Source organism: Fistularia commersonii, chromosome 6, assembly GCF_037954325.1.
Source record: "Fistularia commersonii isolate RoL2024-O1a breed Wild chromosome 6, RoL_Fcom_v1.0, whole genome shotgun sequence".
Taxonomy (NCBI): Eukaryota; Metazoa; Chordata; class Actinopteri; order Syngnathiformes; family Fistulariidae; genus Fistularia; species Fistularia commersonii.
The window spans coordinates 8,558,669-8,621,593 of record NC_141289.1 but is presented as its reverse complement, the minus strand read 5'-3'; the positions used below and the strand labels follow the sequence as shown (position 1 = coordinate 8,621,593).

General features: G+C 45.6%; 1 protein-coding gene across 2 annotated transcripts; it reads right to left on the bottom strand.

The window, feature by feature from the left end:
- Positions 1 to 11,306: 11,306 nt before the first annotated feature.
- nalf1a (NALCN channel auxiliary factor 1a) lies at positions 11,307 to 62,471 on the bottom strand. 2 transcript variants are annotated; one of them, XM_086147976.1, is made up of 3 exons: positions 61,156 to 62,471; positions 14,962 to 15,133; positions 11,307 to 11,605 (listed from the first exon to the last, which is right to left on the bottom strand). In XM_086147976.1, the coding sequence occupies exons 1-3, from the start codon at positions 61,840 to 61,842 to the stop codon at positions 11,307 to 11,309; spliced, it is 1,158 nt and encodes a 385-aa protein (XP_086004102.1). In that variant the 5' UTR covers positions 61,843 to 62,471. The 2 variants fall into 2 exon arrangements, with proteins under 2 accessions (XP_086004102.1, XP_086004103.1); XM_086147977.1 differs by having other exon boundaries at positions 61,183 to 62,471.
- Between the last annotated feature and the right edge of the window lie 454 nt (positions 62,472 to 62,925).

Genomic DNA, 62,925 nt, shown 5'->3' with positions numbered 1-62,925 from the left:
GTTCCCCCCCGCGTGTGAGGACCCCGCGGTCCGGCAGCGTTTGCGCTCACTTGGACTCGAACAAGCCGCACATCAGGGTCGGCGCATGAATCTCATCAGTCTCGGCTGTTAATTTAAAATGTCGTGGATTCTGTTAACAGAAAAATAATGAATTTTTAGATGCATGGGATTATAGAACAGACTCGTCCCATTAATTGCTTCACGGCACACGGTTTATCTATATGTACTTATCAACTTCTTCTCCTTTTAGCTTTTCCCTTCAAGGGTCACCACAATGAATTGACCTTCTCCTTCTAACCCTATTCTCTGTATCCTCCTCTCTCAAACAAACCACCTCCATATTCTCTCTCGCCATATCCATAAAGCTTATCTTTGGTCTTCCTCGAGACATCCTGTCTGGCAGTTCCAATTCCAGCATCCATCTACTGATATGTTCACTGTCCCTCCTCTGTACATGTCTGAACCACCTCAGTCTGGCTTCTCTGACCTTCTCTCCAAAACATCTAACATGAGCTGTTCCTGTGATAGACTCACTCCTGATCCTATCAATCCTCGTCACCCCCAAAGAGAACCTCAACATCTTCATCTTGGCCACCTCCAGCTCTGCCTCCTGTCTTTTCGTCATTGTAAATGTTTTTTTGTAGGCCATATCGCTGGTCTCACCACTGTCGTGTACACCTTTGCTTTCATCCTGGCTGATAGTCTTGTATCACACAAAGTACCCCTGACACTTTTCTCCACCCATTCCAAGCTGCTCCAAACAATCTCTTCACCTCTTTTCCACATTCTCCGCTGCTCAGGACTGTTGACCCCAATTACATGTAATCCTCCAACTTCTTGATCTCCACTCCCTGAATCGTCACTGTTCCACCTGGGTTCTTCTCACTCACACACATATATTCTGTCTTGGTGCAACTAACCTTAGACCCTCTCCTTTCCAGAGCATACCTCTATCTCTCAAGATTTTGCACAACCTGTTCCCTGCTCTCACTTCAGATCATAGTGTCACCTGCAAACACCATAGTCTATGGAGATTCCTGTCTAACCTCATCGGTCAGCCTGTCCATCACCACTGCAAACAAGAAGGGGCTGAGAGCTGATCCCTGATGAAGTCCCCCCTCCACCTTGATAAAGTCCCACCTCTACCTTGAACTTTTCTGTTACCCCTACAGGACACCGCACCACTGTTTCACAGCTAGCATACATGTCTTGCACCAGTCTAACACACTTTTCTGCTACTCCAGACTTCCTCATATGGTATCAGAGTTCCTCTTTTGGCACCCAGTCATATGCTTTTTCTAGGTCTACAAAAATGATCTATGATCTACTTTCCTTCCAGATGACACACCAAGTACTCACCCACCTGATCACATTGGCTGTAGTTTTCCAATCATCTGGAAGTTCTCCCTGACAACCCAGAGCCTTTCTCAACTGCTCCCTGAAAAACCATACAACACTCCTCCCTTTTCAGCTTCTACCACTGTGTCCTCTGCTCTGCCTTTGTCATCTTGATATTCTTTGTCACCAGAATCATCCCACAAACCACCATCATGTGCTGTCTGGCTGCACTCTTACCTACTCACTGTTAGAGTAGTCTCTCTATATTTATAACTATGTTATTTCAATTACTCACAAGATAACAACCAGACATGTTTTCCATCTTTGAGAACAGCCATCCTTGAACAGGAATGTATCCTCCCTGAGCATAATTTTTGTTTCTGACCACAGTCGTCCTTGAACTGGAACCTATCATCCTTGGACAACATATTACAAAGCACAAGGGAACTGTATGAAAAAACTATGCACAGGTGCAGCATGAGCTGACCTCACTCCTGTATGACTATGCATGAAGTGTATTATCCAATGAAAGTTGTTATGCAAATAAACACAATCACACATTAAAAGGCCAAGCAGGGGGGAACTCAGTGGGATTCTCTGGATCTTGCCTCCAAAGAGCGCACTGAGTCTCCCTCTCTGCAGAGCTCAGAAGAATAGTCGCTTGTATGTGTTATTTCTTATGATAACCTCAGTCTCCTCTTTGCAGGCTTCAACTTAGAATTAGAATTACTATCCAACACTCACCAACAACCACTTTGCAGTCACTGACCTCTTTCAGGTTACCTCGTCTGTACATGATGTAGTCTACCAGTGTGGTCCTCCCATAGTGCTTGCAAGTTAACCGTATGTTCCTGTCTTTTCTGGAAAATAGTGTTTACTGCAGCCATTTCCACCCCTTTTTGCAAAGTCTACCCACCATCTGTCCCTCTGTGTTCCAATCCTGGATACCAAATCTGTCCATCACTTCTTCATCCCCTCTGTTGCCTGCACCAACATGTCCGTTGAAGTCTTCACTAATTACCACTCTCTTGTCTGGGGATATTCTACATCACTTCATCTGACTCATTCCAGAACTTCTTCTTCACCTCAAATTCACATCCCACCTGCGGGGCACAGCCGCTAACAACATTGAGCATCACACCTTCAATTTCCAGTTTCAGACTCATGTTTATCAGACATTCTTTATCAGATCAACAAAGGTGTCCTGGACACACAGTATATCCACTGTCCTTCTCTGCATCATGTAGACCAACTCTCTACCTTTTCCTGTCATCGTCCCAATATTCAAAGTCCCTACTCTCAGTCCCAGACTCTTGCCTTTCCTCTTCTGTCTGTGCTTCCGAACACGCCTTCCTCCTCTCCTTCTTTGACCCACAGTTGCCCAACTTCCTCTCGTACCCTGTAGGTCATCGATACCGATGGCGGTTGTTATTGACCTGGGCCTCAATCGATCCAATATGAGATTATTCACATGTTTGATTTTGGCAAACATTTTATGCCAGATGCGCTTCCTGAATCAACCCTCTACATTTATCCGGGCTTGGGACAGGCTCAGGGAGACAAAGCAACCCCCCCGCGAGGCTGCATTTATATATACTCATCAACTGCAGTAACTTATTCATTTATTCATTATCAATACCACTTATCCTGCACTCATGGGCTCGGAGCCTATCCGCGCTGTCATTGCCAAGAGGCGGATCGATCCCTGGGCCACATATAGAGCGATGTAACCATTCATGTCCAGACAATTTGGGGTCTTCAATGGACCTCCCGTATGTTTTTGGACTATTGGAGGAATCTGGAGAACTGAGGCAGACTCCCCACAGAAATGAACCACGGAGCTGTGCCATACTGATGAATTAATGCAGTAATGTTTGGTAAACACAACCCATTAAAATCTTATTTATCAGGAAAGAATTTGAGTTATTTCAGACTTCAGGGAGAGCCTGTGGAACATCTATAGAAAATAACTAGGGGGATGTATGAACACGAATGTGGAGTAAAAGTACACAGAGAAAATAATATATTAACCGTCTCCACACGGAGAGCAGAGCATATTCACCTGCAGTCGTCTTCTTTTCCTTTCAGCTTTTCCCTTCCGGGGTCACCACAGTAAATTGACCTTCTCCTTGTGACCCTATTCTCTGTATCCTCTTCTCTCATTCCAACTACCTTCATATTCTCTCTCACCACATCCATAAAGCTTATCTTTGGTCTTCCTCGAGAGCTCTGCCTGGCAGTTCCAATTACAGCATCCTTCTACCAATAGATTCATTATCCCTCCTCTGTACATGACCGAACCATCTCAGTCTGGCTTCTCTGACCTTCTCTCCAAAACATCTAACATGTTCTGTTCCTCTGATAGACTCATTCCTGATCCTATCCATCCTGGTCGTTCCCAAAGACAACCTCGACATCTTCCTCTCGGCGACCTCCAGCTCTGCATCCTGTCTTTGCAACTGACTCAAAAACATAAAGCATTGCTGGTCACACAACTGCCTTGTACACTTCTTCTTTCATTCTGATGGATACTCCTTTTATCACATATCACCCCTGACACCTTTCTCCATTCATTCCAACCTGCTTGAACCCGTTTTTTGACCTCTTTCCCACACTCCATTTCTCTGGGCGTCCAAACTAGTACTTTAAATTCTCCACCTTCTTTATCGCCACTCCCTGTAACCTCACCGTTCCTCCCGGGTTCCCCTCGTTCACACACAACTTCTGTCTTGCTATGACTAACATTAATTTCTCTCCATTCCTCTCTATCTCTCTTGATTTTCCACCAGCTGTTCTCTGTTCTCAATACAGATCACAATGTCATGTGCAAACATCATGGTCCATGGAGATTCCTGTCTAACCTCATCTGTCAGCCTCTCTGTCACAGCATCACTGTGAACAAGATGGGGCTCAGAGTTGATCCCTGATGTAGTACTACCTTCACATTGAACTTCTCTGTCATACCTTAAGCTCACCTCACCACTGTCTCACATCTTGCATACATGTCCTGCACAAGTCTAACATACTTCTCTGCCCATCCAGACTTCCTCATACAATACTATAGGTCCTCTTTCAGCACCCTGTTTTATGCTTTTTATACAAAGGCACAATGTAGCTCCCTGTGACCTTCTCTGTGCTTCTCTATTAGCGTTCTCAAAGCAAATACTGTATCTGTACTATTCTTTCCAGGCATGAAGCGACACAGATGCTCACGAATGCTGACTTCTACTCTCAGTCTAGTTTCCACTAGTCTTTCCCCGAACTTCATTGTATGGCTCATCAACTTATTCCTCAATCATTGCTGCAACTCTGCACTTCCCCCTCATTCTTAAAAATGGGTACCATAACACTTCTCCATTCCTCAGGCATCTTCTCACTCTCTAAGATCCTGTTGAATAATCTAGCTAGAAACTCTACCGCTGCCTCTCCTAGACACTTCCATGCCCCCACAGGTAGATCATCAGGACCAACTGCCTTTCTATTCCTCATTCTCTTCAATCCCCTTGCCATTTCACCTTTACTAATCTCTGCTACTTTTTGATCCACAATAGTCACCTCTTCTACCCTTCTCTGGATTTAATTTTTCTAAATCATCGGATCTTCAAAGTACTCTTTCCATCTTCCCATCACTCCTTTAGCATCTGTCATTACATTTCCATCACTGTCCTTAATCACCCAAAACTGCTGTACTTCCTCTCTCTCTGTTTTGCAAACCGGTATCATTCATTTTCTAGCTTCTTACTGTCCAGGCTAACATACAAGTCACCATTCACCCTTTCTTTGGCCTCTACCTTTACCTTGTGCTGCATCTCCCTGTACTCTTCAGTCCCCTCAGGGTCCCACTTCTTCAACACTTCAACAACACTCCTCCCTTTTCAACTTCCACCACTTTGTCCTCTGGTCTGCCTTTGTCCTCTTCTTTGTCACCAGTCGTCCTACAAATCACCATGCTGTCTGGCTACACTCTCACCTATAAGTACTTTGCTGTCACTGATCTCTTTCAGGTTACCTTGTCAGTACAAGATGTAGTCTACCTGCGTGCTCCTGCCTCCGCTATTATAAGTTACCCTATGTTCTTGTCTTTTATGGCAAAAAGTGTTCACTACAGCCATTTCCACCCTTTTTGCAAAGTCTACCACCTTCTGTCCCTCTGTGTTCCTATCCTGTATACCAAATCTGCATAACGTATCATTCAGAAAGTCCTTACTCTCAGTCCCAGACCTTTGCCTTTCCTCTTCTCTCTCTGCTTCCGAGCACACCTTATTCCTCTCCGTCTTCGACCCACAGTTGCCCAATTTCCACCGGTTCCCTGTAGGTTGTTGGCACCAATGGCAGTCGATAATCCGTGCCTCAACTGATCTGGTATGAGATTCATTATATTTGGTTTTGGCTCAAGTTTTATACTGGATGCCCTTCCTAATGAAACCATCTGCATTTATTCAGGCTTGGGACCAGTTCAGAGAGCCACTGGCTTGTGCCTTCACAAGCTGTATTAGCATATTATTCAGTAAACAGTACATTTTGTGTCCACATTGCTTTTGTTGACCGTCCAAGCATCCAACTGTAGGTAGAGAATGAAGGTATAGGGTTGTTTTTAGTCATTATACTTACATGAGCTGTCCTGTCTGATTCTGAGACCTGCTGGGATACGCAAGTAGGGAGGCAGCTCACGCAGTTAGCACCAAAAAAATATAGTATGAATAAGAGAAAAGGTTTAATTAATTAAAGATAATAAAAAAAATAACAATTTTGATTCATATGTTTTCCTGAAAACATGTAGAAGCTATATTGCATGGCTAAGTTTCACACCTCTTTATTTATATTTCAATAATACCTACACGAACATGTTGTCTCCCATGAGGATCTGCACAATCCTGCTGACTTCTCAGACACTCGAGCGATCCTGTGCTGCCATCTTGTGAGCTTTACGAGGGGCACATTTCCTTCCCTCCTTGCCTGGGTCTGTGACGTAAATGCCTCCGTTCAGTTTGAGTCCAAATAAGTCAAGACAGATCTTAAAAACCCATCCAACAAGAGTACAGTCATTTCAAAACTTCCTCGGGTCGGTTGTCCCCTCTTCAGATAGTTGAGCTCTGTGATAAATAAAAAAAAATGTTTGTGTCGAGGAACTACGACCCTTAAATTCGCTGTGACCTCTGACCTCTCAGCTTTTCTGCATCAAGAAAACACAGCACTGCCTCTGGTGGCTTTCTGAATCGAATGCAGGTGTGTTCTGCGTCAGCGATCCCCCGTCGTGATCAGGTGGCCACGATGGAAAAACAACTTCTGAGCTGGTGGTGTGTTGGTGGTGCAGCGTCAGAGCTGCAGGGAGGCTTTCGCCATGAGCTAAAGCTAAACAGAAGCAAAGTTTCATTCATGAAAAGGCTGCCATGTGTGTGTGGAAACACACCTCTTCATTCATGTCCTTCGCTGTAGCCGGATAAACAGTGTCCTTGAACGCCTCATGAGCGTAATTATGAGATGTAAAGTCGACGGAAAAGCCTATAACTGGATATAAACCAAGTTATTCAGTTGAGCCGTACCTTTGCATCGGCCCTGTGGTGGTGGGTTTCCTGTTGGTTGACAGTCTTTGCCGCCCTCTGTTGCCTCCCGCGGGCCTGGAGCTTCTTTATCCCAAATGACTGCTGCTGCAATTTGCCTCTAGGGACAAATATTTACATACAACAATTCACACCCTAGCTCACTCGTCATTGTTATATAACTGCTCACACTCTCATTTCCGCATCATATAGAGACGCACAGCTATTCACTCTCTCACTCACTCATATAGACATACAGCTATTCACCCTCTCATTCGCACGTCAAGGAGACATACAGCCATTCAGCCTGTCAGCACATTGTAATAGTAACGCATTTTATTTAAGGCGCCTTACTCGACACTCGAGGGCACCTTGCAGACATATACAAAAAATGCAGATTTAAAAGAAACAACGAAAGTAAGGCCATAAAAGTGTTAAAATATATATATACATACATACATACATATATACAGCGATATGTGTGTGTGTATAGGACACACACACACATATATATATATATATATATATATATATATACACAACACAGATAAAATAAATAATAGATAAATTGACAAAGAGACATATAACAATTCACCCTCTCATTCACATGTCTGGACAATTTAGGGTCCTCTAAGCTAATACATTATGAATCTGCAAGGGCTTGGTTTTTGTCTTCCTTAAGTTGGTCTCCTGGAGAATCAGATTTAAAAATTTCAACTAAAAAAAATGCTGTCTCGCTTCCGCTGACCTTCAAGCATCTGACACTGAAGCCGATCCATCGAGTCACCGGTTTCTTGCAGGAGCCGGGACTGACGTGCAACTACATTTCGACATTTCTATCTTTTTAATTTACTGTCTTGCTCAACGGTATAGATGCTTCCCTGCTTGCGTTCCCGGCCCGTTAACTCGGAGGAAAACCAAACGTTGCTTGTGGTCAAGGTTGGAGAACGGGGCGCTATACTGCCCTCCGCTGGTCGACGGCACGATCGGCATCTGGAATAAAAAAGGGGAATAAAAAGGCACACACCAATAATGTTTAACATAATTTATATTTATTTTTCTTTTGAACAAAATGTTAATAAATGTATTTGTTTTTTACGTCCAAAAAAGGTCATGACTCGTGGGACGCATTTTATAAATAATTTCATCCAAGTCTTTTGTAGAAAAAAACTAAAGTAAATTAGCAAACTAAAGCATCTCTAGTATGACAATATGACAACGTTATCGATTTTTTTCTCTATATTCGAACCCTTTTCTCACTTCAAGTGTCTTTTTTTCCGCGTATAATTTTTTTTTTTACTCAAGACCTCCTCATCCTCGTCTTTTTTAACACCCAGCTTAGTCCTACTTGTCAACTCACACCACTGCTTTAGACGACAGAAAGGAAAAGAAAAAAAAAAAAAAAAAAAAAAGAAAGAAATGCGGCAAAAATTCTCGAAAAAACAGACGAAAAACCGAGGAGGCGAACAGAAGACGCGGTGAGATTCCAACGGTGGTGGAGGTGAAGGAGGCGGATGGAGGGGTGGGATGGAGTTTAGTGGGGGGAGGAGGAAGAGGAGGGGGGGCAGCCAGTTTGGAAGTATTTACAAAAGAAAGGTTGGGGTGGGTTCTGCATAGATCCACAGAACATGAACGGCAAGGGATGACTGCAAGTGCGAGTGTTTGTGTGTGTGTGTGTGTGTGTGTGTGTGTGTGGGGGGGGGGGGGGGGGGGGGTTGTAAAATTTGTTAACTGCATCTTGAGGAAAAAGTGCGTGGGGAGGAAATCAATGACCGTTTTTGAGTCAATGAGGTGGGGAAAAAGGGGAGGGGGGGGGGCAATCGCTGATGTAAAAACTCCAGACTGTCCTCGACAGATCACATTCAATGTTGAATCACCGATTTCCAAAAAAAGAGAGGGCGTGGGGAAGATAAATTTACTAATCCTAATTCCCGTATCCACGTGTAAGTGTGCACTTCACGAGCAGTAGGCGAGGGGGAGGGGATAGAAAACGGAGAAAAATCGGATGGATCAGCCCTTGAAATCTCCTCACACGACTTGCACGCTGACACTAACAGCCCTTGGCTCGTCTGCGAAAGGCAGTGACGGGTCATCAGAGAGAAGGATTGAAAAAGCCCGGGGATTTATTGATTGATCAGCTGATTGGTTGCGCTGTTCATTGGCGCCAACACTGGCAACATCTGAACACCGGCTGTGTTCGGATGTATTGCTCCTTCACCGGTGCGGCGCCGCTCCGGGTGTCCAGGATCTCATTTATCAAGCTTGAATGCGGGGGCCGGGTTTCGGAAGTGCGTTTGTGAAGTGTCGCTGCGACGCGCGGCGTCCCCCCCCCACCCCTATGTGCGATGATGAATCTCTCGTCCGCCCAAGATCTCAATTTAAAAGTGGAGCGTGGCCTGGCGACGACACCGGGAGTTAGCGGGCCGCTAACTTTTCCATATGAAACCGATGATAAAGTGGAACATCCTGACGCTGGGCCTCGTAGTGACGATTTGTCTGAACGGTAAACAAATTGAACCATCCGCCGCCAACGCCTCGTAGATTTTTTATCTCGGTAAACTTGCTCAGCCACAAAAAGCATCCAGATAGCGCTCTCAGATGAGCCAAGTAATAAATAAATCAAACAACTACCTCTACTTATGTGACCCTTCAGTGCATTTTATCACAGCATTTATGTACTCGGCATGATAAATACACAACTATGTGCCATAAACTCCAGTTTAAAGCGATGTGCGTGGACGAGGAATGCATCCCCAACACACAACCACATGTTAGCTTTAAATTGGATTTTAGCTTGAGAGTATGTGCGTATGCTTTATAATTGATCGCATGTAATACAAGCGATCACTTAATTCACAAATAGATCTAATTCCATAATACCCGCCGACACGTGTCCTTCCCGTCACACCAAAGATGGCCTTTAAGCAGCGAGAAGCTAAAATGAATGTTTTTATATTGAACGTAATATCATGGCCGGTCACTGTTTTGGCATCCCGTGACCAAAACAAAGATTAGCTGATGTTGAAGTGAAATAAAATCGAACGCAATTAGCTATAAAATAATTAGATAAATAGGAAAAGTCCACAATCTGCGAACAAAGACGGCTATGACTGTCGTGATGTTAAAGCTCCGTTGGCGAATTAAAGATCGCAAACTGCAAACCCCTCCAAGAGGGTTTATTTAGTACAAAACTAAAATTGGTTTTAATGCAATTGTAATAATAATGCACTGTTTTGAACAAATAGACCTGTTGTGTGTGTCTCAAAACTTTAGCCTCATGTGATATTTTATTAAAAAAGAAAAAAAATAGATAAAACCAAGCACCTTTTTCACCATTTTGAGATCAATGGGACGAAAGGGGCTAACGACAGTCGCTAATATCTTCGATTTAGACGATTCTGTTTTACAGAGCGGAAGAGGATGTCATGGATTTCGCTGATGTATTCCATCGATTGCGGGCCATCGAATGTCAAACTCCAACGGCGAACGCCGAAACTCTTTCATTTTAGCAGCGGATCCCGACCTGCGGAGGTTGATAAATGAGAACCCTGGACTTCGGGGGCGTTTTTCCCAAATTCTCGCGACCACTGTGCCAGATTCCCGTCCCCGTAGCTCCGATTGCACCCACTGCCTTCACAGCTCCACCACTCCTGCTGAAACTTGCTTCGCGGCCTCCCAGAGGAGAACGCGAGCCGGTCTCAGAGCACTTAAGGTCCTAGAAATGTGCAGGCGTGTACCGCTGTAAGGGGATAGGAAATGAAAAGGGAGGAGGAGGAGAAGTGGGACAAAACACAGGCTGAACATTAGAAGAGAGAAGAATACATTTAGTTTTCAGACAGCCACATGGATGATGGATGCGTGGACTTCTGGCGGGTCCGCAAGCGATGTCACATAGAAGGTAGGGGGGGGAGGGGGTGGAGGGGGTCAAAGGTGGAACACGGAGGATGTCAAAACATTCTGGCGGCTGACAAAGAAGGCGTCAAAAATCTAAAGGTAATGATGAGCGAGAGCGCGCACTCCACCCATGTCCGTCGTTCCTCTGATCCGCCCGTCCGAGCACGTGCCGTAAAACACAATGGGGGCGGGTGGGGGTTAAAGGAGGGATGGGGAGGGACGATATGCTTGAAAACATTTGGATGGAATAGAAACAATGAGCAGGTTTCAAGTGGCAAGAGGTCGTTTTTTTTTTTTTTCTTTTCCGAGGGGGCGTTTTTTTTTTTCCTGGATCTCGGTTCAGCTGATGTCCAATCCCAGCGTGGCTCGCTCCGGTTAAAACCCCTCCTACTTCCCGGTTTATCGGCGGCAGATAGTCGAGGCGTTCCCCGGCAAGTCGGCACCAGATGTGTCCCTGGCAGCCGCGACATTGTAAAAATGTGACATCCTTCTCAGAGAGCTCCAACCTTGATCCCCCCCCCCCTCCCTCCCGGTTCACTCCTCATTAGAAGCACTCTCCTCGGGCGCAAAAATGGCAGCCACACCCACCAACGTAGAATTATGGGAGGCTGAAATGATGATGACAGTGTGTAGGAGGACGAGGACCAGCAGGCAGATCTTCAGCCGCCCGCTGCACAGTCTCGGAGAGGCCGTCGAGGTGACCGAGGCCCCCTCGGGCTGGCAGGAGGAAGCGGTCCTTTTTAGCGTCTCGCCCGAGGGGTTGTCCATTTTGGAGTCCCATCGGACGTCGCAGCACTCCGCCTCACTGTCTGATGGATGATCTCTCAAGAGCCCTGAGGAAGACATGACACGGTGTTTATGAAACACTGTAGTTATCTATTCATAACCGTGGCGGCGGCGTGAAAAAGAACTCGACAAAGGAACGATTTGTGGATTGCGATGATCGATGATCCTGATTTCTTTCGTGCCAAACGGATGGATTCAGGAAATTGGCGAGGTCAGGTGATTCGAGGTCAGTGGGACTCTTGGGATTATTTTCAGAGAATAAGAAAACTATATTTAAATTGAAAAAAAAAAAAAAATAATAATTGGGCGCCTGTCATTGGGTGAAAGGTTGGGTTCAGAGGCATTCAACCATTCACTCACTCATTCACAAGCCACGTGGAGATAAACAACATTTAACTCTATCGCATATGGAGACAAGCAACCATCACCCTCTCGTTCACATATCTGGACAATTTAGATTTGGACAATTCAGTTCTACTACCTCAGTGGTGGAACAAACTCCCAGAAGCAACAAGACTAGCATCATCTCTCTCAACCTTCAAGAAACAGGTAAAAGCGTTTCTCTTTCAGGACTTTTTACTGCGCTGATGCCCCAGATCAGGTTGGCACCAAGTTAGGCTATGCAGTGTGTGTGTGTGTGTACGTTTGTGTGAAAAAAAAAAACAACTCACTAACCCAAGCTTACTGTACTGTATATTTCCTGTGCATCGTGTATTTGCAAGTGTATTTTGCAGTCCATATGTCCTGTATTGTAAGTCGCTTTGGATAAAAGCGTCTGCCAAATGCAATGTAATGTAATGTAATTTAGAGTCGGCGATGATGAACCTCCTGCACGTTTCTGGTCTGTGGGAGGAATCCAGGGAACCTGGAGGAACCAGGGCATGGAGACACCACACTGCTGGAACTGAACCCAGGACCAAATGAAAGAAAAGAAAAGAAAAGAAAAGAAAAGAAAAGAAAAGAAAAGAAAAGAAAAGAAAAGAAAAGAAAAGAAAAGAAAAGAAAAGAAAAGAAAAGAAAGAGTAAACTCAAAAATAGGTAGAAAGGATTACTTAGGAATGAGGATATATTAACATCTGATGGTTATTGTGATAAGCACTGTTTCCTGCCATGATAATCACTTTGAAACAAACTTCCGGAAGCAACAAGACTAGCATCATCTCTCTCAACCTTCAAGAAACAAGTAAAAACTTTTCTCTTTCAGGACTATTTACTGCACTGATGCTTGAGCTGCCCCAGATCAGGTTAGGCACCAAGTTAGGCTATGGAGTGTGTGTGTGTGTGTGTACGTTTGTGTACGTCTTTGTCAAAAAAAAACAAAAAAAAAAAACCTCACTAACCCAAGCTTACTATTCTGTATATTTCCTGTGCATCTTGTATTTGCAAGTGTTATTTGCAGTCCTTATGTCCTCTATTGTAAGTCGCTTTGGATAAAAGCGTCTGCCAAATGTAATGTAATGTAATGAAACTGAAGATGAGTTATTTTTCTACTTTTCTATGAAATACACGTTTGGTTTTCTTTTCATCTTTTTACCCTGTCCTCTTTCTATTGCCATTTCTTTTTCAAACCGAAACCAAATCGGCGCTCACACTTCTGCAAACCGAACCACACAACCTAATCAAATCAAATCAAGGACATTCAACTCTTCCTCATCCCGAAGACCCCCGGGTCGACCCCCCACCCAATCAGACACAGAGTATCTGTAGATTTAACTGTTCAAGAATGTACATACATTTATGTACTTCAGCTGTGTGATCTCCTCATTTTATTCATTTTTGTGTTTTATTTCACTGGTATATTTTTACAGCAGAGTTGAGCTTTATTAGGAAATAAAACACACTGCGAAGAAAGCTGGGCGAGAAATAATTGTGCATCTTTGTCACACCAAATGACAGATATCGACCCACTGACACATTTGTAGCCTCGATCGGCCCGTTCTCTTTAACCGTTGCTTCGCCGGGCCTTTGCAGAACCCATCCCGGACAGTGAGGCTTCCAGCGTCCGACGGCAATAAAAGTCGTCGTTCAAATATTCAACCCGACTGTATTCGACTTCAAATTTGAAAAGGACAAAAAAAAAAAAAAAAACAACATTGCTGTTTTATCATTCAAAAAGTTAATTTCTGCAGAATTTAAATTAAAAAAAAGTGTACCTGGAATTGAGCAGGAACAGTTAGTTGTACTGCAGGCTTGTGCGGCTACTGCTTATTGAACGGACGTTTTACCCTCAACCAGGTGTTTTCCCAGACTTCCCAATACTTCCAAGCGGCACGTTGCTGCCTCATAGCAAAGAAGTCCCTGGTTGGATTCCCAAATGGTGATTTTTTTGTTCGGAGTCTCCATGTTCTCAACGCGTGTGCGTTCCTCCGGCGTGCAATTTGATATCGCTGTTACCGCCGTGCGTCGGTTCATTAAAGGCCTGGTTTAACGGAACAAAAAAAAAAAACCTAGCAGACGCTCAAGGGGTCTCTCACCTAATCAACCCCTCATCAGGAGACTCATCAGGATTGACAGGCGCCCGAACGACGAGGGCCTGATAACGACAGGATCGTACGATTTGCAACAAATGGCGCGACGTACGGCGAGCCCCTGGTTTGACGGCGTCAGCTCTGACCCCGGGCCGGGACGCTCCTCGGCCCCTTCTGTAATCACGGCGCGGGGAGACGGGGCGGGAAGGGGGCACGCGACCCCCTGATGAACTCAAATTAAAAATCCACGGCCACAGAGAAAGTGATGCATCGCTGCAGCACTTGATGACCCTGGGAGGGTAACTCGCCGCGGGTTGTGAAAGGAGCTGGCGTCGGAGGGAAACATCTCACTGGGGCGGCGGCGACAGAGGAGGGAGGATGATCAGAGACCACTTAGCTCTCGTCTAAATAAACCCGAGGACGTAAGAGAATAGGGGAAAAAGGGTCGCGGAGAAGCTGAAAAGCCCTGAAAATAAATTTGTGGGCGATGCCGCGGCCCGGCTTCTCCTCCGGATAATGTGTTTGCAGGTGAAAAGCCAGCGTCTGCTTCTCTGGCGTGGAGCCCTGACTGTATGAACGGTAAATACAATTAAATATTGCAAGGCGGGCCAAAATTAATTTATCACTGCATTCTTAAAAACATCCTCGCCCGAGCGTGGCGGTGCTGAGACTTACCACTAGATGTCATCAGAAAGCCTTTGGAAAGGTTGTTTTTTTTTTTTTTATTTTTTCCCCTGAAGGGAATTCAATATTCTGGATGTATTGGTCTGTGTATCCCTTTATCAAATGCTATGAAATTGAATCAGGGTTTGTTTGTGTAAAGCATGAGCACATGCAAACATCCTGTCCGCGCGCGCGAGTGTGTGTGTCTGTGCGTGTGTGTGTGTGTGTGTGCGCACACGCGCTGACGAGCAGACGGCGAGCCGGTGTTTAACCTGTGCAGATGAAACTGGGGCTGCCGCCGTGGATCAGATCGTCGTTATCTGGCAGGATGAACGGACAGCTCTGCTGGACCTCCAGGCAGTACTGGTGGCACGGTACCTTCTTCTGACAGGACTGCTGGGATGTAGGGAAATACTGAGCACACAGCCAGGGCTTGTAGGCCGTCTGAGGAGGAGTAGCAAGGAGACAAAAGAGGAGAAGGAAGTGAGCGATAAAAATAGCTGCAGGTACTTGATCCAGTTGTGGTTTCGAAGGTTTGCAACAATTTGCATTTGTGACATGAACAACACAAGAGACGTCCGGTGCATTTAAAACCATAATTTGACAAAATGGAGCGCCGCAAATCGATGAAGGCTGCGCAGATATTAGCCGCGGCTAGCCCGGCGAGGTATTCGGAATAAATCGCTTGGCTCCTTTGAAGGGGGTGAAACGTGAGAATCCGCCGCGGCAAACTTGATAAATCCTCGGGATTACACCTCGCGGTTCCATTATTTAACACACTCGCTAAATCCTTGACTCGGTGTCCCAGATAGGAGCGCAGGCCTAATCTGGGACACTTTCGGCGGTTACGGCTCCGTTATGGCACAAGGCCCACATGTAATGAGCCCGGCTCCGCTCGGGTCATTTAAGGCAGACCCCTGTCTCGGTCCGACATCCACCCCGTGCCAGTAAATCGTTTAAGGCCAAAAAGCGGGTCGCGAAAGAAGCCACCCCAGGACACATGCGCTGCCAAACGATTATTGTTTTCTTATGTTCGGACAACCGAGAGCAAAAAGGCCGCCGGCGAAGGAGCTCTCACGCGTCGCTATCCTCGGTCGCCTTCGAAATGCTTCCCCGACGCTCGGGTTTCACGTGCGACCGGGCGAAAACAGGAGGAAAATCGATGACGGAACAAACCGGAACCGTAACTTTTTATCGCGTGTTTTTATTACGGTTTGCAAAGAATCTGTTCGGATATTAAAAGTGACATGGGCGCTAAAGCCCCGCAAACGCTTTATCATAAGATCTTGGGAGATATTTCAGGAGGTTTCTCAGGTCCCTTTGTTTCCAATCGGAAGAAAATCAAGAATCACGCCGCACACCGTCTGAAATTCAGACGATGCTGTTAAGGCTAATAAACACAGACAAAAGGTGATGGGGAGTAAATTCAAAATGGGTTATTTGTAATCTGGAGAGGGAAACCATAACTTGGACCGTCTACAGCCTGGGAGTGAGTTTTTTTTTCAACGGGCGACTCCATCCTGTATTTGCTGCTAACGCTATTGATACACGTAATGAAAATAAAAGCATTTATCGATCAGCATTGAACGCCAAGTTCTGCAAAGACGAGATATTTCCGCTTCTTCTCTCGATCTGGCAAACAGATTGAGTGTTGTTTCGCCTTTTATCCAACCGGTGAATCACGTGCTGCGTCTCTGTACGTGACGGTGCGTCAGCGCGGGGTGTCAGGTCAGAGGAAACTCCGTACGTTGTGCGCTGCCCATGCAAGGTTGCTGGACCGACACCTTCGGGGCCTCCGGTGGCTGACGTCATGGCTACTCCCGGACCTGGAGGAACTTCGTGCGAGTGTGTGTGTGTGTGTGACCTGTCACCTCGCCGACAGTCTGTCATCGAGTGGCCGAGAGGTCTGCGCATTATATCACAGAGGGAGTACCAGGCTGAGGAAGGAGTTTCCTGACAAATCTGAGCCATGGAGATGCGGCGACGGGCTAACAGTTGTGAATGGAGGGGCGTTGATAAATTGGAAACAGGAAAGTTAATATCCATACATTCATCGCTATATGACGTTTATCCCGCAATCAGGGTCATGGAGGGCTGGAGCCCAGCTGGCAATGGGTGACAGGAAGGGTTTCGCCCTGGACCGCTTGGTCACAGGGACACATACGGAGACGGATAACTGCTCATTCGCTCGTTCGCGCGTCATATAGAAACATACAACTATTCACTCTATCATAGTCATACACTCATTAACTCATTAATCACTCATTAATGGACACGTCATATAGAAACAACAAAAAAAAAACATTAATTTACTTACTCACAAATCACATGGAACTATTCACTCACTCACTCACTCATTTATATATCATACAGAGGCAACAGTTCACTCCCGCATTCATCTGTCATATATAAACACACAACTATTCATTCACTTGTCATAGAAGGATATGCATTCATTCACTCTCTCACTCAAATCTCATATAGAAACAGTGACGAATCTTTCAATCTCTCATTCACACATCATTTATTAACATACAACGGTTTACTTACTAAATCACATTTCTTATAGAGACCCCAACATCAAACCTCCCATTGAAAGTTAATATTTGGCAATGAAATCTATCTTTTCCGTTTCATATCCTAAATTAAATGTCTTCATCTATCATGTTTTTAAACCTACACAGAAAACCTTTTTAAAGTGTTTAAACCTTTTTTTTTTTTCTTTTCTAATATGGGTCCGCGTGCCTGGGACTATTATTCAGGATTATTTCTGAGCGCTTAATGGCCTGCAATTTTGAAACTGCTTTATGTAATTTTTCAGGGAGCTCCTTCTCTGCTTTTATTTACATTTGTCATTCTGAATGTCACCCGTGCGAGACCGGTGATTTACTTTTAAAACTGCACCGTGAACTTTGGCTCATTGCGGGAATATCAATATTGAAATATCTTTGAACTGAAAAAGTTTCTTTTTTTTTTTTTTTTTCAACAAACTCAATTATAACCCACTGAGGATTGACATCAAGTGCAAGGTACCATGACGTGTAGCCACCTCAGCTTTCACACACACACACACACACACAAATAAAAAATCCAAGGACAGAGGTGTCACAGAGAAACACACTGCGCGCGCACACACACACACACACAAACACACACACACACTCAATGATCCCTGGTGTTATTTAAACACAATCAAGGATCACACACGGGGGCTGGAGGGTTGGGCAGTCACTGTGTTTTTTTTTTTAAAGTGACTCCACACGCGATGGATGTTTGCTTAAATTACACCGAAGCCCCCCCCCCCCCCCCCCCCCCCTTCCGTTGCAACATCCATCCAGTGCGTTTGCAAAACACGGCGAAAACACACGGGGTCTGATTTGTTTCCTGTTCAGACCGACATTCAGAGATAACAAACACCGCAAAGGCAATTATAATAATTATAATAATCTGATTACGGTGATGAGAATGATAATGACGAGGACAGCGTGGACCTGCATGCTCCGTCAAATCAAATATATTCCAGACACGAACGTCTTCGCTTTGATACTGTACACACTGTAGGCCTCGGAGATGTTTTCCAGGAAATACGCTCCCCCTTCCAAAAACACCGGTTGTAACGTCATATATTGAAACTGACGGCGTAAAAAGATATCCGGCCCCTAATAAACATTCAAACGGCGGCGCCTCTTTGTGTGTTGGAGAACCATTGGGATGGATCACGCCGGCGTTCTAATTCCCGTCATGCTTGGCTGCATGAGATCAAATCACACGGACCATTGATTGCGTGCGTATATTTTTTAAGGGTCCGGGACGTTCCGTCTGAGCCGGAGGTTTGAAATCCGCCACTGAGAATCCCGCAATGATTTAGCATAAATTCCTGCCAGCGGTGAGATAATCTGTCTAGGGATGCCTTGGCCATCAAAAGGGAACCAAAACAATACGATCACAGGCAGACAGGAAATGTGGGTCCTCCTGAAGATGTATGCTGGCAGTTGCCAGGGTAACAGCTTTTTCCTGCTTTTCATTAGAGCTCAATGGGTACTGCCCCACTCGCGCTTGGTTTTCTGTTTCTTTGCACGTTTCAGCGTGCATCCACATGTCTACATGTGTGTGTGTGTGTGTGTGTGTGATCAGCGTGAAAAGGGAAGCGTACGGGAGCAAATTGAGTTAGTCAGGAAGCAGGCCTGGAGTCTGATTTGATCAGTCTAATGTGTGATCAGTGTGAATGGGAACCTGGCACTCAAAAAGCCTCTGTCACCTTGCAGCTCAGGCCGCTTCAAACCGCCAACCAAAGTCCGTACGCCGGCCCGCGGCCGAACCCGGTCACCGGCACGCCGGACTCTTCGGGGCGTCGCTTTTGTCAGTGCTTCGAATCTCGCGTTTCGCCGGGCCGACAGCGGCCTGAGCACGATAGAATGCGACATCTTCATTCGGGCGCGTACATCTTTTTGAAGCTTGAAGATAACAAAAAAAAAAAGGAAAATAAATCGATTTAAACGCTGACGCTGTTGCAGATAAGTGTCAGCTACGCTGGTATCTGCAATTCACACAGTGATTAATATTATATAAGAGGGTTAGGGCGACACTGGAGTTTGACATGGATGGAGCTCTGCGATCGCTGCACCAGCAAACGTCCCAAATGTGTTCAGTTTAAGTCCAATCCCAGCATGAATTTAAATCCCAGTTGAGTAAAAATACATGATAAACGGACCACTGGTATGTTGGTCAACCCTCCAAAGAGCTGCACATCAACCGAGCGGGTGACGTCACCTGGGTGGTGCCGTCGGCAAAGACCAGGGTACCAGCAAAGGCGTTTGAACCGAACTGTCCAAAACAAGAAACGTCAACAAGCCCGAGCAGCATTCACTCAGAACCAAGGTGCAAAATCTCCAATAGCAATGTCGGGACCGTGTCGCTGTTCTGGCTCTGATTCACAGAGTCGCTGCATTTCACAAAAACCCGCCTGAGAAGGATCTGTCAAATCTCTCGTCCAAACAAGATCACAAACAAGGCGTCGCGCAGAAGGACCAAGAGGAAGACCGCCATACCGCTGTGCCACATTAGGAACGCAGACCTGGAGAACAACATAAGAGGCACCCATGTAGCCTCATGTCAAACACAGATCAATAGCAGCTAATGAATAATAATGATTAGAAAAAGTAACAGCGGCAGAGCGGAGCTGAAGTTCTGAATGTTCGTTTTCGGTCGCTCCCGACTGACACGCCATTTCACAGCACATCATTTGAACATCAGTCCTCGGCGTAGCTGCGGCTGCAGGTGGAAGCTGCGGGAGCTGCTTTACATACACTTTTCCTTCGTGCGTGGACGGCGGCTCAGCCTCGGTGGCTGTCGGGTGATTAATGGGGAGCAGCGAACGGAGAAACAAACAGGAGAGAAGTTCTGATACCCGTTGACGAAGTGAACGCGAGGCAGGCTACATGCTGTTATTTTATTTATACGTCTGAGTTTTGATGCAGCATCCATGTGGAATCCTGTGGAACCCTCAAATACTCCACTCTCATTCTCCTCTGAGCTGAAGAGGCATAAAAAAAAAGAGACTTGCAACATAAAATAACAGTTTTTGAGCCGTAAAAAAGTGAACTGACGTGACGGCACCGAGATGAAAACACTGATCCCGGTGTTGATGTTGACCGAGCTGTCTCCGGGTTGACATCGGGCCGGAGAATTTGAGGTGAAAGCAGAATTTATTTTCCAAATCATCGCTTTGTACTTGAAAAAAGGTTTGACATTAGCTTTGCGTCAAGCAGCTTCTCCACCGCGTTTTCCTGCGACCTTCTGGATTTTCACGGGAAACAAAAGGAGTAGAACATGGGTGGGCAATTATTTTGGCTGGCGGGCCACATTTCTTATTTAATTTTTATGCGTGGGCCAACTAACTATGAACATAATGAAAATTGCAATTTAAATATTGACATTTTTTGGCATTTTATTTCAACTTGAAAATCATGAATGATAGCATAAATGCACCGACATAATTTTGTATGTAACCATCCATAAAAAATTTAACAAAAGGAAAAAAATGAGGAGTTTCTATATTAAATATTGATTAAAAATATTCAAAAAAAAAAATCCCTAATGGGATTGTTAACCCTGATCTCGCCAATGTAGATTCCTCATTCTCGCTCCTTCATCTTCAACTCATCTAACCCTCATTACATAAATAAACATCTCTGGTCTCCCTCAACCACAGCATCCTCAGGATGACTTAATCTCCAGAACATCTAACATGGACTCATTCCTGACCCGCTCCATCCTCCCCACTCCCTAAGAGGAACCTCCTCATCTTCATCTTTGCTGTCTCCTATTTTCTCCTCAAACCAGACAATATGGCTGCTCTTCACCACCGTCTTCGCCGTCCCTCTCCTTTATCACGTCTAACGCTTCACTTGCAAACATCTCTTCACTTCTTCTAGGAATCCTTCACCCGCTGACACGTTCCTGTGGTTCAGTAAAGAGTTTCACAAAGTTCTGTGTCATTTACTCGCCTCAGCCTTCCATCTCCGGAGCGATCGGTCAATCCTTCTGAAATGAAGACACCAAAATTACAATAAACGGAAGTGGTTAAAAAAATGTCTCTCAGCATATTTTTAGAACCTCTTTGGTAGATTTTAAAGAACCTGTGTCGTTCCGGTGGGCCGTCGCGCCGCTGATTGTCACATCGCCGCTGCGCAAGTACTTTGCTTTACACAACAAGAATCAGACATTCAACTGCGGCAACAAGAAGGAGGACTCTTGACTGGAGGGAGTGGAGAAGGCGGGGACGTCAAAACGGCGATGGCTTTTTTTGCACTCCGCCTCATGGAGAGGGGATATAATCCAGCATCCTTCGGAGGAGATCAAGACTGCTTGGCGGCGCGTCGTTGCAAAGTCCAAACTCCTGGCCAGACACTGCTGACTGACAATTAAAAGCTACTTTTTTGGGGGGTGGTTGCATCTGCGCTGACTCTGTGGTACTTTTTCTCTTCGCAACATTTGGCGTTTGATGCCGCGCGGCGCATTGCTAAGTGGACGTTCTTGACAAGACCTAATCTGAGGCTTTGAACGCACACAGACATTTCACAATTTGATTTAATTATGATTGCAAGAGCCAGAAATTAACCGGCGCTAATTGTTCGTGCATTGCAATTATTGATGCATCTCAATGTCTAATTAGAAAACATTTAAATATTTTTTGTATCCTTCTTTTCCCTCAGTTTCGTAGGTTCCGATTACATTGAACAACGAGGACAATCTCAAAGCGGCATTTTATAGGTGTGCGAGATTTATCAATGAGACGTGAAGAAATGGGTTTGGTAAAGCTTCCTCTGGGCGTTATTTATTGTTCAAGTTAATATGTTTAAAAAAAATTGGAGCTATTCGGACTATTTTCCCCATTGGTTTGGTTCTACATGCCGCACAGAGCAGGGGGAGAAGAAAAATATCTGAATCAAACCGAAACCCAGAGATAAACTCGGAGGCTGCTGTTTCTGCAGAAACGCATTTTCAGCCGACCATTCACTGGATTCACCACCGCTTTCCACTTGAATATCAGTCAGAACCTCGTCTTGTTCTGTGGCCATGGGCTACCAACGTCCTCGTACCCACGCTGTCCCCAGCCCCGCCCTGCGACCCAATGAATGCACAGATTGAAGTGATACAACCTCTTAGGGTGAATGGTGTGATTTCTGCAGTGGGTAGTGTGTCATGTGTGTGTGTCCCTCCACCACCCCGACAGCAAGAAGGTCCCTGGTTCAATTCCTTCAGGAGGCTTTTCTATGTGGAGTCCCAATACTCTCCCTGTGTTTAACAAAGGTCTCTGGTTTTCTCCCACAAACCAGAAACATCATTGGAGATCCCTAATTCTCCTGACATGTGAATGATAGGAGTAAACAGTTGCATATCACTACATGACTTGAATGAGTGAGTGAATGGTTGTTTGTTTCTACATGATGCTTGAATGAGTGAGTGCATGGTCGGCTCAACAGCGACTGAATGTGGATTTGGATTTGTGATGTGCCAAAACATAGTGCACCTAACACATACCGGTATCTAATTTTATCATTATTAGGTTATTATTATTATTGTTATCAGATTACCATCATTAGCATTATCTTTATTGTTGTTAAGACTATCAGTATTATGCAATTAGCTTCCTTTTTGTTATAATTATTATTACTTTTATTATCATTATTGTAGAATGTGTGTAAAATGAGACTTCTACTTTTCCGGCTCCAGACAAACAAAAAAATTAGATAATTAATGAATAAAAAAACAATTAAAATTAAATATACATACATTACATTACATGCATTATAAAAATAATGTAACTATTACCATTATCACTATATTACCATTATCATCATTATTATTATTATTATTATTATCATTATTATTATTATAAGTAGTAGTAGTAGTAGTAGTAGTAGTAGTAGTAGTAGTATTTTGGAGTGTGAGACAAGACACTCATACTTGTGTAAAACAAAAAAAACTCACTGAACCTACTTGTTTTTTAATTCCGCTTGAGATGAGTAAATACATAAATAAATGTATTTTTAATACAGAGATAATATAAATGAATAAATCATAGCATATGGACGTGATAAATACTAATACAAATAAATTCCTGGATATGTAAAGTAAAGGTTAAGGAACGTTCACCGAATGTCAGTGTGCATTTTTGTCAAAATATTCTCCAAAAAAAAACCATCAAAACCTAAACAGGGAAAATCGACGGCAAGTGTGTGTGTGTGTGTGTGAGGGCGTGTGTCAGTGTGCGCTTATGTGTGCGCACCGCGGCGACGTCACAGCAGCGCCTCCGTTTGCAATATGCGAAGCCGTTTCCGACCAAACCGGAAGTGCCAGTGCGCCGGATATCCGGTGTGCAAACCGGCTCCGTCTCCGCTTCGCCGTGGCGCCGGGCTTCCCTCTCCGCGTCCCTCTCCCGGGACAAGGCGCGGGGGGAGCCGGCGGGCAGACGCGGTGCCAGCTCGATAACCGTTCGGAAGCGTGAAAATTTACTGCCGCCCCGAGACGTCACATGTCGTAAAGCGGCCAGATTTGCAGCACTGTTGACTGTTTATGGCTTCATTTACCCCCCCCCCCCTCCCCTCCGCCCCATTGATCCCCATGGCAACGCCCTCCCCCCTCCCAGCCCGAACACAGAACCAGAGCAGGGACGACAATGTAATGTGCAATACATAAAAACGACTGATTTAAAACACAGGGGGGCCAGAATAACTTCATTTCCCACATCATCTCAGTAACCTGGAGAATTTCGCAAGAATATCTCCAATACTATGGACGGTGTATCTTCATTTACTTTCAACTATGAGAGCTGACGTACATATTGATGTACATACATGCATATGTATGAATATATATATATATTGGAATATCAATATATATTGATATTCACACAAATATCTAGGATATTATGGATGGTGTATTACATTTATTTTCAACTATGAAAGCTGGTGAGTGTGTGTTCAAACACGTGTACATATACAGTATATATATATACAGTATATATATATATGTATACATATATATATATATATATATATATGTATATATATATATATTGGAATATCAATATGTATTGATATTCGCAAAAATATCGCCGATACAATGGACAGTGTATTTCATTCACTTTCAAGTATGAGAGCTGATGTGTGTGTGTGTGTGTGTGTGTATTTACATACATTGGAGTTTTTTAACATGCGCACAGATACGCACACTCACACTCACACACACACTCACACACAGATAATTATTAAAAGAAGTGTCTTTTAGAAAATGTGATTTCATATGCATTAATAGAATATACGCTATATATTGTAGTGAGTCACGAAATTTGGGGTTGCTGGGAATTTTGTGGGTGTGGTTTGGGGTGCAAAGAATTTGGGTTTTTTTACCTGGAATTGGCGGGAACAGAGGTATTGCAGGCTTGTGTGGCGTGGCTGTGGCCAACAACAGCTTTTGCTTATTAAACTGACATTTTACCGTCAACCGGGTGTTTTTACTGACTAAACATCATACAACATCCAGATGTAAAATTAGCAAGAGCGCACACACATACACACACACACACACACACACAGAGAGAGTTCCAATATTTCAGGTAAATTAAGGAAAAATAAATGTTGTCCACGAAATCCAATAAAGTGGCACAAAAGAAAACAATAGTGTTAGAATATCAGATGTTACTCAGCCATATGTGTCGCTTACTTTTTGGATAAGCATAATAGAAATATCAGCTCTTGTTTGTATTAACAAACCTAATTGTTGCCCTGATATTGAAAATTTTTTATCAGTAATTTTTTCTTTCATATAATAATCAGAACAGTTTTAATCATCAAGAAGACGGGCTGTGCGTCATAAGTATATCTGACTTTGTGTTCAACATTACATTAGATTCGAGTCAACTTTATTGTCATTACAGATATACGAGTGGTGGGCAAAAAAATGAAGTTTAACATCTAACCAGAAGTACAAAAAGCAGCAAGTGCAGATATAATTGATAAATTAACAGTATGACAAAAAAATTAATAGTTGGACATAGTGTATTATCTCAATAATATATAGGTGATTTACAGATTTGGTGCTAGGTACATAGTACACGGATGGATATGTGCATTCGATGTGGGATACTACAGGCGTGTGCAATAGATATAATTTGAAAGAGGAAATATACAGATGTTAAGTTATGTTGTACAAGAACATTTACAGTTGAATTGGACATTAAATAGTGTATAAATAAATAGACAGCAGTACCTAACATATCTGGATGAGTTATGAAGTGTGAACCAAAGTTGCACTGCAACACATTTAAGTCAGTTCAGCCTTTATTCTAAAAGTCTATACAATGAATGATAATCCCTTTCTAAGTTTCTCTCACTTATTTCTCTTAATATCATCCTCAAATGTGTCAGTATGGATGCAGATCCTAACTGTTGTTGATTTTTAGAATAATTTGTTTTAATGATGGCCAATGGTTTTCTGTGTCTAAGTTTTGTTTTTATTCATTTTTTAAATTTTTTTTTAATTATTTTGGTCTTCTTATGCAAATCAAACAACAAAATCACCCGACAACTACGACCTACTCGCAGTTAAAATATAAAGTAGACATTATAAGGAGCCAGCAGACCTGAAACTGAGAGTCGGCTATCGACTGTCTCTTTGTTGCTCTTGTCACAAGACTTGTTGACCTAAGGAAATAACGCCAGTGCGGCCATTAAGTCGATTTAAGCCTGATTGTTGCATCTGCAGTTTAATAATTAACAATGTTTAACCCCCAATATTTGATCTGGACACAAACCTGAAGACTGACACTCCGGCCTCGGAGGAGAGTGGCGTAAACCCTTCATTCTGGAGGCACGTCATCCAACCCTGCGCCCAACATCACGCTCACGTGCAGCTGCCTTACTGTAACTCATGCCGGTAGAAAACTTCATGAAGTGTCAACTGCGTCTTTTAATCGCGTTGGTGTTTGTCACTTGAACACACACACACACAAACACACACACGCGCACGGTGGCTGTAAAGTGGAATGACAGAGACAGCTATAAAAAGCATGTGAGTCAGCTGCAGAGTGATATCCCAGTTAGGAGCTGAACGACACAGATCGTCGCCTCACACACACACACACACACACACACACACACACACACACACACACACGCACACACACACACACACACACTCAGATCGTGGCTGCGGCAGAACAGGAAGCGACTGTCACACTACCTGGGCTATTCTCAGTTGTGTCTCTTTGTTTTTATTTATGTTTTTTTTTCTTTTTTTGTTTTGCCCTATGAGCCACTGAGTGTGCAAAAAATGTCTGAGGCCGATTCTAGAGACGGGAAACTCTAAATTTAGGATAACTCTTGAGGCAGGGAGGCACTGCTGTCTCGTGAAGAGAGACGTTTTACGCGCCATCGTCACACGTGCGGAAGTGTTGTTGACACTCCGATCGCCACCTTGATAGTGTATTGGGCCTGTCCTGCGTGTCACGTACATACTCGCTGAGAGGCAGGATGTTCTCGTAGAATTAGGGGTTAAGTGATTCTTCTCCTGATGAGTTCAGTCATGGCCAAAAGTTTTGAGAATGACACAACCATAGAAACATCTGGCAAACACCTAAAAACCCTGAAGGAACAGACCTTGTGAAAGTGTCATTCTCAAAACTTTTGGCCATGACTGTACTAACAGGATTGGGGTGGTAAAGAGTTTAAAGAGTTTTACCGGAGTCACAGCACGCCCCTGTTGTCTCGGCCATTAAATATAAGGTGGTAATCTGATCGGTCGTTTCCTAATCTTGGGGTGTAAAAAGTGTTCGATTTCGTCTCGAGTCTTTCGGTCTTTACGGTGACGTAACGCAATCAACAACCAACAGATGAGCTCAGAGAAAACCTCAAACAGGAAACTTGGTGCACAAACAATCCCGTGATTGGCGGCAGAGACGGTAGTTGTTGGCGGTATGGATGAACAGGAGCAGCGAAGGACGTCCCAATGTTTATGGAGAATCCAGAAAGAGGAATGGACGGCGGTTTGAGAAGGAAAAGCAATGGGGTGAAATAGCAGAGGCTGTAAATACCCAGTGAGAACAGTTCACGGTGGGAAAAAAATTGCTGCAAGAATCAAGTTGTAGTCTTGTTAATATGACCGTGTAAGACTCACTATCTTTGTAAATTCTCAGTCTGAGAGACATAAAACACTATATCTTTGTCTTTTGATGTGAGCAGGTGTGAGATGATAGTTTTCCACGAGTCTTTTCCAAATCTTGTCAAAGTCTGCTGATGTACCGCTAGCTTAAAACACTCATCAGTTCTGAGTGAATGTCTTTTCGTATTGATAAATGACCCCGCTGCATCTGGTCGGATTTTACAGATGTATTGATGGAGCGCGTTGTTTTTTCGAAGGGCTGCCGGAGGGGAAAAAAACAAAACAAAACAACAACAATGAAACAAAAGCGCAGAGACGTGACAGCTGATCTTTAAAGCAGAGGGATTGTTCACTGTCAGACCTCACAACATTTCTGGCAGGAACCATGCGATTGCTAAAGTATTTACAGTAAATCTCTCTAGGACGCCGCACTGACTGATGGCTACAAACGGGTAGGCAGAAACATCCCGAACTTAAAGGTGGCATGTTATAATTGTCAGGTCGCTGACACCTTGCAGTTAAAAAAAAGATTGTGTGCAGACTTGAGCTGCACAATTAATCGAAATCCCAATTAGTCCTTCTATAATTATTATATTTTTAAATTGCAGGACAGAGGAATACGTGTTAAAGCATATAATCCCCTGCAGAGGTGCCCTTGCTCTTCAGATTCTGTCTTCGGTACACACCCCGAATAAATCACGGCACCATTTATATGGGTTTCATTGGAGATGATTTATCATTTTGAAACTCGAATTTCCATTACGAGTGCGGCCCGGCGGTGCTGTGGTTAGCGCCGCTTCTGCCGCCTCACGGCACGAAGGACCCTGGTTCGATTCCGACGAGGGAAGCTTTCTGTATGGAGTTTGCGTCTTCTCCCCGTGTCTGCGTGGTTTTCCTCCATGCGGCAGGTTAATTGGGAAAATTGCCCCCAAATAAGTGACTCTGTCTGTATATGTGACCCTGCGATTGACTGGCGACCAGTCCGGCGTTTACCCCGCATCTCGCCCGATGACAGCTGGGATAGACGCCAGCATCCCCTGCGACCCTGGGTGCAGGATAAGCTGCAGATGATGGATGTAAATTCTATAACGGCGTCAGTCAAAATCAAAGCCCTGGTCAGGAAAAAATTGAAAAGTTGTCTTTTGGATATATTTAAATAATAATAATTTATCATTTACTTATCCCTCGTGGGGAAATTCGTTCTCTGCAATTAACCCATGATGACATATGAGCAGTCGGCTGCCGTCCATCAGTGCCAGGGGAGCAGTTAGGGGTTCAGTGGGGTTCAACAACCCTTTGACACACTCGGAGGAGCCGGGAATCGAACCAGGAATGTTCTGTTCCAAATACGATTGCGCTTCCTCCTGTGCCATGCCGCCCCAAAATATATTTTTGATCAGTAAATAAATAAAATAAATAAATGATCAAGAAACATAATGCTACGGTAGCCTTCCTGGCCACAAATGAGGATTTTGCCATTTTGCTTTTAAAAGCCAAATTTGACATTTGAAGCTCGAAGAAAGCCTTTAAGAATGAAGTTTAACAACTCTAGTAAAGACGCATTAACTCTTTTTACAGAAGTGTTGGGATTTTTTTTGGTTTGTTTATAATCGGTAAAGTACTGTCTGACATCTTCTGTCTGATATCGCCTTCACTGGAGAACCAATCAAATATGTTGGACAGGCCAGAAAATTGGCACAGGCCTTGTTTTATTTGTTTAAAATAAATAAATAAAGTAAGTTTGGAGCAACCGTTTTCTCCCACAGTCCAAAACCATGCAGCAGGTTCATTGACGACTCTACACTACTGTGTCAGAAAATTAGAATATTGCTATAAAGTTCTTTATCTTCTGTAATGCAATTAAAAAAACAAAAATTACTTTTTCGTGATATTCTAATACTTTGAGATAGGATTTTTGAGTTTTCTTAAGATGTGAACCATTATCAGCAATATTAAAATAATAAAAGCCTTGCAATATTTCAGTTGATTTGTAATGAATCTAGAATGTATGTTTTTTTGTTTTAGTAATTGCATTACAGGAGATAAAGAACTTTATCACAATATTCTAATTTTCTGAGACAGTTCTGTATATAGGCAATGAATGAATGTTTGTAACCCAGTGAACAGCCGTCGCTTCCCTCCTTCACAGCTTGCAAATGACTTATCCCATTTGTGCACGAGGGGTAAACAAAAGAACAGGCATCATTAGTGTGCTACATTTTCTCAGCGTGACGAAAGATGACGCAATATGCTTTGACTTTGTACAAATTATTGAAAAAACGAGAGTTTATAAGGATCCGACGCAGACACCCAATAGCACGAGGTCAAATACTGATCCGTTTCTCAGAAGATGCAAAAGTACGATGTATAAAAACAGTAAACAGAAAAGCCCTGATTAGCGAGCCATCAATCTTATTGACAGGCTCCCAGAAACACTGTTCAGTGGAAGTGAAGCGCGATGGGTGGGATCTTCAGCTTTGACCTGCACGATCCGGGGGGAGAGGGGGGGCTTTTCTGATCCAGATCTACAGAAAGATGGATCCGATCCTTCACACCTCCCGTCGTTCGCTCCAGAGAAGCGTCTTTCGGTAGATTACTTCAAAGAAAACATGATCGCCAATGTGCGCGGTAGGATTTGTTTTCTGCTCGGTTTACCGCTGTTTGCTTTAAATGATGTACATATCTCGAAAAGCAGCTTTCCACTCTGACGCGGTTTGATGTAAATATACGGTCCGGCGTGGGAAACAAACCCCTGCTAATTTCCAGGTGACGGATGGTTGTTTCCCAGGTTCCGCTTTCATGTGGAGGAGATTAAGCCTGGCTCTGGTCACTGCATCCCGGCTGGCTCTGCAGCGTCTCTCTCTCCTCCGTCAGGTTTAAAGAATTCATTTGCAGCTGGATCAGCGCTCTGGGAGGCTGCTGAATAGGTCAGCGTGGCTTCCACTTTCTCTATCGATGCGGAGCCAAAGCTTGCGAAGTATCGACTGGCCCCCTCACACACACACACACACACACACACACACACAGACACCCTCCAAGATACTGCTCTACAATAAACTCAACCGGATAAACACTGAGAGGAGGCTTTGACATGCAGCGACCAAAACAAAGTGGACAGAGCTTGTTTGTGTTCCACAAGTTATATAACAATGCTTCCTCTTTGGGCGAAAGCTGGTTTGTTTGTGCGCTGGTGTGTATGTTTAACTTAAGTGCGAGGCCTTTCACAACCTGCCAGTTCACCTTAAAAAAAAAAAATGGCCAAATAGTGCAAAGGAGCCGCAGTCGTGTTGCACTGGTGTGCAAAATCTCATCCGGCATGATCGAACATTAGGAGATAAAGTTTGAAGCATCTCCAGGAGCAGATCATGAGATTAGTTTTAGCCCCGCAGCAGAGTCGATCAATGGCGGAGGCGCTCCTGTGGGTGGCGGGTGTCATCTTTTTCGTTGCTTTTGATCTGGAGCTTCAACAATTGATCTGATTATCTGTCTGTCATCTGGAATTCATCGTCAGCTATTGTCATATTCTTGTAAACTATAGTCTAAAGATATCTGAATGTGATGGCCCCCTACTGGGTTGTGGATAATAGCATCATTTTAGGCTTTGGGAGACAGTGACGATCCTTTTTTTCCCTTATTTTCAGACATTTTATACACCAATCAGCTAATTGTTGAACAGATGAGTTGGTGAGGGAATATAGGTTGTGGGTTCCGGCCCAGTTTGAATCCATTTGTAAGACCACTCTGCCAAACAAAAGTTTAGCTGGTACATTTTTGACTGCACAAGCCTGATTAAGATGCCACCTTTAAATCTGATCAAACGCATTGGTTGTGAATCCTGAACTGTGAACCACTCAGATACGCTAAGTGGACTTACACGTGCATCGTCTTGACAAATGCATTGGCTCTGTAATCAATCCAGGATCGACACGTGTGCCAGTTCCAATCAGAGCATTGTACGCAACACAAATACACCCCCCTTCCCATTGCAATAGCTTTTAAAGACGTGCAGCACATCGGCAGATTCGGTAAATCTGCCATTTAATTAATGTCACTAAACCTGACTTTACAAACTTCTGTTGAGCCAGCGTGAACCCCCACTTTAACAGTTCTGCAAACCTACGCTTTTAATTAGCTTTTGGACATGCAATTAAGGAGAGATAAAAAAGAAAGAGCTTGAAATATTTTCTGTGAAAAGTATTTACATCGTACAGGTATTCAAGTAGAGGGGTTTGCATGTAATAGGACGAAGTCCCATGGAGGAAAACCATGGCAATTGTAAGTCTACATCAATCAAGAGGGGAACTTTAGGGCCATTTTTAATTGTTAAAGTCAGCTCACTGTTTATAATATTCATTATTGTTTGTGGGACTTCAAAAATACGGGCACTCCTCAGGGATGCGTCCTCAGCCCCTTCCCCTTCACCCTGTCAAGCCATCCTAAAGTTCATATGCATGTCGCTGGTGTGGATGGAAGCATTGTCTGGCGTCATGGTGGTAGGACAACAACCTCAACCTCAATCCGGACAAGATGAAGGGGATTGAAGGTGGACACACAGAAGGAGAAAAGACCTCATCAGCTAGTGTACGTCTGGAAACATGAAGCGGAGAGGGCTACCGGGTTTCAATAACTGGGCGTCCACATCAGTGAGAACCTCACCTGGTCACTAAACGCCACGCAGATGGTTGCGAAGGCTACACAGCGGCTATATTTTTTGTGGAGGCTGAGGAAGTGCAGCATGCTGCAGAAGATCCCCACCAACTTCTACACCTGCATTGTCCAGAGAGGCCGTACCATCACTCTGGACCGCTCTGTTTACCTTTTCCATTTGCACTTTTCAATCAGCAAACGCTTAATTTGCACCACCGTCAGCAAACTGGGATAAAGTCCTCTCGACATTTCTACAGTTTTTTTCAAATGCTGCCTTTAATTGCTTTTATTGCGCTCTATTATGTATTTAATTTATACTTATGCTATCCCATCAGGCATTCACCACAGCAAAGAGAATTTCTTCCTGTTCTAGTGCAGATGCTGAAGCCACAGTTCCCTCTGACCTCCACAGGAACAAAGAGTGTGACGGAGCGCCACCGCCGCCACCTCTATCTGTTGATTACAAATTATCTTGGAAAAAAAAAATCATAGACAACAAAATGGCAATTCATCTAATTTTCACTGATAGCTGCCAACATGATGTCCAGAGATAATTGGATGTCAGGTGAGTGACGTCGCGCCTCGCATTTCCTGCTAAATACTGTAAATGGAATTCATTAACACATAAGTGCCGGCAGTAATAACAGCCAGGGAATGAAAAGAAAGACTCCATTGGAGACATGGAGGCAATCAGCAGATACTGTGGATTTATTAGCCTGGAAGGGAGTGGAAATGTGAAAGGTCACGATATGAGTGATGTCGGGCAGATGACTCGGGTCACGATAGCCGTCCATATGTAGGGCTGCCAGTGTGAACATTCAGTTCAGGTCAGTGTGTGTGAGGAGGTTACCATTATTTATGAAGATCAGATTACAAATCAGTGTAGAAACCTGACTTGTAATCTAGGTGAGTATCTCTAGCAGCATACAAGTATAGGGGCATCCTCCTGGACAAAAGAACTGGCGTGGTCTACGAACACAGAGGCTGTTAACAAGGAGGGGCTCGGCCGGATTTACTTCCTCAGGAAGCTCATGTCCTCAACTGTATGTAGATCTTTTATCGGTCTGTTGCACGCTGCTGTCTCGGCCATTAAGTATAAGTTAGTATTCCGATCGGTCTTTTCCAAGTCTTAGGCTTTTGTCAATATCAAACGTGTTTGAGATTACTGCACGTCTTTCAGTCTTTACGGTGACGTAACGCAATCAACAACCAACAGATGAGCTCAAACAAAACCGTAAACAGGAAACCTGGTACACAAACAATCACAAGAGCGGTATCGGCAGCAGAGATGGTAGTTGTTGGCGGTATGGATGAACTGGAACAGCGAAGGACATCCCAATGTTTATGGAGCATCCAGAAAGAGGAGCGGACGGCGGTTCGTTTGATGTCAACTCTACGACGTATCACCACTGAGTGGAGAAGGAAAAGCGATGGGATGAAATAGCACAGGCTCTGCAGAGACCCAGTGAAAATAGTTCACGATGGGAAAAAATTGCTGCAAGAATCAAGTTGCAGTCTTGTTAATATGACCGTGTAAGGGGTACAGTTTTTGTAAAATCCAAGTCAGAGATTAAGCTGAGACTTAAAAAACACAAAAAAAATTGACTTTAAATGTGAGCAGGTGTGAGATGATAGTTTTACCCAAGTCTTTTTCAAATCTTTACAAAGTCGTCTGACGTATAGGTAGCTTAGAGATCCTTCCTGCCTGGTGCCATCAGACTTTTTCTCACCTCTGCATCTTCCATTCCTGTGGTCACTGAGTGGGACCACCTAAATTAACACACATCCACCAATCTGGTCCACAGCACTGCTATGTTTCCTCCCAGTTTTTGTTAGCGTATTTTTCTTTTTTGAATTTAAATATTTCTTATTAGATATGAATTATCGTAAGCTGGTGAGGAACGCCAGGAATCAGCCAAATCCTGCAATCCTGCAGTGAGGCGCCATCGACATCTCTGAGACTGAGAAGCCACCAAGATCACCTGCACTCCAGTAACCATCTCATTCAGTAAATATGCATTATACACATCCCATTCTGCTTATATAATGCCATCTCATTCTGTATACATATTAATTCTTACACTGAGACTTTCTATCACTTTCTATTACACTGCAATCTTTCTATCAATAGTCAGTTTCCATGTTACCCAAGTGCACTCCGATCTAACCCTGCAACTGTTTTATTTCTATCCAATGCGATGTATCTTCCAGGAGTGTCCTCCTTTGAGCTTGCCTTCACCGCACGTCACGTAATGACGTCAACGCGAGTGAGAAACCGCCATCCAGGGAAGTCCCCCAGCCCCCCCGCTGTTACCACATATAGTACTATAACCATATAATGACATCATCCCAGGCGGCCATTGTGACGACGGGGAAACAGAAGCATTCAGGTGACAAAAGAAATAATGGCTTTTATTCGAGATCACTTTAAATAGGCTCATGCAATCTCCTGTGGCCATTAGGGGGCACTGGCAGGAGACAGGGTTTCATGGGATTAGATATCCATCTCACAGGCAAAACCAGAGGAGCCACACATATATAACCGCGAATAGAAAATGTATTTTATATCGTAATTGTCGGTGAGGACGCGGATAAAAATGGGCGGCGATGGAGCGAGGGGCCTCACATTCCACCCACGGCGCGAGCTTTTGACATCGGCCACGGAATGATACATCCCCTCCTGCCATCACTGCAGTCGACACCGCAGCCTTGAGAGCTTAACTCATTTCCATCACATTGCTGGTATCTTTGGGAAATACGAGGCCGAGTGTTGAGCGTCGAAGACAACATCCGTTATACAAATGCTATATATGCGACTGTAGTGTGAAATTCTCCTCTGAAAATCTCACTCTACAACAAAGTAAAATAAGTTCTGAAGAGACGGGAATGGCGCCCTCGGCTCCAAAGCGATGCGGCTCCTCGGAGCGCGAAAGCTCTCAACTCAGGTGGCCACTCGGCAGATCGGATGTGAGGATTTGAAGGGGAGGTCACAGAGGAACAAAATGAGGCGTGTAGGTGTGCCGGGGTACTTCGGCAATTGTCCGACATTCCCGATTTCTCGTCTGCTCCTGATTTTAAAATGGTGCAGCTTCACCACAGAGACCGTGACGGGCCCGTGAAGTCTCTCACCTGGTAAGGACGTCAGTATTCGGCCATTCTGTAAACTTTGGCGTCACCCCAAGACGAACGTGTTTGGAAAACATCATACCATCATGATTGCGATCATGGCTAACACCGATTTGTTTGACAGATATATTGCATTATATTGCAACTGCTTTAAGTTGCTGCTCAATTATTTTGGGTGATTTTGGTTCAGTTGTGGGCCAGGGGACCAAAGTCCAACGCTGGACTGAGATTTAAAACTCTAAACTCAGGTTTTTAGATGTGAGCAGGTGTAAGATGACGTTTTACACGAGTCATTTCCAAAGTCTTCTAATGTATGGTTAGCATAAGCAACATAGATAAAGAATGAATAACTGTTTCAGGTGAGTAATGTGCCTCCCCTTTTTTCTATTTTAAAAACAATGCCGCTTTCAGTTTCTTTGCGGTCATTAACAATCTGCACTGACGAGCCCCATTAAACACTGTGAAGAATCTACTAACCTGTGCAGAAAGTATTCCAGAACGCACCGGAGTTCATCACCAAATGCAGCGACCCACTTCTGGTTACACTCCTACATGCTCATGTGTTATATTCTGCTATAGACTATTCTCAGTCTCTATCATTTTTTCATTTGTTAATTCATTGTCTATACAGCTTATCCTGCACTCAGGGTATGTTATCCCAGTGTCTGGGCAATTTAGGGTCTCCAATGAACCTCTAGCATGTTTTTTTTTAGACGCAGTGACACAGTGAGAACATGCAAACTCCACACAGTAAGGTGGGAATGGAGCCAGGAACCTTCTTGCTGTGAGGCGGAAGCGCGAAACACTCTGTATTCACAAATGTGGAGATGATTCCTGATCATCGGCGTTTACAGCTGTTAGTGCAGTTTAAATATATATATTTACAACTGGCTTCTCTTCTCTTCATTTCAACAGTCACCTGCTAACAACATCATTCATGACGTCCCGAGTCTTAGGCGTTGCTGAGCTCATCACCCCATTATTCTTTTTTCATCTGTTTGTCACAAATGTAGCAAAATATTCAAATATGCCATCTACTATTTTTTCAACGGTTTACGCCGATCGAAAACAGTCTCTCCAGTAAAGAGCTACCAAAACAATATCCAATTACTGGAATCCATCCTGGATGATTCGTCGGTGGACCATGAGGGGAAAGAAGCAGCAACTGGCTGCCGATCAAATGCCCTGTTACTTTTGAGCCCTCGAGAATTGGTACGCGGAAAATGGCGCTAACTCCTAGGGTTTGTGTTAAACAGACTGGATTAAATAAGAAAGTTTCCACGTACAGTCATTGTGATCCCCACTATGACCGTGGCTTGGTTGGTCGTGTGGTTGTCCCTCCAATCGGAAGTGCCAAAAAACCCATGATGCCCTCGATGGCCTGGTTAGTGCCTTGCATGGCAGATTTGCCTCCATCGGTGTGTGAGAGCGCTAGTAAATGGATAGTAAAAGTTGAAAGTACTACAGAAGTGGAGACCATTCATGTATATCAACTTAACCTGTACCTGTATCCCAAATCCATAGTCATCAATTTCTTGTACATACAAGTTTTGCTCCCCTACATATCTGCTTGCAATGAGGTTATGGTGAAGCAAGTTTGACAAAAAAAAAAAAAAAAAGAAAAAAAGAAAAAGCTGGGTCGATCAATTGAAGATGCACCGAATGAAACTGGAATCAAGATAGGTCTTGGCCACTCAGTCTTGCCGAATTAGCTTGCAACTAAGGAGGCAATAGGGAGCTACAGCCCAAGGTCAAAAGGTGAAAAAGGGCATAATGTTTCTGAATCAAAAAGCCAAGCTCGTAATACAAGTGTCTGTTTTCTCGAATCACCCTGCACTGGACACATATCGTAAACACTGCGTGTGCCAGTGAGCGCCGTGTTGTTTTAATGGCTGCACCTGCAGCCCATTAAGAATTCTCCAATGTGGATAAACCGGAGTGTGAAGTCGCTGCGGCACGCCATTTGCGAACACAATGGTTTCTGCACCAACGCGGGAGACAGTGGACGAAAACAGATAGGTCAGCTGAACACTTGGAATTCGAGATCAGCCATTTTAAATGACGATGTCGCCGCCAAGGGAAGACCGAACACACGCGCCTGAAAATTCTTAACCGAATGTGAATATCAACAACAATTGATAAATAAAAATTATATCAAATCCAATACAACAATTGCATTTAAGCAGTCATTTATATATACAATGGGACAAAATAAAGAAATTAATAAACAAACTAAAGGGATTTGTAATCATACAAATAACAAAAAATAATGATATAATAATACATAGGATTTGTATAGATTTTAGAATAATCAAAAGATGCTGAAAGATGTTCCATGAATTTAGCAAGGGATAAATAAAACTAAATAAAATAAAATAAAATGACCCTCATAAAGAAGAGAAACTTTGGATCCAGTTTTCCCTTGCCTGGACGCAGGTCACTGGGGTCTACCCTGGAGCCAGGCCTGGGGGCAGGGCTCGATGCTGAGCGCCTGGTGGCTGGGTCTTCACCCATGGGGCTTGGCCAGGGACGGCCAGAAGGACTGACATGGATCCCTCTTCCCCTGGGCTCACCAACCACCATAAGGGCCAAAGGGGGTCGGGTGCAGTGTGAGCCAGGGGGCGGCCGGAGCGGGGGACCTTGGCGGTCCGATTCTCAGCTGCAGAAGCTGGCTCTTGGGATATGGAATGTCACCTCCCTGGCAGGGGGAGAACCCGAACTGGTGCACGAGGCTGAGAGACTCTGGACGAGATATAATCAGACTCATCTCAGTGGGGGAAGGGTCTGGAACCAGGCCTCTTGAGAGGGGCTGGACTCTTTTTTTACTCTGGAGTTGTCCCTGTGTGTGGGCATTCTGATTGCCCTCTGACTCGGCGCCTGTACATTGGTGTTCAGCCCGATGAACAAGAGGGTAGCCTTGCTTTGCCTCAGGGGGCGGGTTCTTACTGTTGTTTGTGGCTATGCACCAAACAACAGCTCAGTTTACCCAACCTTCTTGGGGTCCCCAGAGGGGCTCCTCGAGAGTGCTCCTACCGGGGACTCCCTCGTTCTACTGGGAGACTCCAATGCTCACGTGGGCAACAACAGAGTGAAAAGGCGTGATTGGGAGGAGCTGCCCAACCCCATCTTAACCTGACTTCGGTGCTCATTATGGATTGTCCATAACAAACACCATGTTCAGGTATAAAGGTGTCCATATGTGTACTTGGCACCAGCGCACCTTTGGCCACAGTTCTTTGATCGACCTTGTGGTCACGTCATCAGACTTGCGGCCGCATGTCTTGGACACTGGTGAAGAGAGGGACGGAGCTGTCAACTCATCACCACCTGGTGGTGATCTGGCTCCAATGGTGGGGGAGGATGCTGGTCAGACCTGGCAGACCCAAATGTAATGTGTGGGTCTGTTGGGAATGTCTGGTAGAGTCCCCTGTCAGAAGGAGTTTCAACTCCCAGCTCCGGCAAAACAACAACCACATCCCGAGGGAGGCAGTGGGACATTGAGTCCGAGTGGGCCATATTCCGTGCTTCCATTGTCGAGGGGGTATACTGGAGCTGCAGGCGTAGGGCGGACAGCGCCTGTCTGGCTGGCAACCCCTCGAACCCACTGGTCCCGGCTTGCAATTTTGGTAGTTGCCAAGGCAGAACACGGGCGTGGGAGGAGTTTGGGGAGACCATGGAGAACAACTTCCGTTGGACGTCGAGGACATTCTGGTCCACTATCCTGGAGAAGGAAGCAGTGCTCCGTCCACACTCTGTACAGTGGGAGAAGGGCGCTGCTGACTTCAACCAGAAACGTTGTAGATAGGTGGCAGGAATACTTCCAAGGCCTCATCAACCCAGTTGAAACACCTTCCAATGAGGAAGCAGAGCCGGAGGACTCTAGAGCAAACACATCTATTTCTGGGGCTGAAGTTGCTGAGCAGTCAAAAGTCTCTTCATTAGCAGGGCCCCAGGGGTGGATGAGGTCCGCCCTGGGTTCCTCAAGGCTCTGGAAGCTATCAGGCTGTCCTGGCTGACATTGTGTGGATATCGGAGACAGTGCCGCGGGACTGGCAGACCAGGGTGGTGGTCTTTTTAAAAAGGGGGATTGGATGGTATGCTCCAACGACAGGGGGATCACACTCCTCAGCCTCCCTGGTGAGGTCTATTCAGCGATGCTAGAGAGGAGGGTCGCTGAACCTCGGATCCAGGACGAAAAGTATGGTTTTCATCCTGGTCGTGGAACAGTGGACCAGCTCTCGGCAGGGTCCTCGAGGGGGCATGGGAGTTTGCCCAGCCAGTCTACATGTGTTTGATGGATCTGGAGATGGCATTCAACCATGTCCTGCAGGCAATCCTGTAGGGGGTGCTCCGGGAGCATGGGGCATTGAACCTGCTAAATGGGCTGTTGGGTCCCTCTATGATCGTTGTCTGGGCTTGGTCTGCATTGCCGGTTGTAAGCTAGACTCATTTCCAGTGAAAGTTGGACTGGACTCTGCCAGGGCTGCCCTTTGTCACCGATTCTGTTCATAACCTTTATGGACAGAATTTCTAGGCCGGGGTGTCGAGGGGATCCGGTTAGGTGGCTGCAGTATGGAGTCTCTGCTTTTTGCAGATGATGTGGTTTTGTTGGCTTCATCAGGCCATGATCTCCATTCTCACTGGAGCAGTTCGCAGCCACTGTGAAGCGACCGGGATGAAGATCAGCACCTCCAAATCCGAGACAACAGTGCTCAACCGGAAACGGGTGGAGTGCCCACTCCGGGTCAGGAAAGAGGTCCTGCCCCAAGGAGTTCAAGTCTTCTTCTTCTTCTTCTTCTTTCGGCTTTTCCCTTCAGGGGTCGCCACAGCGAATCAACTTTCTCCATCTAACCCTATTCTCCGTATCCTCCTCTCTCACACCATCTACCTTTGTATCCTCTCTTACCACGTCCATAAATCTTCTCTTTGGTCTTCCTCGAGACCTCTTGCCTGGCAGCTCCAATTCCAGCATCCGTCTACCAATATATTCTCTATCCCTCCTCTGTACATGACCAAACCATCTCAGTCTGGCTTCTCTGACCTTCTCTCCAAAACATCTAACATGTGCTGTTCCTCTAATAGACTCATTCCTGATCCTATCCATCCGGGTCACTCCCAAAGAGAACCTCAACATCTTCATCTCTGCAACCTCTAGTTCTGCCTCCTGTCTTTTCGTCATTGTAACGCCCAAAGGAGTTCAAGTATTTCGGGGTATTATTCACGAGTGAGGGAAGGATGGAGCCGGAGATGGACAGGCGGATCGGTGCAGCATCTACAGAGATGGGGACTCTGAAGCGGCCTGTTGTGGTGAAGAGGGAGCTGAGCCAGAAGGCGAGGCTCTCAATTCACCGGTCGATCTACGTTCCCACCCCTACCTATGGTCACGAGCAGTGGGTAGTGGCCGAAAGAACAAGACACAAGCGGCCGAGATGAGTTGTCTCCACAGGGAGGCCGGACTCTCCCTTATAGATAGGGTGAGAAGTTCGGTCACCCGGGAGGAACTCAGAGTAGAGTCAGATGAGTTGGCTCAGGCATCTGGTCAGGATACCTTCTGGGCGCCTCTCGGGCGTGGTATTCCGGGCATGTCCATCTGTATACAGTGGGAGACTATGTCTCCAGGCAGACCTGGGAATGCCTTGGGGTCCCCCGGGAGGAGCTGGACCATGTTGCAGGGGAGAGGAAGGTCTGGGCCTTTCTGCTCCGGCTGCTGCCCCCATGACCTGACTCCAGATAAGTGGGGGAAGACGGATGGATGGATGGATGGATGAATAAAATAAAATAAAGGAAAACAAAATAAAAACTGTCAGAACTATAGATCAAAGCTCAAAGATGCTTTATAAATTCAGCAAAGGATAAATAAAATACAAAAAAATAAAGAAGAAAAACTGTTAGAATTAGAACAAAGCAAGCCAGCTAGAACAGGTGGGTTTTGAAGGTTGGGAAATAGTCCAAGTTCCTGAAGGGTGCTGGCAGGGAATAACAGAGCATGGGGGGCAGCGGCAGCAAAAGCTCCATCACCCAAGGCTCGGGGGTTGGCTCCGGTGATGGGGGTCAGGAGGTTGGATACAGCAGACAGGAAAAGGGGGGCGGTAGGAAGGACGGTGGAGAAGGTCACGTCAGATGGGCAAGGTTATCGAGGACTTTTAAGATGGCAAGTAGGAGTAGGAGTCAGTGCTGAATGCAATATTGGACAGGGAGCCAGTGGAGCTGATGGAGGATGGGGCTGGTGTTTGGCATTGGCTTCGTTTTGTATTTACAGTGATCCCTCGCTATAACGCGGTTTACTTTTCTCGGTTTCGCTACTTCACGGATTTGCATCGTGCATTGTGTTCTGCGTTCTGATTGGCTAAAAAGTCATTCCGTTTCTTCTCTACCTGTGCGTCAATAACGTTGCAGTTAAATACGTACACGTATGTACACGTACGTAAAGCAGCTTGCCAAATTTACATTACGTACGTGAAATACGTACGTATTTACAGTGATCCCTCGCTATAACACGGTTTACTTTTCACGGTTTCGCTACTTCAGGGATTTGCATCGTGCATTGTGTTCTGCATTCTGATTGGCTAAAAAGTCACTCCGCTGCTTCTCTACCTGTGCGTCAATAACGTTGCAGTTTAATATGTACACGTACGTAAAACAGCTTGCCAAATTTACATTACGTACGTGCAAATTCTCTTGCAATTTCAAGTTTCTCTAAAACCCATAATGTTGACAAAACACTCTGGACCGACAAAAGCGCCTGCGGCAGGACCCAAAAGGCAGCGGAAGATGCTATCTATCGCAGATAAAGTTAAACTTCTGGACATGCTAAGGGAAGGTAAAAGCTATGCGGCTGTAGGTCGGCATTACGGAATTAATGAATCATCCGTTTGTTCCATAAAGAAGGAAGAAAAAAACATAAGGACGACAGCAGCAGTAAGTTTCGCAGCAGCAATAAGGTCGCGGTGAGCGGTGCTAATCTCCGCAATTTGAAGCCTTCTGCTCACATTGATGATTCAAATTATTATTTGACAGTACATTACAGAAGTTATTTGTTGAAAATAACGTTTCTAAAGTACAGTACTTTTATTTGTGAAACAAATGATTGAGCCTGTAAAATAATTTGTTCTTTCTTTTCAATGTATAATAGAGTATTTAATTGTATGATAATTGTACAAAAAAATAAAGGTTTCTACTTCACGGATTTTGCCTATCACGGGTCCTTTTCGGAACGTAACCCCCGCGAAAAACAAGGGTATACTGTATTGTAGTTTTTTGGAGGTCTGTAGAGGGAAGACCATGGCGGATGCTGTGAAGGTGTGAATGAGTCCCATCCACCTTCAAATGACGGATGGGAAGTTTGCGACAATGGAGATGACGTCTGGGGTGAAGGTTGTGGTAGAGATGTACAGTTGCGTGTCATCGGCATAATAGTGAAAATGAAACCCACGGCAGTGGATGATATCCCAGGGATGGAATGTAAAGGATGAAGAGGAGGGGGAAATGCGGGGGCAATCTGTCAAACCATTACCGTGATTTAGTGGACTGTTACACGCTTCAAGTGACTATTGACCAAAAATCAACATATCCTGTCATCTAGCTTACACTCAGACGCTGAGATGCACTCTCCTACTCCACTATTCACAATGTACCCGAGAGAAATGTTTTTTAGGGACAGAATAAATACGCTGTGGCGAAAAACCAAAGGCCAGCTGATGCTGTTGCCATGAATGATGGAGAATTGGCTGGAGGTGCTGAACGGAGAGACAAAGCATCTGAGAGGTTAGGAAGTGGGTGGAGGCTGTATGAAGTCACACTCTGAATCCTGCGCTGCTTTTCACAGGTTCTAAACTAGCTGTCCGTGGCAGTTGCTCTGAAATACTGTTATTATTTTCATAAATACTAGTAAATGAAAAGGCCTGACAGTGAGAAAATCCCTGGTCGGATTTCCACAGGGGGGTCTTTCTGTCTGGCGTCTCGACACCAAGGCCGAAACACCGAGAGGGGGAAACACCGAGAGGCAACAACGGCAGTTCAAGTATGGTGAAGCTAAAACTCTTACAATTAGAAGAACGAATAAAAAGAGTGGGACTTCCATGCTAACATGGCAAAAACAAAGCAATCCTGCAAAAACAAAACAATCATCAGGCTGCAAATCACAATGCTTACAGTTGTGTTCAAAATAATAGCGGTGTTTTTTTTTAAATATGAGTAAAGCTCAATATCCTTAATATTTCTAATTGCCATTATATTATATTTTACATCAAAACAAGAAGAAAAAACCTTACAGAAAATGAAGGAAAATGATACTGAGTTGTTAAAAAAATAGCAGTGTCCGCATTTTCCATTACAAACTCAGAGATTTATTCAATAAACTGAAAAAAATGTTAAGATTTAGCATTCCTGTGAATCATTAATGTAATATTTAAGAATAAGAATAAGAACAACTTTATTTATCCCGAAGGAAATTGTTAACTGCTTCACATCCGTGGTGCATGGAGTCGACCAACGTCTGGCACCTGGACGCTTTGACAACCTTCCACAATTCCTCTGCATTTCTAGGTTTTTCCTCAGAAAAAGCATTTTCGATGTCACCCCACAAGTTTTCTATCGCCGTAACGTCCAGGGATTGGACCGGCCACTCAATAACCTTAATTTTGTTGGCCTGGAACCAAGATGCTGCTCGCATTGTCTTGTTGAAACACCAATTCAAGGGCATTTCCTCTTCAGCATAAGGCGGCACGACCCCTTCAAGCATTTTGATATCAGTAAATTGATCCATTATCCCTGGTATGCGATAAATAGGACTGACACCATAATGAGAGAAATCATATCATGTCTTCAGAGTGTACTGTGGCTTGACTTCAGTGTTTGGGGGGCGTCTGACAAACCGTCTGCAGCTCTCGGACCCAAAAGGAACAATCTTACTTTCGTCAGTCCTCAAAATGGTTCTCCGTTTCTCTTTAGGCCAGTCGATATGTTCTTTGGCAAATTGTATCCTCTTCAGCGTGTTTTTTTTTTTTTTGTTTTTTTTTTAACAGTGGGGGCTTCTTCCACATCTCTCTGGTTTTGGCTTTCAGTTTTAAAGCATTGGAGATCATTTCCGCTGAGCAGCCTATCATTTTCTGCACTTCTTTATATGTTCTCCCCTCTCCAATCGACGTTTTAATTAAAGCACGCTGTTCTTCTGGACAATTTCAGGCACGACCCAACTTTCTCAGGTTTTCAGAGATAACTGCACGTACAACATGTGCTGGCTTCATCCTTAAAAAAGGGCCACATGAATTACGCCTGTTTCTTCGCATAATGAATGACCTCACTGATTGAACTCCACACTGCATTATTATTTTGAACACGCCCCTTTCAACTTTTATTACTCAATTACACAGACTCAGGAGCATTCGTATCATGAATGTTGCTTCTGTCGGTTTCTCAGACTTTACTACACCAACTGGTAAATTATTTGCCATGTAATAATATGATTTATACCCAAAACAGTGATTGATCTGGTTAGTCATGTTGGAGCGCTATTATTTTGAACACGACTGTATATTCTGTGAAAACCCTCATTAGGAACTCGGCGGTATGCATGACTGACTGTCTTTTTTACTTTTTTTTTTCCTCACTTGTACCGTCAATTACTTTTTATACCCCCGTAGGAAAATGCGGAAATAAAAAACGAAAGTAAAGAAACCGTCGAGGTCAAACCGAGACCATATGCTCAGGAAAATATTATTGAGGCAATAAATCAAGTACAGAGCCGGGCCTTTTTTCCTCATAGATTCATACAATTATACTTCTTTCTGCAAGCAATTAGAGAGATGGAAAGTTTAACGCGCTCAGCATCAGCTGCACTTATCGGGCCGGGGAGATCTATCTATTCAATATACAGTCAAGGAGCCACGGTCCAAGATGGTGGAAGCTATTGAAGATTATAAGCGGAGCTGCGGAATCGGCTTTTGTTTGAGCTTCTCAGTCGGGGCATAAACTCACCCGTGGAAAAAAAAAAAAAAAAAAGAAAAAGCCGTCGGCAGACATGATGAACAAAAAGTCGATGAGACAAATAAGTAAATGAATTGTGTGACCTTGTTTCTGTCGGTGCCGAGAAGAAGATCTCGACGCCGGGGACCTTCCCGAGCGTTGAGATCTTCTGGCTCTCTTGCGCGACGGAAACTCAAAAACACCAGACTGAGCGAACGGCCCGAAACCAGACAGGAGACACAGAGAAGCCTGGAGACCCATTGTGACGACGCGTAGATGTATTCAGTAGATACAGCATCCTCTGCGCGGATGAATTCAGCTGTGCCATTTCCTGCTGTGGCTGTGTCTTAACTCATTTAGCACATTTCTTTCTGTCTTTTTATTTTTCTACCCCCATTGTGTGCCTCTGTCAGAAATGCATTCTGAAGCAGGACACATTTCTGAGAGGAGAGGGCTAAGAGGGAGTTTCTGACTCACAACTGGATTTTTCGAAATTGCGCCGTGATGTGCTGCTGCTGCTGCAGACGCTACGACAGAGGTTTGGTTGTACAGTATTCCCAGGTGATACGCGCGAGGGAAGGCTCAATGGCTGTTTAATAGCGCAACGTGCACCGCGCAACGCGCGTTTTAAAAGAAGAAGCTGTCGCCGGTTTCCTTTTCATGAGCAAATGCTCATATCCACAAAACTCACGTCCAGAGAGTGACAATTCATTTCGCAGGGTGGACATCATCCTCAATCATCCTAATGGGGCCTGCGGAGCTTAGCGGGGATTCAAACGTAACCTTTTACCCAGTCCACTGTGCGCAGGCACACCAGGCTTGGAAAAAAGCCATTAAAAAATGCGCAGGAAGAGAAATACCTTTGCCAGGGAATACTGCAAAGTAAGATAATCCCATTATATGCAAAGTAGTGGCGAATTTAGATGCGATCAACTGAAGGCGGTGCATGATATTGGACTGCAAACTTCTTATATTTAACTCCGCCGACCCCCCCATCTGCCACGTATGGCTTTTTTTTCTTTTTTTTTCTTATTGTGCAGTCGTGGCGCACAGTTCCTGGGAATGTATTTAGGCTTATATGTTCCTATAATTATAATCTGTTTGAATACCTATGTACACAGCAGGACTGTTAGACTAATTGATGTGAAGCCCATGAATGAATGGAGGTATTAGTGCGACATTTTGGGGTTTCAGAGAAGAAAAAGAACACCCAGCTTGCAACATCTTTTCTGTCTCAGAACTGTAAGACCGATGTAATCGTTGTTTTTTTTTTTACTATATTTAAAGTAGAGTTGCAGGGAGGCTATGTACTTGAAGATGTATGTGTGTTATATTTGGGTCATTTAAGTTAGAGTATTCGGCGTGTTTAAAGACAGTGAGAAAATGACTCTCAAAATTCACCCTCAAATACATCATTTGAAAGAGCACCTGGTCCGTGGCGAGGGGTTGAGGGGGGCTCGAAAAATTCCGCAAGGATCACGATATCATGCAGCCGCCTTAATATTCTGATAATACATTCCCAAAAGAGAGCAGCTGCAACAGCAAGTCGGTTAATGTGATTTCATGTGATCACTCGCAGATTACAAAACTAAACAAAGACAACGTATGGCTCGGTCTATTATCTGCCCATTACCATCCCCAGGCTATTCAGTTGCGTCCAGCCCTCTGCCAGTCATAACCGTTTCAAGGCCGGCACCGGGCTCGAAATTCGCATCCCCCGGCTTATCGTTCATTTCCATTGCATCATCGATTCGAATATGACGACTCTCGCAGTCGAAACGAAGCGAGGGGGAGGCGGGGGGACACCTGACCGCTCTCTTCAGCACCTTCGATGCGTCGCGACCACAGGAGGCGAGGAGCCCATGACGCAGGAAACAGATTGTCTTCTGTTCTTGTTCTCTCCGCTGACTGATTCACCCAAAGTGCTCCCCGGCGTCACTCAGCGTGTAATGAAGGTGGGAACGGCGGCAAAGACAAGACGGAGTTCGGGCCGTGAGATTTAAGCACACGGCGTAATCGATGACGATTTTACGGTGTGGATGATGTTAAGGGAAGACGACGTATCCCGCTCCGCGCCGCCCGTAAAACACACGCATATTCACTGACTCATAACAAAAGCCCTCCTCATCTTTGATTTCATGCAACCAGAGGTGGAGAAGTTGCTGCTGATGCTGCGAGGCTGAGAATCCATTCACTCCTTCATTCATGATCGGTAACTGTTTATCCCGTATGCAAACATATGCAACATATGCAACATATGCAAACATAAAACTATTCACCCTGTCATTTACTCATCTGGTAGAGACATTCACTCTCATCTACTCACAGTATAGACATAAAACTAATTATTCTTTCATTAAAACATGATAGAGAGAAATACAACCGTTCAATCTTGTCGACACGTCATATAGAAATGTACAGCCATTCGACCTCACTTATTCATAAGTCATAGGGACATACAACTGTTCAGCCCAGGGTAGAGCAATTATTTTGGCTGGCGGGCCACATTTATTTAATTTTTATGCACAGGCAAACTAGGTTTCATATAAAAGAAAATTGCAATTTAAATATTGACATTCTTTGGCATTTTATTTCAACTTTAGAATCATGAATAATCATATAGACGGACCAACATTACTCTGTATGTAATCATCCATACAAAATTAAACAATAGGAAGGAGTTTCTAAATTCAATATTGATTGAAAATACTTATTAAAATATTCAAAGAAAATAGTTAATAAAAAGACAAAACGAGCCGGATGTGGCCCGCGGGCCTTAAAATACCGGGTCTGGTTCAGGCCCTCGTTCGAACATCACAAAAAAGGCCCCTTGTTGGAGTCCAAACAGGAACCTTCTTAATGTGAAGCACCACATCAGCTCCACTGTGCTGCCCAATTATAAACTATTTAACTATAAGTTATATGAGAGATGAGATGAGAACAACTTTATTTATCCCGAAGGAAATTGTTATACCATCCATCCATCCATCCATCCATCCATCCATCCATCCATCCATCCATCCATCCATCCATCCATCCATTTATCCATTTATCCATCCATCCATCCATCCATTCATTCAACTTCTGCCACTTTATCAAGGGTTGTGTTTCCAGGGCAACAGCCTTCCCCAGACTTCCCTCTGCCCAGCCACTTCAGCCAGCTCTTCTGGGGGAATCTCCGGGCCAGCGGTGTGTGGGATCTCCCTGGAGGCATCCTGACCAGATGCCCGAGCCACCTCATCATCAAAGTGAGGCTCAGAAGCCCCCCATGGCTAAAAGTAAAACCTAATTTTCCCCTTGCTCGGACACGGGTCCCCGGGGCCCCCGCTCCGGAGCCAGGCCTGGTGAGCATCCGGTTGCCGGGGCCTGCGCCCATCGGACCCACACTCTGCTACGACAACATGGGTCCACCTTCCACGGGATCACCATCCGAGGCCTCGAGGAACGCGGAACATTCAGAGGTTCTGGTTGGACTGAATTTTGAATTCGCAATTCACATCCCCCAATTCACATCAAAATTCAAATTTAGAATTTTGCAAAAAAGGGAACACTCATTTGCAAATGAAGTAATACTATTTCACATAGATGACTTCGCAAAAAACTAAATATAAAAAAATAAAAAAAAAAAGACAGTGAACTGTGACTTTCAAAAAGAATTGTGTCAAGGACATGGTAAGCAATGAAATATGTAATATTCATGTTGGCGGTTATATGTGAATGAAACACTTGTCAGAGAGTTCCAATATGGATGCTGATGAATGCAAGTCCACACTCGACAACCGCTGTGAGATTCAGAGGTGACACGGGGGGGGGGTTATCATTCCCGTGTTCTCTGTTCATGTGATAAGACGGACATATTCGGGGAGGACTTTAAGACAATTATCTGATATCTGTTGGGATGGTGAAAGCTCTCAGCATTGGATTGATCACAGAGGAAATAGTTTCAAGGCTGGCGTCAGTGGCTGGGGGGAAAATCCGGCGCGAATCAGTTTGAATCCAAGAGCAGTGAGAGGAAAGTGTGTGTGTGTGTGTGTGTGTGTGTGTGTGTGTGTGTGTGTGTGTGTGTGTGTGTGAGTGGGGGGGGTCTCGGAGGAGGATGACACTTTCACGTCATTCACGTCATATAGACATGAGAGCATTTTCCCTCACATTTAAAACGACATAAAGACAAACAAGCATTCACTTGCTCATTAACACATCATACACAGACATGCAACCATCTTATAGTGAATATAACACCATTCACTCACTCATTTACATGTCATATAGAATTTAAACCATTCATCTCTTCAATCACACATCAAATACAGACAACTAACTATTCACTTTCTCATTCACGTAACCATATAGAGACATAAAACCATTCAATTAATTGTTCATAAGTCATAGAGACACAACCATTCACCTTGTTTTCATGTCATGAACGTACAACCATTCACTCGCTCATCACATGGGATGTAGAGACATAAAACTCACTCATTTACATCATATAGATATAAATCCACTCACAAACAACCATTCGCTCATTTATTTACACATCATATAGACGAACAACCCTCTTTCGCACACGTCATATAGACGTGAAACCATTCACCCTCTCATTCATATAACCATAAAAAGAGGATCGACTATTCAGTGTGATTCACATCATATAGAGACAGAACCATTCACTCACTCATTCACACATTATATAGAGACTAACAACCATTCCCTTACTTGTTCATAAATCATAAAGACGTACCTTCATTCACACTCTCATCCACAAGTCATGTAGAGAACTTACAACCAGTCGATCCATCATTCTCCTATCTGGATGTTTTTCGGACGATGGGAGGAAACGGGAGAAACCCAAAGGGAGACACAACACAGAAAGGTTCCCCTGTTGTAATCCAAGCAGGGACTTTTCCACTCTCCGTGCACCAAAATATCTCTATTCTGGCATTATTTGCAGTGGTGGGTGATTGAAATTGGGGTCAGGAATGCATAGGAGGGTCATTTTTCACCCTCACATCTGTTGTAATCACAGCTGGAGCTCCAGTACTGCCTGGACCTCCTGTAAATAATCAAATATCTCCTTCCCGTGTTAAAATGCACGGAAAAAGTTGCTTTCAAAGACCAAAGGGGGGGGGGGGGGGGTGAACCATTTGTCCCCTCATTTATAAAACCGTACATCACGAACAGGGAATCACAGGCTTTGTTTTGGCCAGACGTGCCACATACTGACCACAGTCTGTAATTTCCATGGTTAAAACATTATCCGGAAGGATGGCTTTAATTTCGAAGTGAATATTTTATGTCCAGCGAATCACATCTGAAGCACTGGAAGTTGACGGAAACCGGTGCAAAACACAGAATAAAATGTTATTGAGCTGTGATATACCTATACTCACTGTAATCGATATACTGTATTTCAACCAACACGGGCAACATGGCTCCGCACCCGATGGCTGACCCGACGGACGCCGGTGTGGAAAACGATGACATTTACCGCCCGGCGAGTGAATCGCACAGAAAAAAATCCAGCCCCCTAATTGAATCGTTTCCATAAGCCAAGAAATGTTAGCTATAATTACAGTCTTAACCTCTGATTGACAACATTACCGCTGCAGTGTGTGTGCGAGAGAGGGACCGGTGTACATGCCGCCACTAATGGAGATGCTGCGGAGGTTAAACAAGGGCTATTTACCGAGTAACCCGCTTTAACCCCTTTCGCCGGGATGTGTGTTCCCTCTCCGCCGCTGAGAACCCTCCATCCTGTTTGCACAACATGGAAGCCGGCGTGCACTGCAGCGGTTAGCCTCATCTCTCCCCTCCTGCTTCATTAGCATGCCGCTCAGGGATCGGCCCATTCATAAAAGGGCAGCCGTGGTGTGGGCCAGGCATCTCCAAGGCACAATACCCTCTCCAGGACAACGACCGCAAACAACCTCGGCAGGAGGACACAATGGCGGCAGGACACGTGAGGGCTCTCGCATGCAGGGCTCATGGAGACGGGCGAACAATGCGACGCGCCGCAACAATCCGCCATTCATTAATGCACTCGAGGCGCGTCGGACGGCGCCGCACGCACAGCCGGACTGAATAATGGATGCGAGGCAAGAAAAGCTTAAAAAACTCCGGCGATCGCAAGTTATCCGTGCAGATGAGGCGATCGGCGTTAGGGCGCACGGGACACGCGGTGCATTTACAGTGCGCCCGATCGACCTGGCGAGCCATCATAATGACGGACGGTTTGATGTATGCGGACAAAACATGAAATATGAAACAAGGGGACTCACATATCAACCAGGCACACCGCCAATATTGACTCGCCGCCGATGAAAGCAAAACGCGCGTCTGCTCCGATGTGAGCGGTATGTCGTCTGACTGCTTCTTGTTTTAGCTACGACTAACAAACTATATGCATGTATACATTAAAGTTCATTCATTCATTTATTCAATATCTGCACAGCCAACCTCCACTCAGGATGAGCCAATCACAGGTGACCCCCGGCCGGTCGCCACCCAATCACATCGCCGCATATGGAGACATGTCATTCACATGTCATATAGCCATGCAACCATTCACTCTCATTAATTTACATGTCATACAGAGACGGAAACCATTCACTTGCTCATTAAAACACGATGGAGACATAAAACTGTTTTCCCTCTCACTCATACGTCATATGGAAACATACAACCATTCACTCTCTCATCACGCGTGACAGATACATGAAACCGTTCAGCCTTTCATTCATACGTCATATCAAATCATGCAACCATTGAGTCCTCCATTCATTCTCTCATTCAAACTTCATCTACTTATTCGCACTTTCACACAATTCAGGGTCTCCAACGTATTTCCTGAGAGTGAGTCCAAGCCGCAAGACCCGGAGAGAACATGGAGGCGTCACAGAGAAAGGACCCCACGGTCGGAATCCAACCTCGCTGCTCAACACTAACGTTATTGATGATTTTTTCTGTCACCCTGTCATGGCTCGAGACCCCTATCTGCCTTTTCGGGACACTTCTTTATATGTATTTGGGTGTCATTTCTGGGGAAAAAAAAGGGGGAAAAAAAAAAACAGCATTGCAGGGTTGGATCCAAACGAGCCGACATTTGGTGCGTTCTAGGTCTGGATCCAACTGGACCCTTGCATTCCTGTTTGCGGTATGAAAAAGAAAACCCTCTTTGTGACGGTTCAGTCGTTCGGACTAATTACAGGAAGCCGAGGCAGGCTACAGTCTGCCAGTAAATAATGGAAGAAGAAAAACAATTACGGGGGAGGTCAAAACGAGCACAGCGGCATGGGAGGATATCGAGTTTTAACTTTGGACGACCAAAAGAAAAGTCAGCTTAAAAACAAAACTCAAATAAAGCATGGGCGAGGTGTGGCTGCACGCTGAGTCCAGAGCCTGGAGACGCCACGATAACGACGCGTTTTTAATTTCTTCATCGTTTTTCGGCAATCGATCTGAGAGCTCGTCACACGGGAAGCCGTCTGGAAATCCAAAATTGTGCGCAAAAACTGTTCATTCCACAAGCAGACAACACGCAGGATAAAATACGCTAAATGCCATTTCTTCTATTTATCATCAGAGCTGTGCATTAACTAGATATAAGTAAATCCCTGACCGCACTTTAAAATGACAGTAATGCTTTTCTGTTCTTTCCTATTCTTCAGTGCACGTTCGCGTTGGGTTCAACGAGGCACCGGGCGATTTCGGTTGAAGGTATTTCGAGCGTGTTCGCCGAACACGGCCTCCCTCAGCTCGGCGGCCTTCACGGCGTGGCGGCGCGATGAGCTTCCAGATACTAATGAGACGAAATAAACGGGGAGGATCAGAACCATCTCCTAAACCGCTGTTGATTTTGCAAAGGTGCGAGACAGACAAACCGATGCCGCAAATTAATCGGGGAGAAAAATGAAGAAACCTTGTAATCAGAGCCAGAAAGGTGAGATACCCAATATAAATAACATATATATGTGTAATCTATCACCAATCGGAGACCCTAAATTGCCCAAACGTGTGAATGACACACGTCTCTATATGACGTGTCAATGAGTGAGCGAATTGTATGTCTCTAAATGTGGCCGCTTGATTGGCTGTCAGACCATCCAAGCTGAACGCCGCCAACAGCCGTGATAATGTATAGATAATGAATGACTAAATAAATGCATAAATTAGTGAAAACATTTATTACAACTGATAATCTGACCGCCAGCGTCACAGCCGCCAACACCTTCTGAAAAAGCGTTCATACGCGGCTGCAGAGGCGGCACGGGTGTCGAGAAAAGTATGTGTTTTTTCATCAGTCGGGGGTTAAATGTGCTTTTACAGGAGCCGTGCACGGTGTGTGTGAGGAGAGTAGATGGGCGGGGGGGGTGGGGGGGGTTATTACAGGATACCTAAAGATGCAAAGTGCCCTTCACCATGACAACGAGTGACACGATTCACAAAAAAAAAAAAAAAAAAACACAGTCAATGTTATAAATATAAAAAAAACCTTGATGGTTAAGTTATATTTATCCCTTGATATCAAATCTGCTGTTTTGATTTCAGATTCCTTCACCGTGCGCTTTCTGATACGCCTGGGACTCATTTCATCTCCCCTCATTTGTTCTTTGCTTTTCCCGGCAGGGAGAGACGGCGCTTTCGAGAGGCCGAGGTCACGTTTCCGTCCCGGCTCGTGAACCGGCCGTCCTCTTCGCCACGCATCATTACCGCAGAATTGCATAACCGTCCGTAACCATACGAACCTCCTCTCGGACCGAATGCGCGCGCACACCCTTCCGGGACACGGCGGATCAATCAAGCGAGCTCAAGTGACATGATGTCCTCGCCGAGCCGGGGCTCTGTCATATTTCGGTCGGACAAGCCGATAGCTATTAAATGAAGGACAAGGGGGACGAGGAGGGGCTCGCTGCCGATCGATAGGGATCAACTTCCCTTCCTCCCGGCTCAAAAGAGTTCAGATCAATGCAGATGTGTTGACAAGGATCTAAAGAGGGAGGACACTGGACGCCGTCCTCCTTTCCCCTCGCGCGCAACGGCGGCTAAGATTAGACGTTCAATAAGCGGCGGCGCACCAGGGTGGCTGCTGCCGCCGCCGTCGGAGGCGGGGGCGAGAGGAAGTGCTCGGAGCGCCGCAGGTAGCCAGAGGAGTTGCTTAATAACTCGAGCAGGTGCCGCCAATTCCGCCGGGGATAAAACACCTGGTTCAGCTGTTGGTGGATGTTTTTGTGTCTCCAGCTGCGGACGTGTCAGGTGTGCCCGTCAAGGCTCCAAAAATTCCAAAAAGGTCACAAAGTTTAAAGCGTGTACCGTAAATGCGCAGGACATGTGGTTATACATGACAGATTCTAGAAGGAGGCTTTTTGTTTTCTAGGATAATGAAGCTGCAACCACCTCTTTAAAAGCCCACAAACGCCTCTCTGTCCTTCTTGCTTCAGCATACATACATTCTTTATCTATAACGCTAATCCTGCACTCGGGGAGGACCAGAGGGTGCCTCAGACCAGTGAATCACAGGAGCACATAAAAACACACACAACCATACACCCGAATATTAGCATGAATATTAGAATATTAGATAAATAAATATTATAATAATTAATATTATAATATTAGAATATTAGCAACATTCATTTACCCATCATATACAGTAGACATCCATTCACCCTCTCATCCACATGTTATTTAGAGATACGCATCATTCATTCACGCATTCATATGCCATGTAAAGATGCACAGCCTTTCACTCTCTCATTCACGCATATGGGCAATTTAAGTTCACACATCATAGAGACAAGATTTTGCGGGACGTAACCGACACAGAAACTGTTTTAGGAAATGACCTCAACTGCTGTGCACTTTAATGTTTACTTAGTTTTGTTTAGTGCATTTATCCTCTGTCCCCATGGGATGGGGAGAACTTTATCTCGATTCCTCCGTATGTCTGGCACATGCGGAGAAATCGGAAACAAAGGTGACTTTGGACAAACGATAATGCCATCTCTCGTTCCATTCGCATTTTAATGACAATTTAGGGTGTCCGGTGAACATGGAGGAGCTCCACGCAGATACGTGGAGAACATAGATGCTCCACGCTGAAAAGCCCCGCTGCGGGAATCCAACCCGGGACCTTCTTGCTGTGAGGTGGGGGGTCGCGAACCACTGCGGTACAATCATATGCAAATGAATCCATTCGCCAAAACAGATAGAGGCTTATCTTGACGAATAATGAAGAGAAAAAGGCAATATAATCCAATATTTAACAAAGCGTTAAAGTAAAACTGCAGCTGCAATCACTCAACACCTCCCATCATCCTTCACTCTCTGCCTGTTTTACTCGTCCTCACAAACTGTTACATCAAATGTGTGGCGTTGTCGCATTGAGGTCTATTCACAGTGTGTTTTGTGGGGTTTTCACACCACCTCTGCATCTGGATGAGGAATAACATCAGAAATATTTGTGACGTCACTGATCCTACGCGTCCGCTCCGCCTCCTGAACCCACATGTTCGGTTCTCTTCCACACGCCGGACTGCGGAACAGTCCAAACTGCAGGAACCAGGAGCGGAAGACGTTTCGGACTGGAGGGCTTCTTTAAGTTTGGGGTGGCTTAAGAAATTAATTTAGATATTCATAAGTATTAAAATCTGACCTTTCATTAAACACGAGGCCTTGAGATCAGATTATAATGCGACTTCCTGCTTAAGTCCCTTCTCATTTTACTTCGTGATTTAATTTCTCGAAGCACCCCGGCTGACCGAATTTGGGGACGTGCAGAACGGCGTGGGACCTGTGATGTAACACACGGCAAGCGGAAGTCAAAATGAAACAATTCCGGGAATTAAAACGTCTATATTAATATATCATAAATATATTTGTGTCCCTGTATGAGGTGTGAATGAGAGGGTGAGTGAGTGTGAGTGAGTGAATGTTTGTACGTCTCTACATGACATGAATAAGAGGGTGAGCGATTGTGTGTCTCTATTTACATGTGAATGAGAGGGTGAATGGTTGTACGTCTCTAGATGTGGCCCTGTGGTTGCCTAGCGACCAATCCAGGGTGAACCTTTCCTCTTGCCCAATCGCAGCTGGGATAACCCCCGACCCTAAGTGCGGGATAAACTGTATGGGTAATGAATAAATGAATGGATTAATAAATGAATGAATATGTCATCCATTACCGAACAGCATCACCGAAACGCTTTCTGTCGTGTTCCTTCCCCCCGAAGCCGACCCTTCCAGGTACGCTGCGCACTCACGGGATGCAGCGTCGCCACCTCAATCCGTCACGATACTCCATCGGCGTAAAGTAGCGACAAAGGGATCCAAACAGCCCATCCCCGACCCCCTTTTCACCAATTTGGATTTCATTTAATTTCGCGGCGCCCCCCGCTGGAGGTCGTTTTTTTTCAGAATGCAAAGTCATGGGATTTGGTGGTCACAGATTCAGACTAATCCATGAACTCACAGGAGTGAGACACAGACGCTAATTTTTGCCTCCGTAACCGTACGTACTCCAGCACAAATACCCCTGCCTGACCCGCTTTCAGCAGAAGTTATTATGCGACAGCCGTGCAAGATGCCGCTATTTGTCGGAGCAGCCTTTTCCTATCCCGCTTTAAAAAATAGGAGAAGGGGAGCAGATTAAAAGTACAGTCACTTCTTAAAAGCAGCGTGGCGGCGTCATCCGCTCAGAGGAAGACAAGTCTGAGAACTTTCCTCCCTTTCCATCACACCCTCCGCCGCAGAGGTCACGGCTTTGTTCGACTTTGCCTTCGGTGGGATTAAGCGACCGCGACCGGGAGGCCCGGCGTCACAAAGCCTGCCGGAGGTGTGGCGAATGAGTGGAGCGAGAGGACTTTAAAAGGCGCTGTTGAAATATTAAAAAAAAAAAAAGAAACACATTCTAATGAGCTCTGGGATGTATTACTTTACTTTAGGCTGGGAAAGATGGAACCCGGGTTCCAACCGTCAGCTGGCTAAAACCCGGCGCCGCTGTTTGCGGTCGGTGTTTTGGCTCCACTCGGTGTTTCTCTGGGGAGCTGGAATTACCGCCGGCCTCCCAGCATGACCCCACAAGGATACCAAGTCACAGGGCGGAGATATTAAGAGAATTTAAATCCTGGAGGCGTGAACAACGTCCCAAACGGGAAAGCCTTACGTGGACATCCGTGAACAAGAGAAACACAGAACGTCGCCTTGGAAAAGGAAAAGGAGGTTTCACACCGGCCTGCCCCGTGTGTGAAAACACACAGTCACTCTCCCGCGTCATGAAAATTAAACTGTCATCGGACATTTTCATGGACCTCCCGGGAAGCTTCTTCTTCTTTTCCTTTTGGCTTTTCCCTTCAGGAGTCGCCACGGTGAATCAACCAACTCCATCTAACCCTATTCTCTGTATCCTCTTCGCTCACACCAACTACCATTGTGTCCTCATTCGCTACAAAGACCAGATCTTCTCTCTGGTCGTCGTCTAGACCAGAGGTGGGCAATTATTTTGACATTTCGTATTTAATTTTTATGCGCGGGCCAACTGGGTATCATGTAAATTAAACAAAATAAAAGTTGCAATTAAGTATTTACCGTAATTTACGGACTATTGAGCGCACCTTAATATAAGCCGCACCGGCTAGCCGATCGCTATCTCGGGCTTCTTCCCGCACTAAAACCATCAAAGTCGTCTTCTTTGGTGTCGGAGTTGTACGGACTCAGAATTTCCCGGTCATTTCATCGGTCCGATGTGACAACGTGAAATGTTTTAGCGCCGTGAAGCTCGTTAGCCCACCCCCACCCAAAAAGTCCATATATTAGCCGCATCGTTTATTTACGTGAAAAATGTCGCGGCTTATCGTCCGGAAATTACAGTACATCTTTTGGCACTTTATTTTAACTTTGAAATCATTAATGATCATATAAATGTACCGATATTATTTTGGATGAAATCATCAACACAAATTAAACAAAAAGGAAAAATTATTTCAATATCGATTGAAATGACTTGGAAAACTATTCAAAGAAAAGTTGTTTGGCTGGACGGAAAAAAAAAAAGGAAAACGGGCCGTAAAATACCCGGCCCGGCATCCGTCAATCCAAAATATTCATTCGCTATCCCTCGTCTGCACATGACCGAACCTTCTCAGCCTGACCTTCTCTCCAAAACATCTAACATGTACCGTTCCTCTGATGGCTCCATTCCTGATCCTTTCCATCCTGGTCACTCCAAAAGAGAACCTTAGCATCTTCATCTCTGCGACCTCCAGCTCTGCGTCCTGTCTTTTTCTTCAATGCCGCTGTCTCACGACTGTCTTGTACACTTTTCATTCTGGCTAATATCCCTCTATCGCATAACACCCCTGACACTTCTCTCAAACCATCGCAACCTGCTTGAACCCACCGAACTTCCTGGGAAGCCTTAAGGCCGCGTTCCAGCGCAATTGTAAATTCCGCCGGCATCCTCGCCGCACTGCACCTGAAATTCGGTGATTTGAAGGAGGGGTTTGTGGGTTCACCTGCCTCACATCTGCAATGAGAATTATACATCCGTCTCCTCAAAGCGCCGGATGTGAAAAGGCGCTAATCACCATACCGTTTCACCGCCGGGGTTTTCCGACAGGAGCCCGAATGTTACGTAATATTTTTACGCCGTTTCGGGCTCGCGATGGAAACACGTTTGTATCCAAACCGCGGAAGCCGGTTTTCATCGCGCGACGCTCCCGAGCGACAAAACACCGCTCTCCGTGTCAAACATCCTCGATCGAAAGGTCAAAGGTCGACCCTTTGCCTTCTGGTAACCGAACGCTCGCTCTGCTCAGCTCCAACTCCTGCCACACGCAGCGTTTGCGCCCGTGTTTTCTAGAATCAAGAAGACGTGCTCGCCAAGATCACCTCTTTGAACCCCCCACATTAGCGTTGCTGCTAGGTAGACGGCCATTAACGCACAGGGAGCTTGACATTATCATCTCAGGCGCTCGCTCCATCCCGCTGCCGACCACAAATACAAGCTATCATCACGAGGGTGAGGGCGATGGGTCGTTGTCAAAGAAATCACCGGCTAGGCTAAGAGCCTGTTATCCTGGCGGTGACCGCGGAGCGACCGCGGTGCGACGAAGAACAGCGGTTCGACGACGAAAAGTCGTTATTTAGCATTTAGCGACAGCTTCGGCGTTTGCTGAAAGCCAATTTATCCTCACTGGCTTCGGCCAAGTTACAATTTCCGCAAAGATGGCGGCGTCTCGTACATATTGCCAGGTTTGTGGACGGTTATTGCATCATGTTTATTTGTATGTATATATTCCTTTAGCCTCTGCACGTAGTTTGAGGTGGAAACCGACAAAACAGAAGGAGAATTCCAACCGCGCCGCGGTATCGGAAGACAAATAATTACTCTAGATAGGACCGGCCACGATGTTCATTGTCTGCGGGCCCCGAGAATATAACCTGGCAAATACGATGACATTCACACAAGCCGGAGGTCAGTGTTTATCTGTTCACGTGGAAGGAGGTTATTAAGACGTTGTTTAGTTTATTTGTTTGGACGTTTGCTCAAAGACATCCACGGCGAGGGGCTTTTGAAAACGATTCCTTTGTTTCACCGGCGACGAAATCGACACCGAGCAAACACCGGAATCCGTATCGGTCCGTATCTATCTATTAAGCACCTCTGGAGGCGGAGGGGGGGAATAAGAAGCTCGGCGTGCACGGACAACGCCAGCGTATGCAGGTGCTTAAATCAGAAAGATTGTTGAGTGAACTATCTCCCCAGGAAAGAACCGATCTGCCTTCGCCTGGATTAAGACATCCAGCGGTGAAAACAAAAGCTAGGGGACATAATAGAGAGGGTTTGGTGAGCACGAGCACACGCACACACCCGACGCCACCTCTTGTTTAAATGCCCGCTGCAAACAAGGCCCGCCACGCGTAACGTCTAAATCTAAGGGGGTTTGTATAAGCGAGCAGATGGCCCGATTAGATTCGCGTCTTTGACGCCTGTGCTCGGCCTCCCCGGCGTCGTGCGGGTGAATCGAGGCCATCTGGGATTGGCCGAGGCTTCTGTGAATGGAGAAGCCATTCAGCACCGAGGACAGTGGTGGGTGGGTGGGAGGTGGTGGGGGTGGGAGGGCAGCTGTCCACGGTGCTGGAGGAGGAAACAGGCGGGCCGAATGTGGAGATCGGAGCTGTCCGTGGTGCTGAACCTGCAGCCCGGAGCGGGGCCGAGAGCCCGGCCCAGGGGGGCCCCCTTGGAGCCCCTCCGCTCTTCCGAACCCGGATCCTCGGAGCGGAGAGCCTTCAACCTGCAGCGGGGAACCCTCCGCGGTGCAGAACCGGAGAGTCCGGCTCCCGCCGCACGCCGTGGCGGGGCCCGATAGTGCCGGAGGTGGAGGTGGGAGGGGTGGGAGCAAACACAAGTCGCGGGCGGAAAGAGCCATCTGCCACATTAGGCAGGGTAAACCACCTCTTGACTCCGCTGAAAAGCCCTCGACGTGGAGTGGGGCGGCCATGATGAACACCTGGCCGACTGCGACAACACGCGCAGGACGCGGGAGTCGTCCCGCATGTTTTTTTTTTTTTTTCTTTTTTTTTTTAAGCGTTCGCCGGCGGCTTTGCCCCCCCTCCCCCTTCCCCTTCCCCTTCCCCTCCATCACCACCGCCCGCCCGCCCACCCTCCCCACCTCCGGTGATGCGTTCGCGGCATCAAGGTTATCGGCGGCTCATCGGCGGCGGACGATGACCTAAACCGCGGCGCGTCAATGTCAAAGGGAGGGGGAACCGGACGGGGACGCGCGGCTCCGGCCGGCGGGAGCAGGCAGGGGCGGGAGCGGGCCGGGCCTCCATCTGCACATTAGCATGGGGCCTAAACACAATGAGATGAATGAACATGAGGCCCAGGAGCCGGGAGTCTCCTTGAATCTGTCATCCGTCTCCATGGCGACAGGAGGAGGAGGAGGAGGACCGAAACTGGCATCTATCCGGGCCCCAAATCAACAGATGGCCACCACATCACGCAGCCCCTTCACCCCCCCCCCCCCCCCCCCCCCAGCCACCCACCCCCCTCTTCCCTCGCAGCCTACCTTGCACCGCTCCATGCACGTCCTCACCGAATATGCCCCCGGCTCGTATTTCTGTGTCAGGAGCTCAAAGTCTTCGAATTTCTCCTGGGCGTGCTGGTCGTAGCGCTGGTACGCCTGGACGCACAGGCTGCATCTGGCCGCGTCGCCGTCGTCGAGCACGTCGAGGCTGCAGTTCAAATTGTCCGGACTCGTCGAGCCGTAGAACAAATCCAGCAGGGAGTAGGAGTTACAAAAGGAAAGGTACAAATCGCTCATATTTACAGCCCGCGTCCCCTCTCTGTCGGAAAGGCCCCTGCACAAATGGTCGGCGTCTGCGAAAGTAAAGCAGTTCTGTGATAAACTATCCTGGTGGCGAGTTTCGAGACGCCACAAATGTTTGGTAGAGTTTCCTATAAAAATAGCATCTGGGTTTCCTCTGAGGCTGCTGTGTGCTGAGTGGGTCCGGGGTGAGAGGAGGTGCGAGGACGAGAACTTGTCCGGGGTCCGGGCCAGTTTGGCCTCGGCGCAGAACCACAGGTGATCAGAGAGGAGGATGGTGAGGAACAAGAGGGATGCCAAGGACAATCGCCATCTCTGCGCCCTCTCTGAGTCGGTGAATGGCTTTTGGTTGTCTCGGGGGGGCTCTAGCCAGATTTGGAAGCCGTCGTCATCGTCTTGCTGCCAACACGTCCCAGCACCCCTGGTCATATTTTGGGAACCGGCCGACTCCACCGTGGGGGCTCCTCTGCCGCAACAGTCATCGACGTGGGGTCCGCGTCGCGTCCCGCTCCCCTCGGGTGTCGGGCGGTTCGTCGTCCCGGCTTGCCTTCGCGATCAGCGGTGATTCCCATCAAAATGCGGCTGGGAAATCAGACGCCCGCGACCGCCGACCGCATCCTCCATGGCGGGGACCGTTTCGAGCCGCTGTCGTCCACGTCCGCTCCTCTGCGCAGCCTCGGCTCCCGTCCTCGGTGGGGGGAAAACACTCACCGACGCCTTTACGTGTTCTCCGGCCGCGGTCCTGCAGGGACGAGGGCCCGCTCCTCTTCCAACATGGCGAAGCTGCGTGTCGGCGGATGGGGGGCCCGCAAGCCTGCAGCCCGCAGCCCGCAGCCCGCAGCCTGCGACGGATCTGCTTTTTTTTTTTTTTTTTTTCGTCTCCTTCTCAAACCCTCGCCGTCTTCATCGCGCTGCCGTTGTCAAGTTGCCGCCATGTTCGCACGGAGACGGTGTGTGTGTGTGTGTATGCATGTGTGTGTGTGTGTGCGTGCGTTCGTGCGTGCGTGTGTGTGTGTTTGCAGGAAGCTGCGTGCCATTGACGATCATCTGCAAGGTCGTTTCCGGTCCGAACAAACAAAATAAAGTCCCTCCGCCACCAACGAGTCCCTGCTTTCCACGTGTTCAATGCTGTGTGTGCGTGTGACCGTGCGTGTAACCGCATGTTACCCGCAGTTACCGTTTATTTATGCTCCCAGTGCATTATTTATATTTACATGCATATTTTTTTCTATATCTATTAATACTTAGTTTATGATTCTATTTGCATTTATCTTAATATATATTGATTAATTAATATTATATTTCCATTTATTTATATTTACTTCAAGTTCCAAATACAAAATACTCTGGACGCACCATCTCACTTTATTCATTAGTATATTTTATAGTAAATATGTATTGTGTTTTCCTTCTCCCTCTCTTTTTTAGATTTCCAGCAGCATTCCAGATTGTTGTTTTCTGAAATGACAATTACTCTGTTTTATATATATATATATATATATATATATATAT

Coding starts and splice junctions, on each gene's coding strand:
- nalf1a (XM_086147976.1), bottom strand. CDS start 61,842: ATGACCAGGGGTGCTGGGACGTGTTGGCAGCAAGACGATGACGACGGC. Junction 15,134..61,155: donor CGTGCATGGAGCGGTGCAAG/GTAGGCTGCGAG, acceptor ACTCCTCCTCAG/ACGGCCTACAAGCCCTGGCT. Junction 11,606..14,961: donor CCCCAGTTTCATCTGCACAG/GTTAAACACCGG, acceptor TGTCTTCCTCAG/GGCTCTTGAGAGATCATCCA.